This window comes from Helianthus annuus, chromosome 5 (assembly GCF_002127325.2).
Source record: "Helianthus annuus cultivar XRQ/B chromosome 5, HanXRQr2.0-SUNRISE, whole genome shotgun sequence".
Lineage (NCBI taxonomy): Eukaryota > Viridiplantae > Streptophyta > Magnoliopsida > Asterales > Asteraceae > Helianthus > Helianthus annuus.
In genome coordinates this window covers 27,686,411-27,758,499 of record NC_035437.2, presented here as the reverse complement: position 1 = coordinate 27,758,499, position 72,089 = coordinate 27,686,411, and the positions used below count along the sequence as shown (strand labels likewise).

General features: G+C 38.1%; 3 protein-coding genes and 1 long non-coding RNA gene across 6 annotated transcripts; 1 reads left to right on the top strand and 3 right to left on the bottom strand.

Moving 5' to 3' along the window:
* Nucleotides 1-20,978: 20,978 nt before the first annotated feature.
* Nucleotides 20,979-24,207, bottom strand: LOC110940621. 2 transcript variants are annotated; one of them, XR_004893202.1, is made up of 5 exons: nt 23,621-24,207; nt 23,135-23,259; nt 22,867-23,033; nt 22,157-22,299; nt 20,979-21,143 (listed from the first exon to the last, which is right to left on the bottom strand). It is a non-coding gene; the product is annotated as an uncharacterized LOC110940621 (long non-coding RNA). The 2 variants fall into 2 exon arrangements; XR_002593356.2 differs by having other exon boundaries at nt 23,127-23,259; nt 23,621-24,206.
* A 4,591-nt stretch (nt 24,208-28,798) lies between these two features.
* LOC110938852 (replication protein A 32 kDa subunit B) lies at nt 28,799-31,240 on the bottom strand. 2 transcript variants are annotated; one of them, XM_022180884.2, is made up of 10 exons: nt 31,128-31,240; nt 30,985-31,053; nt 30,805-30,905; nt 30,681-30,722; nt 30,510-30,587; nt 30,184-30,268; nt 29,974-30,060; nt 29,622-29,704; nt 29,070-29,132; nt 28,799-28,986 (listed from the first exon to the last, which is right to left on the bottom strand). In XM_022180884.2, exons 1-10 carry the CDS (start codon nt 31,230-31,232, stop codon nt 28,902-28,904), a joined length of 798 nt encoding a protein of 265 aa, XP_022036576.1. In that variant the 5' UTR covers nt 31,233-31,240; the 3' UTR covers nt 28,799-28,901. The 2 variants fall into 2 exon arrangements, with proteins under 2 accessions (XP_022036576.1, XP_022036577.1); XM_022180885.2 differs by having other exon boundaries at nt 29,070-29,129.
* A 2,855-nt stretch (nt 31,241-34,095) lies between these two features.
* LOC110943172 lies at nt 34,096-34,868 on the top strand. Its single transcript, XM_022184927.1, has 2 exons — nt 34,096-34,264; nt 34,390-34,868. The coding sequence occupies exons 1-2, from the start codon at nt 34,096-34,098 to the stop codon at nt 34,866-34,868; spliced, it is 648 nt and encodes a 215-aa protein (XP_022040619.1).
* A 21,656-nt stretch (nt 34,869-56,524) lies between these two features.
* Nucleotides 56,525-60,506, bottom strand: LOC118492323. Its single transcript, XM_035990249.1, has 5 exons — nt 60,439-60,506; nt 60,195-60,329; nt 59,946-60,061; nt 58,205-58,319; nt 56,525-57,904 (listed from the first exon to the last, which is right to left on the bottom strand). Exons 2-5 carry the CDS (start codon nt 60,268-60,270, stop codon nt 57,882-57,884), a joined length of 330 nt encoding a protein of 109 aa, XP_035846142.1. The 5' UTR covers nt 60,271-60,329; nt 60,439-60,506; the 3' UTR covers nt 56,525-57,881.
* Nucleotides 60,507-72,089: the final 11,583 nt, after the last annotated feature.

The window sequence follows — 72,089 nt, the reverse complement described above, 5'->3', positions numbered from 1 at the left end:
ACTTATATCCTATGTTTAAGGATAACAATGTTTTCATTTTTTTTATTTTCAAGTTAAATGTTCGTTTGCGTTCATTTTTATTTGCTTGCTTTCATTTGTGTTCGAGACCAGTGTTCGCGAACTGTTCGTAAACAATTAAATTTTCTTAACAAACGAACACGAACATAAACTTATGTTTGGTATGCGTTCGTGAACAGTTCGCGAACATGTTAGTTTCCTTAGCAAACGAACACGAACATGGCCTTGTTCGTGTTCGTTCGGTTCATTTACTGCTCCACACCTAGGTGTCCATTTCAAGTGAATGGACATACATACAAACGTGGATACTATTTAACATACAGGATCAACCCGAATGAAAAGAAGTTCAAGAAATTGCAAGAATAGGCAAGAAAAGATGTAGAGCGTGATTTTGGAGTGCTAAAATGAAAATGGGACATACTTAAGAGACCCATGTGTGTTATGACTATGGACACGATTATTAGCAAGAGGTATACGTGCACCATACTCCACAATATGATCTTAAAGGACGACGGACATGCCTTCCACCGGTCCACATCCGGGATCCAGTCATCGAACCTATCTTTGATAATACTGTTCCTGGGGAGTTAATGGATCGAGATACGCATTTTCGACTTAGAAATGATCTTGTGATCCATCTTGCAGCTCAAGATCTATTGTACCTCGAGTAGGAAGGCGCGGAGTAGTTTTTTTTATTGTTTTTCTAATTTTTTAAATTTTATTAGTTTATTTTGAATCATGTATTTTTTTATTTAAATGAAGTTTAAATTTTACTTAACGTTTGACTTTATGAAAATAAAAAAATATATATAGTTTACGACAAAGGTAAGGCGTCGATGGCTAATGGGTACTTTATAAGAAATTTGATATGGCGGGATTTGGTTGGTTGGGGCAAGGGTACTACCCTTGGGTGCCCGTGCCCCCCTTAGACCCGGTTAAACTAATTCTGACTTTGGAAACCTCGATTCAAGAGTTGATATAAGGTCATGTGTAGTGGGTTAGCGTTTCACTATATATCACCATGACACCTCATCATTAAAGGTGTTAACCCATTACACTTCATTAATGAGGGGCGCGAATGAGGGGCTTCGCCAACTCAATAATGAGCGCTAAGCACTTGAGAGATGGGGTCCATCCTGTTTGACCAATCATGTCTATTTTATTTGTTTTATTCTTTGTCGTTTTCTTTTGTAGTTAATTAAACCACTATACATAGTTATTGTGTATTTACTATTTACTTATAACTCAAATGCCTGTTTGACTAATCATGTCTATTTTATTTGTTTTATTCTTTTTCGTTTTCTTTTGTAGTTAGTTAAACCACTATAAAAATGTTGTTTCTAACTATTATGAGAATAAATTATATTAACGGTCTATGTAATCTATTGAAATTTTTATTGGAAATTAAATCTTCGGTACCAATGATTTGATTTTTTTTTCTTTTGTAAAGATTTAGGTTATTCTTACTCACAACGTTCAAATGAGTGTTAAAATTAAGTAGAATTACATTTTAACCTTTTCTATAATAAACAAAAAAAATGTTTGTGACCTAAACTCTTACTCTTACCCAATGCATAAACCTTGTCGATACCATCACGCAAAAGTAGTTCTTAAGCAAATTGTAACAGTTTGCGGGGTATAGAACGGGCCTCCTTATGAACTTTTTTAGCGTTTTATGCATTAGCGACTAAATTTCGTCACGATAGGGTATGGCGATGACATTTAATCGCAATAGGGTCGTTCCTATTGCTCGGTCGTATTAGGCTGTTTTTTCGTCGCTATACACGGCGTCGCAATAGGTTGACCTATAGAGACAAAATTTCGTTGCTATAGGTTTTTAATATTTTTTTAGAACTTTCACATGTAGAGACTAAATTTCGTCACAATAGGCTTTAATGGTTTTTTTTTAGTATGTCACCTATAGCCACCAAATTTCGTCACTATAGGTGAAAAGAAAATTCATATTTTTTTTATTTTTTAAATATTTTCCAGGTTCCCAAATAAAAAAAACTGTAAAATCCAAAATAAACTAAAGATTATAAAGCAAACTATGTTCAATTCTAATATTAACTTGGATTTAAACCGCGGGCGCGCTTCGCGGCGTGTAGGCGGTCAAAATAATTACTGTGTTCAAAACTCAATAACATTTATGTTCCATTTGTGCAAAACATGAACTCTAAGCCTTAAACCATATAAGAGAGAGAGGGGGGGGGGAGGATGTACTCAAGCACACTGTAACACGACTTCTCTCTCTCTAATCGCCGTAGGCTCGACGGAGTGAAATTTCACCGGTTAGCGTGCAAGGTCGTCGTGTCTCCGGCTTGACCTTTCATTCTAAGTGGTGCTCTCTCATCTCCCATTCGCCTGTGGGATTAGTTTTTTCTTTGCGGGATTCCCTCGCTGACGGCTCGACGGAGTGAAGAAACGGGAAATAGTGGATGAGGGTGTCGGCTTTAGCTTTCTCTTGGCTGACCTTCTGTAACCTTGGTCCCTATCTTTCTTTTTTGTTTGCTCCCATTCGCTGTTGGGGTTGGGTTTCGTAGTTGGTGTTCAATGGAGGAGGAAGGCCCCTGGATGGACCCCCACCATCTCAATAAGAAGGATAAGCCTGGTAGCAAGGGGAAATCGAACAAGGAGTTTATCACTAAGTTCTTTGTCACGAATCTGCCGCAAGGTTGCACCCTGTGAGAAGTTTCGAAATTCGTTAAGGTTTTCGGGGAAGTTGCTGGGGTGTACATTGCTAAAAAGAAGGATAAAGTTGGTAACAGGTTTGGGTTTATCAGTTTCAAGAATATCTGGGATGCAAAGGAGCTAGAGAGAGCCCTGAATGGGACGAAGATGGCGGACTCGAAGTTAAGGGTGAACATTGCCAGATTTGCCTCGGAAAATGCTGGCCTTTTTTAGTTTTCGAACTCGGTGAAAGGTAATAGTTCGGAGGAGGTGAAGGGTGGAGCACAGGCTAAATTTCAGTTCAAGAACCAGGCGTTCGTCAAAGAAGGAGGAGGTAAATTGTTTAAAGACCTGTTCTCGAAGGAGAATGGCTCTAAGGGAGGTGGGACGTCTAATCAGCTTTAGTCTGGGATTAAGGTGGAAGCTCCAGAGAAGACAACAGCCTTTGAAGATCTCGTTGGTAAGGCGGCTGTGGGAAGATGCATTAATCTCTCGACTCTTAACAACCTAAACTCGATGCTTAGCAATGCTGGTATTAGTGACTTTAGTCTAAGTTATGTTGGGGGTTTGGTGATGCTTATCAAGTTCGCTGATGAAGAGAAGTGCAGCAGTTTTGTTTGTAATTTTGAACTTTAGCGGGAGTGGTTTTGCTCCTTGGATCCGTGGAGTGGTCAATTGTCACACCCCCAAAATCCACTCGCGGAGTATCACCGCTTGGAGGCGTGACATGACCAGGATCAAGCCACCAATCATATTGAACATGTAAGTAATAAGTAAAAGTAAATGTAATTCAACCAAACCAATTTGAATGGTGTTCAAAACACAAGTGCAATGTCAATGTTTAGCGGAAGCATAAAAATAAACCCAACATAAGTATGAATATGTAATGTCAAAATGTTAAATCAAAGCATTCACGATCCTTGTCCACAACGACCGCGCCTCCCAGTGCAAGCTCCATGTATACCTAACGACCTGCAAGGCATGTAACAGAGAGTCAACAACTAGTTGAGCGAGTTCACAATGGGTTGTATAGTAAAAGTGTTCCTTTCGTAAAACGTTTGTTTGTTTAGTAACCCATGTATCGTTTATAATTACATCGCAGCCCTCTAGGCATGTTTGCGAAGATTAGTGGGGGTTTCTGTCACGGCCCTCGGCCCTGGGTTGACCCGGTTCCAGAGCCGCAAGGCAGGAAACCTGCGGTATCTGTTTTAGGCGACAGCGGAAGTCTTTTTAATTCAGGATCTTTTCACCGAAAATGCTCGTCATTGGTCCACCATTCTTCCATTTGGCCTAATGGTCGTGTGTGGATTAGTGGGTCTGGAATCATTGGTGCTAGGTTTATGGGGATTTGAGCTGTAACAGGATAAGAGAAGAGATTATTGTTGACAGGCTCTATAACATCACAATTGGCCAGTAGACGATCTATTTCGTCTTGGAATGTGATTTCTCCCGGTTGTTTTGAGCTTTCTCCAATCTCTATTCCCTTTTGTTTTAGATCTATCCCTATTTCCGTTTCTGCTTGTTTAGAACTTTCTCCGGGTTCTATTTCCTTTCCCTTGTTCATACTCACAGGATTTTCTACTTTAGGAAGTCTCCTAGTGGCTGGCTTCCTACGACGTACTTTTCTCCATCCTACGTATCTTCTCTTCTTTTTAGGTTTGGCTTTTTCCAGCGGTGGAGCTTGGAATTCCACGGGTTCTTCTATGTCAGCAATGTAACCAGTAAAGTCGTGAGAGACTTCGATAGGCACTGGATATAAGTTGAGATTCTGAAATGCTTCCGATATGTCATTCATGCTGCATAGCATATATGCAAAATACAGGATGGTAATGTTAAAACTTTGGAACAAAGTTTAACAAACAAATACTGAAGTTTTATTGCATACCAATTTGTACAGAGGATAACAGAAATAAACACACTAGGATTTTATTTATTTACTGGATAGTGATTTCTTTTACTAGACCCAACTTATCGGATATTTAGAGGTTTGCATTTTCTGCTACAGTAGCTAGCATATAAAGATTTGCCCATTTCTCGTCTAGTTTATCTTCCCAAGGTGAACTATTACCTAATTCCTGAATTTCTGGGTTAAACCTAACATTCTTGGTTCGGGGTTTCTTTTTCTCCTGACTCTTTTTAAGTATCGAATTTCTTTTCTCTGGAGTAAGAGGATTTTCATAATTTGCCTTTCGGACAAAGATTCCTTCTTCTAGGTTTACTGGGTTTTTGGAGGAAGAGGTTTCTTTTTCCTGGGATGCAATATCTAATTTGTGGTAGATAGCAGAAAGCTTTTGTTTACCCATACTGTAACTAACAAATAATCAGTTAATAAAACATATAATCACAGAATAGCAATTTGCAGAATTTAAGTATTTCCTCAAATACTTAATTTATAGGCTTAAATCAGTGGCTCGATCAGTGGCTCAAAAGTTAGCTCTGATACCACCTTTTACCTGTCACGGCCCTCGGCCCCGGGTTGACCCGGTTCCAGAGCCGCGAGGCAGGAAACCTGCGGTATCTATTTTAGGCGACAGCGGAAGTCTTTTTAATTCAGGATCTTTTCACCGAAAATGCTCGTTTAATATATTACACAAAGGTTTAGGACTAAAATCCTATAATTTACAATAAGTTGATTTCACAAAGAAATCTTTATTTTCCAAATCATGTTTATTTTATTTATTCACAATGAGCCACTTCTCTGAGCTTGTAGTGCTTTACTGCACATTTCCTGGATCACACAGATCACCTGAAACATGTTTGAAAAAGGTTTTGTCAGCGGGGAAATACTGAGTAAATCATTCGGTTTTCTAAAACGACCCGTTAGTTACAAATTACAGTATTAAGAGCGATTACAATGTTTCTGATATCAATCCAACTACCCACAGTATTTGTCACTCGACCATCCATTGGCTAGCCCATTTGTCCAATGGTGTCTGTGACTGTGGTCAGATCACCCCTTGGCCACCCGTTTGTCCAAGTGTGACGGGAAACAAGTAATGTATACAAAACCCCACATACCGGCTGTAATATGGTGATTACAAAGACTTAATCCCTGTAATTATAACTTTGAAAATAACTTGGAGTTTTGTAAAACAATTGATAAAAAGAGAATGACTCACAAACTGTGAGAAAAGAGTTTATAAAAGAGGAATGACTCACTTTGCAGATTTAACGAGCGAGATATAAGCCTACTGATTAGCCTCGATTAAACCTAATTTAACACAATGCACACACAAACGGGTTAGTAACTAATACCGCAGTTACGTCAATTCACGAGATTAAACCCTCACAAAGATTATCAAGTGCAATACTTAATAATTCAATCGGATTCACAACGAATAACAGAGCATAGTCCGGATTCGAACAGCACTCTAATATTCAAGTTGAAATCACGACGAATAATCAAAGTACAAGCTCAATTTGAGCAGCACTCGGACAATCGTTGGATAGTTATAATCGATCGGACGTTGAATCGTAATAGCGACCGAGTTATTACCCTGATTGCAGCAGCACTTTGAGTTTAGTGTGTGGTTGTGTAGTATTCAGACGATATCTCCGTGTATAAACGGAATTTGGACGTTGAATTATCACAGAATTTCAAGTGCCAACATCCCCTATTTATATCTGAAAAATGCACTCCCTCGTGCCACGCGAAGGATTTCCTTGCGCGTGTCGCGTGGCGCGAGAGACCCTAGTCTAGCATAGGGTGTGTTCGTGTACAAGTAGCTTGGGTGAGTTGGTTTCGACTGAAAACTTATCTCCCACGTAAAACTGTTAAGATATTACCAACTAGGGTTTACCCCCCCCCCCCCCCCCCGAGTTTTAGGGGCCCTGATCCTGATTCCGATTGTTATGAAAATTTTAGGGTTTATGCGGAATCACTTGGGTGTTTCAATTAGGGTTTTCTTATTGCCAAATTATCATCCTAATTATTGATTTTCGTGACAGTTGTTACATCCTCCCCACCTTAAGAAAAATCTCGTCCTCGAGATTTATTGGAATAAATGAGGATATTTGCGCTTCATTTCTGATTCCAGCTCCCAAGTGTATTCTGGTCCTCTCCTTGAATTCCATTTGACTTTGACCAACACCAGTCGTTTGTGTTTGAGAAACTTGACTTTTCTATCTTCGATCTGTAGTGGTTTCTCTATAAACTTCAACTTTTCGTTCACCTCTACATCTTGAAGAGGTACTACCAGGGACTCATCTGATAGACATTTCTTGAGATTGGATACATGAAATACATCATGTACTCCAGCTAATTCTTCTGGTAGTTGTAAACGATAAGCAACTGGTCCTATTCGTTGACTTATTGGAAATGGTCCTACGTATCTGGGACTCAGCTTTCCTTTCTTACCGAATCGTACTACTCCTTTCCAAGGAGAAACTTTTAAAAGTACTTTATCTCCGACTTGAAATTCTAAAGGCTTGCGACGATTGTCTGCATAGCTTTTCTGACGATCTCGAGCTGTTTTCAGTCTTTCCTTGATCTGAGTTATCTTGTCAGTAGTTTCTTGTACAATCTCAGGACCTGATAATTGACTTTCTCCTATTTCTGCCCAACATACTAGGGTTCTGCACTTGCGTCCATACAGTGCTTCGAATGGAGCAGCTTCGATGCTCGAATGATAACTATTATTATAGGAGAATTCAATTAAAGGTAGGTGGCTATCCCAGTTTCCACCAAAATCTATTACACATGCTCGGAGTATGTCTTCCAGAGTTTGTATCGTTCTTTCACTCTGTCCGTCTGTTTGTGGATGATATGCTGTACTTAGATTTAGTCGAGTTCCCATTGCTTTCTGAAAACTTGTCCAGAAATGAGAAGTAAAACGACTATCTCTGTCCGATACAATGGAGAGCGGAACTCAATGTAGGGATACCACTTCGTCTACGTACAGCTGTGCTAACCTTTCCATGTTAAAGGTTTCTTTCATTGGTAGGAAATGAGCTGATTTGGTTAATCGGTCCACAATCACCCAAATCGCATCATTACCCTTTCTGGTTTTGGGTAACTTAGTAACAAAGTCCATTGTTATGAGTTCCCATTTCCATACTGGCATTTCTAACTGTTGTAGTAGACCTGAAGGTTTCTGATGTTCGGCCTTAACTTGTGAACAGGTTAGACACTTAGATACGTATTCGGCTATATCCTTTTTCATTCCTATCCACCAGAAATTGTTTCTTAAATCTTGGTACATCTTATTATTTCCTAGGTGCATGGTATACCTAGATTTATGGGCTTCTTCTAGAATCTTATTTCTTAATTCTCCCTGCTTAGGTATCCAAACTCGTTTCTTATGGAATCTCCTGATTCCATCATTTCCTTGTTCTAGTTCTTTCATATAACCTTTCATTCCTTCAGCATCATTCTTGATCGCTGTTTCCTGAACTTCCTTGATTTGTTCCATTAGATCTACTTGTAGATTTAATCTAAGAGCACCGGACTCGTTTCTGCTTCTCATGGAACTTACGACTTAAGGCATCAGCGACTACATTCGCCTTTCCTTCGTGATATTGGATATCACAGTCGTAATCGCTCAGGATTTCCATCCATCTTCTTTGCCTCATATTTAATTCTTTTTGCCCAAATATGTATCTTAAACTTTTATGATCTGTATAAATAGTAAACTTACTTCCATACAGATAATGTCTCCAGATCTTAAGGGCAAAGATTATGGCTCCTAATTCCAAATCATGAGTCGTATAATTCTCTTCGTGCTTTTTCAATTGTCTAGAAGCATACGCAATTACCTTCTTGCGTTGCAACAAGACACATCCGTATCCTAATTTTGAAGCATCACAATATACTTCAAAATCTTCTGTTCCCTCGGGTAAGGCTAAAATTGGTGCATTTGTCAATCGGTGCTTTAAAATTTTAAAAGCTTCTTCTTGTCTATGTCCCCATTCAAACTTGGTGGCTTTACAGGTTAACTTAGTTAAGGGTACGGCTATCTTAGAGAAGTCTTGGATAAATCGTCTATAGTATCCAGCTAGGCCTAGGAAACTTCTTATTTCCATTGCTGTCTGTGGGACTTTCCATTTCGTGATTGCTTCTATTTTGGCAGGATCTACATGGATACCTTTGTGATTTACCACATGACCTAAGAATTGTACTTCTTGCAGCCAAAATTCACACTTCGAGAATTTGGCATAGAGCCTTTCTTTCCTTAACAAAGCTAAGAGTACATGCAAGTGCTCACAATGCTCTTTTTGACTTTTGGAGTAAATAAGTATACCGTCAATGAAAACGATCACAAATTTATCCAAGTATGGTTTACAGATTCGATTCATCATGTCCATAAATGCTGCTGGGGCATTTGTTAATCCAAAGGGCATGACTGTAAACTCATAATGACCATACCTAGTTCTGAAAGCAGTTTTAGGTATGTCTTCTTCTTGTACTTTCAACTGGTGATATCCGGATCTTAAATCTATCTTTGAGAAATACCTAGCTCCTTGAAGTTGATCAAAAAGATCATCAATCCTAGGTAATGGGTATCGATTCTTAATGGTAACCTTATTCAATTCTCTATAATCGATACACATTCTCATCGATCCATCCTTCTTTTTCACAAACAATACTGGTGCTCCCCAAGGGGATGAACTAGGTTGTATGAATCCTTTGCTTAGTAATTCATCTAACTGCTTTTTCAATTCTAGCATTTCGGTAGATGCTAATCTATAAGGTGCTTTAGCTATTGGTGCAGTACCTGGAATTAAATGAATTCTAAACTCTACTTCTCTATCAGGTGGTAATCCAGGTAATTCTTCCGGAAAAACATCTGGGTATTCTGAGACTACGGGGATGTCCTGAAATTCCTTATCTTTAGTGTTAATGATTACGGAAATCATATACACCATTTCCTGTTTTCTCGAATAACTAGCCAATTTCATTACTGATATGAATTTCAATGGCTTTCGAGGTTTATCTCCAGTAATCAAAATTACTTCTCCTGTGGGGGTTTGAATTTCTACGGCATTCTTATCACATAGGATTCGAGCATGGTTGGCTACTAACCAATCCATTCCTAGTACCACATCGAATCCAGCTAAATTCATTGGTAACAGATTTGCAGAAAACTTATGGCCTAATAGTTCTATTTTTCCTTCTTGCAAAATTTTATCTATGTTCACAGAATTTCCTTCTGTCGTTTCGACCGTAAAAATCTGCCTAAAAGTGGCTAAGGGTAGCTTAAGATCTTGGCAAAATGAAGTATTAATAAAACTTTGGTTTGCACCAGAGTCAAATAATACTTTTGCAAACACGTCATGAACTAGGAACGTACCAGCTATCACGTCTGGAATAAGTTCGGCTTCTTGAGTGGTTAGCTGGAATGCTCGTACATTCTTCTTGGTTGCTCCTTCAGCCGTTTTAGCTTTATTGTCTGCTGGTTTAGCTAACTTAGGACATTCAGATTGGAAATGTCCCCTTTCTCTGCAGTTATAGCAAATTCTTGTTTTCCTCCTACAGTCTTCTTCACGGTGTCCTCTTGTCTTGCAAAAATTGCAAATTATATTGCATTGTCCATAATGTTTCTTTTTGCAATTTCTGCAGAAAGGAGGTGATGAGGATTGCCCTGTTCCTCTTTTCTTGGTATTACCCGCACGAAATCCCTGGGTAATCTTTTGAGCTAATTCCTTCCTGCGATCTCCTTCTCTTGTGCGCACCAGTTCATCTGTTGGGGTATTAGCTAATTCCACAGCATCGTCAATAGTACGAGGTCTCGCAGCCTTAACGATGTTACGGATCTCACTAATTAAACCCCAAATGTAACGGGAAATGAGTACCGGTTCTAGCGAAGCCAGTGTTGGCACTACTCTCGCGTATTCAAAGAATGTCGAAGTATAACCCCGACCATCTACACCTGTCATGCGGTGACTTAGGAATTTGTTTGCCATTTGGTCTTTCTCATATTCGGGACAAAATTTTCTTTCTACAAGACTCTTAAATTTTTCCCAACCCATGGCATAGGCTATCCTTCTTCCTTTTGCCTGTAGGACTGTGTTCCACCATTCTAGCGCCCCTTCTTTGAACAAATTTGATGCATACATCACTTGATCCTCTTCGGCACATTTGCTTATTGCAATTACTGCTTCGGTTTTCTCTAACCAACGCAGTGTTGCAGTTGCCCCTTCGTTACCTGCATTCAGTGGGTTTGCAAGCAAGAAACTCTTTGTAAGTGCAACCAGGCGTTGCAACTTTCATTCTTTTTGGGAGTGGGGCCTGATGCGGATCATGATTGCCGCCTCCATTTATGCTGTTACTGCCGTTATCTTCCAGAGTACGTTTACTAGAAATTAATTGTTGAGGTTCGGCAGGTTTTTGAACAGCATCTACAATTTCTGGAATAGCATTGGCTATCCCTTGAGCGATAAAGTGCTCAATATCTTGTCTAGTTATATATTGATCTTCCTGATTTTGCTCAGACTGATTTACTTCATTAATTGGTTCACTATTAGCGTTTTCTATCTGCTAATTAGTAGGAATTATTAGTGTCTAATTTATTGGCAACAAAATCAGCACAGGTGAACACATAAATTATCACAACATACAAGTATAACCAAAATTGTCGATTTCTCGACTTTCATTTTGTTTTTGTATATTGTATATGCATCCATACACACCGTTTCTTACAAAGTTTTATTGCCCATTTTACAGAGTTTTATTTTTTTTATTTTTTTTTTACTATTTACACTATCATACAATATACTTTCCTGACTTCACTATTTCGTTGGTTGACTGACAGTTCTAATAACGATACTCCCTCTCATCGTACTTCCAAGATAGTTGTTCCCCCATTTCCCTGATCCTATTACCTGTACCTATCAGTTCTTCACCGAACTGACGGAGTTCGGCTAGGTTTTCATTACTCATGGGAGGATTGGGGATTGGTTCTGGATCGAATTGAGGAAGGAAACTATAAGGACTATTGACTATATTTTGGAATTGCCAGTCATTGGTCCACCATTCTTCCATTTGGCCTAATGGTCGTGTGTGGATTAGTGGGTCTGGAATCATTGGTGCTAGGTTTATGGGGATTTGAGCTGTAACAGGATAAGAGAAGAGATTATTGTTGACAGGCTCTATAACATCACAATTGGCCAGTAGACGATCTATTTCGTCTTGGAATGTGATTTCTCCCGGTTGTTTTGAGCTTTCTCCAATCTCTATTCCCTTTTGTTTTAGATCTATCCCTATTTCCGTTTCTGCTTGTTTAGAACTTTCTCCGGGTTCTATTTCCTTTCCCTTGTTCATACTCACAGGATTTTCTATTTTAGGAAGTCTCCTAGTGGCTGGCTTCCTACGGCGTACTTTTCTCCATCCTACGTATCTTCTCTTCTTTTTAGGTTTGGCTTTTTCCAGCGGTGGAGCTTGGAATTCCACTGGTTCTTCTATGTCAGCAATGTAACCAGTAAAGTCGTGAGAGACTTCGATAGGCACTGGATATAAGTTGAGATTCTGAAATGCTTCCGATATGTCATTCATGCTGCATAGCATATATGCAAAATACAGGATGGTAATGTTAAAACTTTGGAACAAAGTTTAACAAACAAATACTGAAGTTTTATTGCATACCAATTTGTACAGAGGATAACAGAAATAAACACACTAGGATTTTATTTATTTACTGGATAGTGATTTCTTTTACTAGACACAACTTATCGGATATTTAGAGGTTTGCATTTTCAGCTACAGTAGCTAGCATATAAAGATTTGCCCATTTCTCGTCTAGTTTATCTTCCCAAGGTGAACTATTACCTAATTCCTGAATTTCTGGGTTAAACCTAACTTTCTTGGTTCGGGGTTTCTTTTTCTCCTGACTCTTTTTAAGTATCGAATTTCTTTTCTCTGGAGTAAGAGGATTTTCATAATTTGCCTTTCGGACAAAGATTCCTTCTTCTAGGTTTACTGGGTTTTTGGAGGAAGAGGTTTCTTTTTCCTGGGATGCAATATCTAATTTGTGGTAGATAGCAGAAAGCTTTTGTTTACCCATACTGTAACTAACAAATAATCAGTTAATAAAACATATAATCACAGAATAGCAATTTGCAGAATTTAAGTATTTCCTCAAATACTTAATTTATAGGCTTAAATCAGTGGCTCGATCAGTGGCTCAAAAGTTAGCTCTGATACCACCTTTTCCCTGTCACGGCCCTCAGCCCCGGGTTGACCCGGTTCCAGAGCCGCGAGGCAGGAAACCTGCGGTATCTGTTTTAGGCGACAGCGGAAGTCTTTTTAATTCAGGATCTTTTCACCGAAAATGCTCGTTTAATATATTACACAAAGGTTTAGGACTAAAATCCTATAATTTACAATAAGTTGATTTCACAAAGAAATCTTTATTTTCCAAATCATGTTTATTTTATTTATTCACAATGAGCCACTTCTCTGAGCTTGTAGTGCTTTACTGCACATTTCCTGGATCACACAGATCACCTGAAACATGTTTGAAAAAGGTTTTGTCAGCGGGGAAATACTGAGTGAATCATTCAGTTTTCTAAAACGACCCGTTAGTTACAAATTACAGTATTAAGAGCGATTACAATGTTTCTGATATCAATCCAACTACCCATAGTATTTGTCACTCGACCATCCATTGGCTAGCCCATTTGTCCAATGGTGTCTGTGATTGTGGTCAGATCACCCCTTGGCCACCCGTTTGTCCAAGTGTGACGGGAAACAAGTAATGTATATAAAACCCCACATACCGGCTGTAATATGGTGATTACAAAGACTTAATCCCTGTAATTATAACTTTGAAAATAACTTGGAGTTTTGTAAAACAATTGATAAAAAGAGAATGACTCACAAACTGTGAGAAAAGAGTTTATAAAAGAGGAATGACTCACTTTGCAGATTTAACGAGCGAGATATAAGCCTACTGATTAGCCTCGATTAAACCTAATTTAACACAATGCACACACAAACGGGTTAGTAACTAATACCGCAGTTACGTCAATTCACGAGATTAAACCCTCACAAAGATTATCAAGTGCAATACTTAATAATTCAATCGGATTCACAACGAATAACAGAGCATAGTCCGGATTCGAACAGCACTCTAATATTCAAGTTGAAATCACGACGAATAATCAAAGTACAAGCTCAATTTGAGCAGCACTCGGACAATCGTTGGATAGTTATAATCGATCGGACGTTGAATCGTAATAGCGACCGAGTTATTACCCTGATTGCAGCAGCACTTTGAGTTTAGTGTGTGGTTGTGTAGTATTCAGACGATATCTCCGTGTATAAACGGAATTTGGATGTTGAATTATCACAGAATTTCAAGTGCCAACATCCCCTATTTATATCTGAAAAATGCACTCCCTCGCGCCAGGCGAAGGATTTCCTTGCGCGTGTCGCGTGGCGCGAGAGACCCTAGTCTAGCATAGGGTGTGTTCGTGTACAGGTAGCTTGGGTGAGTTGGTTTCGACTGAAAACTTAGCTCCCACGTAAAACTGTTAAGATATTACCAACTAGGGTTTACCCCCCCCCCTGAGTTTTAGGGGCCCTGATACTGATTCCGATTGTTATGAAAATTTTAGGGTTTATGCGGAATCACTTGGGTGTTTCAATTAGGGTTTTCTTATTGCCTAATTATCATCCTAATTATTGATTTTTGTGACAGTTGTTACAGTTTCCCATGTATTGTAGACTAGTTTTATTTGTATCGCGGCCCTCCAGGCATGTGTGCGAAGTTTAGTATCAGTATCGCGGCCATTCCCGGCATGTGTGCGAAGATCAGTATCAGTATCGCGGCCATTACAAGCATGTGTGCAAAGAGTAGTGGGGGCTTCCCCATGTATCACTAGTCTAGCAGTATCTATAAGTGACCTTTCCCAACCGAGGTCAGTATTTCATAGTTCCCAACAACAACGTAAATACAGATAATCATCCAATCCCATTCCCTACCCCGGGAATCCCATGCCTTGGTAAGAGTGTGAACTCACCTTGGTTTGCTTGGTATGCTAAGTTAAGTGCTCACAAATAATCAATCAAGTCCTATAGTATGCACGTATACTAAATCAGTTCAAGTTTATAAAGTTCCACATGAAACCGAAATCTCTAAGTGTACGGGATAGCTAACATCAAGTAACACGTAAACAGATAGTCACCTTCATATCATTCATGCTTCACATAATTGTCTTTCACAGTTTGTGCTAATGTGGTTATTAAATAACACAATTGTGAGTTATCAGTCATAACGAAGTTAATAACTCAACGGGGTTTATAAACATACCGGAATGATAAACTAACAGTGTAGTTAACTAACAGAGTTAACCAACAAATAAAGTTAACCACTTAACAACTTAACAGGAGTGTACATGCTTAGCAAAGTTTGTATATTTAACAGAGTTGACACTAAATGAACCAACAACAAACTCGGACTATACACCAACCAAAAACTCGGACCATATAGCACATAAAAACTCGGACCATACATTCCCTTGTAAAACTCGGACCAAACACCCCTTATGAAACTCGGACCAACACCCCTTATAAAAGTCGGACCAAACACCCCTTATAAAAGTTCGGACCACCCATACTTAACAAAATTCGGACCTTACAAGCTTACAAAATTCGGACCATTACAATCTAACAAAATTCGGACCATGTATCAATCAAAAGTCGGACTATACAATCATCAAAAGGTCGGACCATACATTACATCTCAAAAGTCGGACCATGTTTTCCCTTCACAAAATTCGGACTTGTGACTTCACAAAGCCCTGACACAAATCTCCGGACTAACAATCATGCGTAATTTTCAAAAACAAATCACAGTTTTCAATGGAACAGTTACGCTGCAGGTTACGATCAAAAACCCTAATTTTCATACATTGGCAATGTTGTAATCTAATCAACAATCAAACACCTCTAACATAACAGGCATCTTAATGTCAGGCAAGTGATTACACAACTATTCACAAACCATTTCACAATAATCAGGATAATCAATAAACACAGAACCATTGCTTGGAGAACTAGGGTTTGCAAGAATCAAATAACCAATGATTAACAACAAATAATCATTAAATGTTTACCTTAGATTGATTCTAGATGAAGAGAGAGATCAAAAGTGATGATTGAGAGCTTGTGCCACCAAGAATGATGAAAAAGATGATTGCAGGAGATGATTGTAGAGGAAGATTGAAAATACGTACAATGATTTGTGAGAGAGATTAGGGTTAGGGGTTATTAAGGTTTCACTAACTCCTCTACTCGCCCCTAAGTATCATCTTTTACATAAAACACACACACCACATATAATTTTACAGTTTCATCATCAAGTTCATGTATTTGTCAAATCATTCGTAAAATAACACATAACCATGCAACAATCACAATACACTTTATCATATCACAACGTATACAGTTACAAAGCAAACAATTTGTGTAAGTAAACAACTAAACAAACAGTTAACGTGCAATAAATGCGAAAGTGGAATCTCGGAAACTCGAGTTGTCACATCAATCATTACCGTTTGAGAGGATAGCTTGGCTAAGGGTATTGGGGGTGCCCATTCATCTGGCGGTTGATGAGGTTTTTGACTCAATTGCTCGTCACTTTGGCAAAATCATCCATGGTTCTCAAAGATCTTCGGAGGATGTAGATGTCTCGGTAAACTGCATCGGCGTTTTGAGAGGAGACGGGGTTAGGATTGCTGAGGTGGCGACTCTTATTTGGAAAGACAAAACGTTTATGGTTTGGGTAGAAGAAGAATTGTCTAAATGGATCCCAGAATGCCTAGTTGAGACCGGTGCGGCATTGTCGGAAAATTCGTTACCGGAGGATGACATGTCGTCTCAATTCCAGGGTGACAGCCTGGAAGATGAACAGTTCGTGGATAGTGAGGAGGCAGTTATTGAAGGCAACCAAGAGGTTTTGAAGAAGGTGCATGAAAATTCCAATGTGCATGGGGAGGGTGCTTACCACCTCGTGAATGAGGAGGAGGTAAATGACAGTTTGCATGCGGACGGTGATCCCGAGGTCAATTATGTAAATCAAAAGCAAGGTATATTTATTAATGACCCTCTGGTCCCACAAGTTCAGGCTACTTCATGAATATCAAAGGTCAAAAAAAAAACCGTTCAACATTTTATCAGATAAGCACCCAAGGAGGCCCAATGTTAAAAGCCTAAGCAGTGACCATAGACCCAAGAAGAGGCCAAGGAGTGACATGGAGGAGCCCAAGGTTTTTTCATGGCCTATTGGGCTGGATTATAAGGTTAACCAAACGGTTGGTTCGGAACCCCATATGAGGACTGAATCTGGGATCTTAGATACTAGTGAAGGAACTGAGGATATCAACGGTATTTGTCGGCAGAGGGTGTTGGATATCGGCCAAATGGGGAGTTTTTCATTGCCATTGGAGGCACGCAAGAGGTGGCCCCGGTAGGTATTAGTGACAAAGATAGTTGTTAGCAGGAGTTGGATGCCACAGTCAAGGTAGGGAAGTTACTGGGAGTCCAACTTGAAGAACATGCCAGCAAGATCAAGGAGGCTCTGGTAAATGAAGGTAATAATGTGGTGTATAAATGAATTTTATGATTCTTAATGTGAGAGGTATTGGGGGTGCCAAAAATTGGGGTGGATCAAGGGTTTAAAGTTCAAAAATAAGGTCGATTTCTTGATTCTTCAAGAAACTAAACAAGAGGATTTGAGCAGTTTTAGGTGTGAAAGTTTCTGGGGAAATAACAATTTTGGTATGGAGTTTGTGGGGTCAGTTGGAAATTCTGGGGGTCTCCTTAGCATATGGAATTTGGGGATTTTCGATTTAGAAAGCTCCATCAAACGTAGGAATCTGCTGGTTACTAGGGGTAAGCTTAAAGGCAGTGGGGAGGTGATTAACATCATCAACGTTTATGCCCCACAAAGCATGAGGGCAAAACATGATCTATGGAATGAAATCTTGGAGATAATGGGAGGTCTGGACGGTAAATGGGTGGTGGCGGGGGATTTCAACATTGTGCGGTGTGTGTCGCAGAGAAGGAATTCAGGTTTCAAAGTGGCTTGTGCTAACAATTTTAATGAGTTCATTTCACATGGTAACCTTCTCGAATATGACATGAAGGGTTTCAATTTCACTTGTGTGAGAGACAACGGGAAGAAGTGGAGCAAGCTTGATAGATTTTTGGTATGTCCGGAGTTTTTTAGTAAATGGCCGAGTGCGAATCTCAGGGCGTTACCTTTCCTTTACTCGGATCAATGTCCGATCTTGCTTGAGGTGGGGGATAAGAATTTTGGTCCGAAATCGTTTAGGGTTTTTGATGTTTGGTTGGGTAAAGAGGGATTCAGCGAGATGGTGGAAAATGTTGCTAAGACGGGTGAGTTTTTTGGTCCACCTGACAGCCGGTTATCGGCTAAATTCGCCAGAATTAGGAAGGCTATAAAAGGTTGGCGAGATAACTACCTTAAAAAGAGGGGGAGGAGTATGTTGGGGCGTTGTCGGAGCTGGAAATTTCTGGAGAAAAGTTTGGAAGAAAGGGAGTTGAACGAAGAGGAAGAATGGGCTTTGGTCGAAAACAAAAAAGTGACTATGGATATGGATTTGAAAAAGTGCTTGGAGGCGAAGCAAAGAGCTAGGGTCAACTGGGCAGTGGATGGTGACGCTAATACAAAATATTTCCATTCCCTGGTTAATCTTAGGAAGGCCGCGAACCTGATCCCAGGGCTGGATATTAATGGTAATTGGGTGTCGAAACCCTCAAAGGTTAAGAAAGAGGTTATGGCATTTTTTCGCAATCGTTTCAAGGAAGAATGGCCTGTGCGGCCTCAAATATCGTGTACCGACTCGAAGGTGCTGGAGGAATCGGATAGTATGTTTTTGGTTCAGCAATTCTCGGTTGAGGAAATCAAAGCTGCGGTGGCAGACTGTGGTAGTGAGAGGGCGCCCGGTCCGGATGGTCTAAATATGAAGTTTATAAAAAAACTTTTGGTACTTATTCGATAAAGATTTTAAAGACGTGTTGGACTCTTTTTTCCACAGCGGCAAGTTTAGCGTGGGTAGCGGCTCTTCCTTTATCACATTGGTCCCCAAAGTTAAAGACCCTGTGGAGCTTAAAAACTATAGGCCAATAAATCTTATCGGTATCATTAGCAAGGTAGTTTCTAAGGTCCTTGCGAACCGTTTAAAGAAGGTCATTGGGTCGGTTGTGTCTGATACCCAATCTGCGTTTTTGGAAGGAAACTTCATATTAGACGGGCCCCTGGTGGTTAACGAAATTTATAAGTAGGGAAATCATTTTAAAAGGAAAGGCTTTTTCTTCAAAATTGATTTTGAACGAGCCTATGATAACGTAAATTGTAACTTTCTCCTTGATACTATGAGCAAAAAGGTTTTCCCTGATCGTTGGTGCTTGTGGATTAAAGGTCTTCTTGAATCTGCTCGGTCTTCGGTCCTTGTCAACGGATCGCCCACGTTCGAATTTCAATGTTGCAAGGGTCTAAGGCAAGGAGATCCTATCTCCCCATTTCTGTTTATCATGGTGATGGACGTTCTCTCGAGCTTGTTGGATAAGGCTAAATCGGATGGTCTTATCAAAGGTTTGAATCTGCCTAATAATGGTCCTAATATTTCGCACCTATTTTATGCGGATGACGCTATCATCCTTGGCGAGTGGTCGGAAGAGAGTATCCTCAATGTGGTGCGCGTTTTGAGAATTTTTCATTTGTGCTCGGGTTTAAAGATTAACCTTGACAAATCAAGTATTTTTGGTATGGGTTTGGATATTGACGTTTTGAATTCAATGGCTTCGCGTATAGGCTGTAAAGTTGGTGCCTTTCCTTTTATCTATCTTGGGATTAAAGTTGGTGCCAACATGAACCGGGTAGCTAACTGGAGTCAGGTGTATGAGATATTCGATGCGCGGTTATCTAGTTGGAAAGCTTCATTACTTTCGATCGGGGGTAGAGTGGTGCTTATTAAATCCGTGCTCGAGAGTCTTCCTATTTACTATTTCTCTCTATTCAAGGCTCCGAGTAAAGTTATCGCTGATTTGGAAGCTAAAATCAGAAAGTTCCTATGGGGTGGTCTCGAGGACAACAGAAAACTCCATTGGGTAGCATGGAATACGGTTATTCTCCCAAAAAATATAGAGGGTCTCGGCTTGAGCAAGCTTAAAAATATTAATGTTTCGCTTCTAGCCAAGTGGGGGTGGAGAATGAAGACAGAAAGGAACAAGTTGTGGGTCAGAGTTGTGGAAGCTATTCACAGTACTAGGCTCAATTGGGATTTCCTGCCTTGTAGGAGAACGATGGGTGGAGTTTGGTGCAACATAGCTAAGGTGCTGTCGAAAACAACGGTAGATGGTCGTCAACTTAGACATTTTTTTAGAACTAAAGTTGGAAATGGGGCTGAAACTTCATTCTGGTTAGATCCTTGGTTGTGTAACGAGCCCTTAAAAGAGGTGTATCCTGAATTATTTAAGATTGAGAAGGAAAAAAGGTGCAAAGTGTTGGATCGGTTTTGTGATCGGGTGACCGAAGGCGGCCTGCCTTCCAGGTTTGTTTGGGCCTGGGCCAGACCATTATCGGCTGGGGTTGAAGTCATGGAGTTGGCGGATCTATGCGGTAGATTGAACCAAGTCTGTTTAGGTGATAATCCGGATGTTTGGGAATGGATTGGTGCTAATGACAAAGAATTCAGTGTTAAAGCGGTTAAGAATCTTCTAAACAAAGCTGGGCAGCAGGACAGTAATCATCTTGAACCGATTGAAGAGTGTAAATGGATTCCTGTAAAGTGCAATATTTTCATGTGGAGGGCTGCCATGAACAAGGTCGCGACAGTGGAAGCTCTGAAAAGAAGGAATATCCAGGTGGAGGAAGAGTCGTGTGTCTTTTGCAGGGATGGGGTCGATTCGGTCCCGCATATCTTCTCATCTTGCATCATTGCTTCGGTAGTGTGGAACCATATAAGTAGGTGGTGTAATATTCAAAACCTATTTTTCTTCGGTTTCAAAGATATTGTGAAGATTCACGAGTATGTGGGAATTACCGAAACCAAAAAGGAAGCTCTCAAAGGTATCGTTAGGATTGCGGTTTGGTGTAGATGGAAAGCTAGAAACAAGGCAAGGTTCGAGAATAAAGAGATTAGAGCAGAAGATATTATCAGTGAGGTGAAAGCTTCGAGTTTTTTATGGTTCAAAAATAGGACTAGCTTTAAAAATTTGTCTTCGTTTAATTAGTGTAAATTTGTAATTATGTAAGTTGGTTTTTTTGTCGCCTCGATTTGAGGTGGGCCGGTAGGTGGAATGAAGTTTACCTTTCCAAAAAAAAGCCTTAAACCATACATAAAAGTATAAAACAATACAAAAGCAAAATCTACAGTTCTACACTACACAAAAACAGATCTACTGTCTTCAAAAATCCAGCTTCATCTAGCTTCCAAGTAGTATCAGGCTATCAGCAACATCCATCTTCACATTCCTTTGCCAAGCAACTCTTCTATCATGCAAACATAAACACAAGACCAGAAGACAACCAACAACTATTAATCTAAGTAATCAGAAATGTGACCAGATAGATCTAACATTGGATAGTAAACCAGCAGGTAATGAAAGCGCATCTCAAAAACCAAGTTCAAAAGGCTGGTCCTTGTTCAACAATGATGTTCTTCTACCCTTGTAATAATTTCAATATATTACTTGGGTACGTGTTTGATATTTAGACTTATAGACTTGATGGCGAAAACATTTAAAGGTGGTGTTACTTTCCCTGTTTAAGTCATGGACGTTATATAAGTTGCTAATTGTGTATAAGAATTAATTTTAAAAGGGTAAATTTAGTTTAGATTTCAAAATTTATCAGTAGAGTATTAGATCTCAAGTTTTGTAACGTGCATCGAGTTTTTGTGATTTTGATTTATATTATCTACGGTTTTGCATTTACTAGTCATATGTTGGACGTTTGAACAACTTGTACATGTATTGAACTTAAAAATCTTACATGATCAGTGTGTAATTTATAATAGAGTTTGAGATAAGAAAGTTGTAAATTCATAAATAAAAAAAAATATATATATATCAAATATTTATATATTCCTTTTCAGTAGCAAAGGGCTAAAATGGTCATTTGCTTTAGCAATTGGCCCTGATAAATGAACTATTGTTATCTGCCATTTTGTGTTCAGATATAATTTAAATGATTTTTTAATTAATTATGCTGAAATTTAATAGCTTTTTTTGTAAAAAGTTTCAACGATTTTGTATTGGTTTTTCGAATTCTTATGTTAGATAAAAGCAACTCCAAATGTGCAATATTTTTACATAAAGGTGAAAATTTCAACTCAGGTACTTACGAAACTTGAGAATCAAATAGCTACAAGAACAAGACAGATGGGTCAAACAATTCAACAACATCTAGGGTCTGTTGGTCAAACTCGACCCGCCCATTGCAACACATCCATAAAATGACTATTACCCAACCCGCCCATTGAGTAGGCATCCAATAATACTTACAGAAGTTGATGTTTTGAGCAGCTCCCTGATTGCCATAGTTGCATAGCAAGATGCTGCAAGTGTGAAGCTCAATTTGAGGGCTAACTGCTCCCCTTGCAATACTGCTTCTTCATTTTGTGTTTTGTTCGCTTTTGTAACGATGTCTAAATCCGTCCGTGAAGTAAAGATTTGTAGCCGTTCCAAAACAAAGACAATCATTAAAATTTTGTAATCGTAAAAGTATATGGCATACATATCATACATGGTTGTTTAGACAACCGCAAATCATTAAAGAACAAAGGGAACCACTCTACCCTCTCCTTATTTGAGTTCACTAAATAACCTCCCTCTATCTATACATGACTTACAGGATCAACTGCTTCTATATCTCCGGTCAAGGATGATCCGTAGACCTCACAAACGGGTCGGGCCGGTCATGGGTCAAAACGGGTTCGGGTCAATTATAAAAGGGTTGTTTTGGTTCGGGTCGGAACGAGTCTGGGTCAGAACGGGTTCGGGTCAATTATAAAAGGGTTGTTTTGGTTCGGGTCGGAACGGGTCTGGGTCAGAACGGGTCTGGGTCAGAACGGGTCTGGGTTGGGTCAGAACGGGTTTCGGGTCGGGTTAGTTTTTTTTTGGTGGGAGTTATCAACATTGGCATATAAGGTATAACCATATTCAACTGTTAAAGCATTAAAAAAATCGCTAAACTCAGAAGCTCAAAATGTTACCTCTAAGCATTCAACTGTATATATTCAGCTGTTTGGCAAGATCAATAGAGATCAATCCAGCACTGCAACCCATCCCATCAAACAAATTCGCATCACCGTCCACTTGATCATCATCATCATCTGACATTGTCGCACACTCGCATCCGTTCCTTCTCCAGGTGACACCCCTGTTTCAACAACCAAACTTCAACCATCATCATCATCAAACAACAACATGAACAAATATCAAACCGAAATCCAAACCAACAAAGCCACAAAACCTGTCAACCTCTGTAAACGGGCCTAATATTGACCTCATCCGAGCAATCAATTTTGAGTCGTCTTCATTTTTTAGTCAACATCTTCTGTTTCAAATAAGTCGGGCATGATAAACTTTTACAATGACCAAAGCTCCTGCAATCAAACAATAAATCAACAAACCAAGAAACAAAACTTTATTATTATATTAAGAAAAAACTCTAAAAATGAAGCATACATGTAGATCATTCTGCAAAAAAAGTCCCAGTAAGCATTAAACGCTGGTTAGCATTTCTTATTGGCCTGAAAAACCCTACCCGGTGTAACCGATTCCGGGTAGGGTTCGGGTACAGGTACCTTATACTTCAATACCTTTTTCAAATTTCTAATTATTCGACGAAACAACTAAGGTCTCATAGATGAGTACAAAGGTGAAATTATTTCATTAATAGCCGATAGAAAATGAACACATGTACAAGTAAATGGAAAAAAATGCATTAAATGAGGAATTACTAACCTGTGTTGTTCAAAATGTAACATACGAGAACGACAATGAATGGGGGCGGCATTCTACTAACCTTTATTGGAAAGATATCGTTCCGAACATACTTAGACTTCTATTAGATGCTGCATCTGTCATTAACCGATAAGATACTAGTCATTCAACTCGAAGATTGCATAACCAACAAAAAACGTATGGCTGAAAATCATTTTTAGAGCCTACAGTAGACAAATGAAATGGATGCCATCTTATATGACTCTCATGCAGTAAAGGTGTAAGTATCTTAAATAAAAGCAAGAGAATATGTGACATATAATAAAGCTATAAACTTCTTCACTCGTTATATGCCAACATAAAAAAAGACTTGAGGCCTAGAACAACTATTGGTCGATCAAATCGGCTGTAATGTCAATGATAACTCACTAAGTGTAGCCTCATTGCACGACACCTAACCAAACAAATAGAAATTTCACAAACTAGCATACCCCATTCTTAGATGTATGGGATCTTCATAATTATATACTTAAAGCATGTTTCATGCTTCTCGTTGTACTCAACTAACATGAAGGCTCTCATACAAATGTCCTTGGTTTAAAAAAGCGTGACGCGCTCCGAAGCGTTTTGGTTCCAAAAGCTTTAAGCGAAGCTTCAAGCGCAAAGCGAGAGCTTCACGTATAGGAAGCGCTCAAAATAAAAAAAAATTAAAAAAAAATTTTACACATCAATATGACATATTCTACTTGTTAATCAATAATAAACACAAAAACATGATTAAGAAACACACTAAACACATAAAAAAACATAGTTAAAACATAAACCAAAGTCGATTATTGGAGAAAGTATGAAGAATCGATGGAGAAGAGGGAGGGAGGGGCTGAAGATGTTAACTAACGTTCTTTTTTTAGGGTAAAGAAGTAGCGGGCCTCAATTAAACCCTATTAGAGACTATTGGACCTAAATAAAAAACCCAAATCTGACCTGATTGGGCTGAAGCGTCGCTTCGGGCTTAAAGCGCGCTTCAAAACGCTTCACATGATTTGTCGCCTCAGAGCAAAAAGAGCGACATCCCTAGCGCTTCATTGCCTCACGCTTTAAGCTCGCTTTTTTAAACCAAGCAAATGTCAAATGTTGGGATTCATCGTCACCCGGTTAAAGTTTATGAACAATAAACTTGTAACTCTCCAAACCAAAATCTTAGCATACGAGGTTAATAAACAGCTTACAGTTACAAGGGAAATACAAAAAAAAGTGTGCGGGGTAGTTCCAGAGTTCCGGTGGGTTGGTTTCGTGGTTCCACGGTTCCTAAAAAATTAAATACAAATTCCTAAAAACATATCTACATACTAAACTCACTGAAAATACCTAAAAATAAAACAATTTTGGGAAACACAATTTCCAAATCAAAACAATTCATTCGTATCTAGAATCGTATAGCAAGCTCATCTGTGTGATAAATCAACAGTATGCAAATTTATAAGGCGTTTCATTCGTTTATATTTGTAAAACCATGCACTATTTAAGCCAATTAAACTGCTACGACTGATACATAATACATATAAACAACGAATAACTGATGCAGATTAGCTCATACAAAATGAAATTGACGCCTAAAGAGAGAGATGTGTTACATGTCAAAATAAGTAGATGGAACCAAATGTAATTGTTGTATATAGTGTGTGCGTTGTAACAGACTTAACCATCGAATGAATTGAGTTTTCCTCTTCTCTTATATTCTTCTTCTCTATCTTTTGATCATCTACTGTTATTACAAAACTGTTCGTAACAATGGTATCAGAGCTCCCTTTCCTTTTGACTGTGGGTTACTGTTAGGGCAACATCGAATTTCTACAACAACAATCACAATTAGGGCAAGAAAGGGGGAATTGTTACAACAATCAAAATTAGGGCAACAAACGGGTTCAACCATCAGTAGTTCTGGTGATTCACAACAATATTCAACAATCAAGAAATCATTGGTACAACATGGAATTGGCTCTGGAAAGTATTATGTCAATATCGCAAGAGGGTACTGTTAAAGATTACTGCGATTAGTTTTAAATCTTGTTCGATCAAGTTAGAAATCTTGAAGAAATTTCTGAAATCTATGCTATATACCTATTCATATGTGGTTTAGAACCGAAAATTAGGAAAATCTTTGCTAGATGGCATCAATATAGCTGCACTACAGTGAAAGATGTGATTTCATTGGCTTTAAAAATTGATTCTAATGGCTTGCAAGATTCTTTTTCTCCATTTAATCCTAATTCGTCTTTTTATAACAAAGATTTAGAGTTTGACATTAACATCACTCTTGAGGAATTGATGAAAGATAATGAGTTGTTTCGGAATGGAAAGATTCAAGAAACTATTGATGGCTCTAATTAAATGAATGGGTTAGGGAGTATTTTTGTGGATGAAAGCTTAGAAAATGAAAAGGATGAGGAAGTTACAGATTCTGAAAATGAAATTGAAATAGATGATGCTTGTAACAAAGAATTGGTGGTATGGTTTGAACTTGAGGGAGAAGAAACTTCAAAGGATATTAGGTTTGTGATTAGGTCATCCAGTATCCGGTTAGACAGCCAGGTTAGATTGGACAAGCATGTGGGATTCTTGGGTTTAATGAAAGAATCATGTTTTTGGAAGATGAAGAAACGATTAAATAGATACGGGTTGGGTTTTTAACATAGAATGTAAAAGTGGAGAGATTGCTAAGTTGAAATTTTTTGTAGAACTGGTAGACAAAAACAGGGTCTGGGACGTTGGATTACAGTTGGGTTCAGTCCTACAGTTGGGTTCAGTCCTGAAAGTATCACACCTGGATTGGGTGAAACATACTAAGGCTTACAAAATTATTCCAAGTATTAAGCCTAAACTAATGAATGTCATTTTAAGTCTATTAAAGATGTTATTTGGCATTGAAATTGTCTGCTTAAGCAATCAAATGGTGATGCAAAGGTGTTATGTCATAAATTGCATTAGAAGTGGTGAGGTTGATCTATTAATTGTTGTGAAGGCTTGTGCAAAAGGCAATATGCGTGGTGTATGTTTTGGTCTTAGAACCAAATTGGTCAGGTTGTTTGGGCTTAGATACTCGATCACCCAAACTCCCAAATTATCTAGAATAAAAATGCACAAAGTTAAAAATCAAGATAATGTTGATTTTCAGCTTGTTAAGGATGATACATTTTTACACAAAATCAAAGTGAGGAAGAAGGTGCATTCGGGTGATGGTGAAGAGTATGCTAGTGTTCAAGGGTGTTATGGGTTGGCAGCAGCTGATACGAAACAGAGAAACATTGATGTAATGAAAATGATAGTTACAATTGAAGATGATTATGGGAACTACTGGCTAGGTATCGGCTATGGTTTAATCTACTGTGGCAATTCTAGCACTATCAACCAGTGGCCTAAATTGTTGAAGGGCGGTTGTCAATGGTCTCATGATCAAATACGGGTTCCGATGTTAAGAGTAATGAAGCATAAAAATGATAACGATGAGTGGGCAACTCGATATCATGTTGAGGGAAGTAGACAAGCTGAGTTGGTTGTGATATTGTTGTTGTATTTTAACAAAAAGCAACAACTGGTTTTTAAACGGTTAAAGAAATGTATTATGGGTACAATTAGACAATGTAGAATCGTTATGATGTTGCTGTAGCTTGAAGTCCAAGAGGTTACTCTATGGGTATGGGATCCTGGTCCTACAATAATTAACAGTAGTAAAAGTAGTAAGATCGGTAGTGGGTGGAACACCATGATCAAGGGAAGGTGCTGAAATACAAAAAAAAAAAAAAAAAAAAAAAAAAAAAAGATTACAAAGGAACTGAAGACTGGACTGTGTCACTTTAGCAACTGAAACAAGTTGTTATTGGGTCATATGTTGCTACCGATGTATAAAGAAACAATTTTCATGGTTCTATTATGTGGTTGACCATTGCAATTGCTTGCTCAACAGGCTTACCACACAAGTAAAGATATTTTACAAAGCCCAGGCATTTCTGCACCATCTCGTTTACATTGCTTTCTTTTTCAGTTTGTTTGGTCTTTGGAAGTTGACTTTTGAGGTCAAAAGTCTTATATAGGAGGGAAGTATTGTTACATGTCAAAATAAGTAGATGGAACCAAATGTAATTGTTGTATAGTGTAGGGGGTTATTGGTAGTTAGTGGCTATATAGTGTGTGCGTTGTAACAGACTTAACCATCGAATGAATTGAGTTTTCCTCTTCTCTTATGTTCTTCTTCTCTATCTTTCGATCATCTACTGTTATTACAAAACTGTTCGTAACAAGATGTGCCTAATACGAAGAGACTGGAGGCCAAAGGAACCGTGGCCGCCACCGTTGTCGCCGTCTTACAATTGAACTCACTGGACTTGCTCGACGAACCCTAATAGCCCCAAAACGAACAACAAATCATGGTTGCGTTCTGTTTCTTGTCGGAAATCTGTAAATAGAGAGAACAATTACACCCTAAACGAACGTAAATGACGAAAAAGAGGGATGGGGCTTACAAGCGACGAGTGAAGGCTGTGGCCTCTTGCCGTAAATCGCCATATGAGAGGAAGGGAATTACGAGTGGGTTTAGGGCTGAAGTTGCAAATCAGATATGGACCAGTACTTTTTGGTGTATTATTATTTAATAAATTAAAAATTAATGTCCGAACCTATAGGAACTGTATTTATTCGCAATAGGTTAGCAAAAATAGTTTTTCTTTTCTTTTTTCTCACTTTTCTCCCCCGTTTAGGTTAATAAAAATGAAAAAGAAAAAAATTTTCTTAATCAAAACTAAATTAGTCGCTACACGTATTTCCCCAAAGCGGGATATTTTCCCTCCATCCTGCCAAACCTATAGCGACGAAATTTAGTTGCTATAGGGTTCAGAAAATTAAAATTTGTGAAAAACTTGTTGCCACCAATTTTCGTTGCTACATGTTGTCTATCGCGACGACATAATTTCGTCGCTAAAGGGTTTGTCGCTAAAAGCCAGATTTCTTGTAGAGTAGCCCGTAAACTATGTTAAGACTTGCCAAATAGAGCTTAACAACGTTACTACTCTATTTCCCCATGTGGTTTCATATATATTTCGAAACAATTTAGTTTTCCATGTTGGTCATAAACATCCTCAAGTAGAAAATACTTTGCATAATCACACATTTTGTAAAAGTTATAAAAAGTACTAACTACCACCAATAAACAGATTTAGGTTGTGTTGCATCTCAAATGGGTCAAATAAAAAAATTCTAGCTTATAAAGGAAATGTTCAGAGGCAATGCTAAAGTGACGAAACAGATATCAAACATTGAAAGTTGACTTGAAGTGATACTCATCGACCGAATTGTAAATCAGCCCCTCATCTACCAGAGTGTTAAGTGCAGCCCTGTTAAAAACAAAACAAACATTAGTATGTCATTCCATGTGTGTCAGTGTGTAAATGCACAAAGATAAGAGCAAGAGAGTTACAGTATCTTGTCCAAAGGGATGTCCAGTTGGTTAACAAGTTCTTCTTGGTGTACCCCATCACTACTAGAAAAATGTCAATTTGTTACGAAAATTTCCAATGCAAAAAAATGCTTTACAAATTCGGACATAATTGCAACGCATTTTTGACAAAAAAAAAAATGCGTCACAAGTGCGTTGCAAAACTTTAAAGCTCTAAACTGAAATTGCGTTGAAAATTCGTCACAAATTTCCGACACCATATTTTTGTTGTAAATGCGTTGAAGATTGTGTAGTAAATGCGTAGCAAATAGTTTTCAACGGGGCTTTTTCCAACATCAAGGTTTTGTTGCAAATGCGTAGCAAACCTGAATTTGCTACGCAATTGTAACGGAAAAGCTTGTTAGAGAATGCCAAATTTCTAGTAGTGCATGTTCCGTTGCTCTAATATAAAAAAAACATTCTCTCTATGTTAACTTATAAGATTTCATATACATGGACATTTGAACGTTATATTCGTTTATATTTGAGTATAAAACAAAAATCAAACTGATAAAATGTACTTGTAAAACTTACACACTAGACGACTGCATCAAATAATCTAACACCATTTTATCGATTCCACTGAGCCCATCCGAAGCACCATAAGGACCAGTGAACTTACAATTAATAAACAAATAGTATGCAGTTAGTAACATTCAATCAGTAATGGGTTAACAGGCCGGGTTGGGACAATTTTTATAATTCTAAACGGTATAAATGTACTAGATATGATTATAAAAATTAATCAACCTTTTTAGTAGTAAGTTTTATGCATTCAGATACACTTTAAACATGTTCAACCCATTTAACAAGTTTCTTTTCTAGTTAAATCGCTTAAGCTTAATCCGAAGAGATAACTGAAAAGAGAGGCTTTATATTGACTCACTTGATTTGATGTTGCGGTTTGATAGGCGTGTGTGTTAACAGCAGAGCCTGGCATATGAGTTTGATTACTAGTACCAGCTTGTTGTTTCTAACACAGACAAAACATCATCTTTGTTATAAACAAGAACAGTTTAAAGGTTTCAAAAACTCATCTTTGATGAATATCATACGTAAAATACGAAGAAATCAGAGTAAAGTTGTGAAACCTTACCATTAACCTTGTGTTATAAGAATGGACATCTATACATTCCACAAAGTGATGTGTGACTGTGATTTCATCAAAATCAGTCACAGGCCTGCAAGTTGAAGCAGTGTAAGCGTGATTGAGTAACACGGGATAGCTCAGGTTTTTTAAAGAAGCTCCACAATCCAAATATGATACGCGTTTCAGGTTAACGAAAACAACCTAATTTACTATCATACAACTCCATGACTTTAAGTTTTCAATTACCTTTATAACTATTTTAGCTAAAACACAATTTAAAGTAACGCTCAACGAAGAAAGGTAATCTAGAGCTAAAGAAGTAAAGATCATACTTGATACCAAAGACCATCAAATGCTTTTTCCCTTGTAATTCTTTAACTTGGCCGTGAACTCGAACATACACTCCTTCCCTAAATGCAATCAACCTTAAGATTCTAACCAAACAACATCGATCCAACTTAAATATCGATTCATAAATCAACAAAAAAAAAACTGTAACATACATTATCGGTTCCATCTCCTTTATGTCAACGGGCTCATTAACCCTAAAACATCAAACCAAAACAAAATCACGCCGTAAAACCACATAACAAAAACAAAAATATAACCATAACAAAACTTGTATACCATTTGAGGCAGTCAATACGGCCTGTACCATCATCGAGTACAAACCGAATCTCATTAACTGATCCCTCAGCCTTATTCAATACCATTCCCACCAACTTAACCTTCATTCAACAAACCAACACTTTTATAAAGTTCAAAACCAAACAAAAAACAAAAATCAAAACAAAAACAAAACCCTACATTGTTTACATCAACACCATCATTGATTTGGTTGACGGTCAATGGTAGCAGCCTCTTTGCATCACGTTTCTGCATGTAACAAAATCACATGATGACAAAACATAACTACCTTAATTTTGTGAAAAAACAAAAGCAATGGGTACCTCAGTAAACACAGAGGGTGAAGGATCTGCAGTCTGGGCAGCCGGAGGAGGCATAAAGCCGCCGCCGGAGAAGGCGGCAGTTCCGTCAAACTCGTTGTCGTACATAATTTTTGGATTAGAAAATGTAATCCCGCCAATATATATAATAGGCCGTGGGGAAGAAACTTCTGAAATAAGGATGGGTTTATATTAAGAAATAATCAATTGTTTTAGTAAAGATATAAATCATTTTTATAACCACAAGTCACGAATAAGTGATATATATATATATATATATATATATATATATATATATACCCCCCAAAAAAAAAACCTAACCCCCCCTCCCCCCAAGCTAAATGCTAAAAACTAAAACCCTCAAAAAACCTAAAAAAAACCTAACCCCCCCCCCCCACCCTCCCCCCCCCCAAAAAAAACCTAAACCCCCCTCCCCCCAAGCTAAAATGCTAAAAACTAAACCCCCAAAAAACCTAAAAAATCAAAAAAAAATCTAAAAATTTTTTTTTATTTTTTTACTATTTTTTATGTTCAAATCGCTACTTTTAGTAGCCAAAAAAAATTTTTTTTTTTTTAAATTTAAAAAAAAAAAAATTTTGGATACTAAAAGTAGCGATTTTTAAATAAAAAATAGTAAAAAAATAAAAAAAAAATTTAGGTGTTTTTTAGATTTTTTTAGGTATTACTGTTTGTGTTCACACTGGTTCTCGCGGTTCTCGCAATAAAGGGTGGTTCCTAACGGATCTTTGTCCTATATATATATATATATATATATATATATATATATATATATATGGTGGAGTTATTGTAAAAAAGACCAAAAGTGTGAGAAAGAGAAGAAAAGAATCTCAACCATTAGATCTAAATTAATTGAAAAGGGTAAGATTGTAAATGCATTAACAAATTCAAATATGGTAATCCTTGATTTAAGGATTTGGAGAGAGAAAATCCTTGATTTAAGGAATATAACCGTCCATAACATCATTCATTTTAATTTTTTTTGCATCATTTACAGAATCAGAGCCATGTTCATGACATGGTGTTTTAAAAAAATTCATAGTTCAATTCATGGTGTTTTTACGAAAATAATATAACACCATTCAGTAAACAAAAATATAACACCATTCAGTACACAAAATAACACTATTCAGTACAAGATATAACACCATTCAGTAAACAAAAAATAACACCATTCAGAAACAAAATAACACCATTCAGAAACAAAATAACACCATTTAGAAACAAAATAACACCATTCAGAAACAAAAAAAAAAAAACCATCCAGCAAACAAAAAATAACATCATTCAGTAAACAAAATAACACCATTCAGTAAATAATATAACACCATTCAGTACAAGAATATAACACCATTTAGTAAATAAATATAACACCATTTAGAAAAAGAAAATAACATCATTCAGAAACAAAATAACACCATTCAGAAACAAAATAACATTATTCAGAAAAGAGAAAAAAAAACACCATTCATTCATATACCTTCTGATTCAAAATGTGATTTCATTTATGTTCGTCTCCACACAATTCAAAACCACCATGGATGCTTCTGCTTCAGCTTCCACAAGATTCAAAAACAATCTTACCTTCTCCTCCACTTTGCTCGACGATATTTACCGCTCAATCGACGAACAATCCACAGTTTGCACCCAAACTTCACGAAAAAAACACAACAAATCCGTCGGAAACCGTTGTTTTCAACACGATGATGACGATCATGAACACCGAGCCACCACCACTGCCACTCGCACCAGCACCACCGCCGCTGTCGCTCGCACCACCACCACCGCCGCTGCCGCTCGCACCACCACCACCACCACCGCCGCCGCTGCCGCTGTCGTGTTTGATCTTCCAATTGGCCACTGTCGTGTTTCTTCTTCAGATTGATTACGAGAGAGATCAAAATCGTAGATGGAGATCATCTGGAGAGAGAGAGATATTGTAGGGATTTTGATTTACAGTTTCCATTTTTTGAATGGATATAAAGACTTTATTACCCCTAAAATTTTCAATTCAGTCTAAAAAATAAATCAAATTTTACAATTTGGTCCCTATTAATCTCAACCATTAGATCAAAGATCTAATGGTGTAGATTCTTTCTTATCTTTCTCACACTTTAGGCCTTTTTTACAGGATCTTCTACCTATATATATATATATATATATATATATATATATATATAGGGGAGGGTTATCTTGAGAACACTAAATATTGCGAGAACCGTGAGAACGAATGAAAAAACCAATCAAAACCAATTTTTTTTTGTACAAACCTCATTGTAATTAAGATACAACATCAAAACAAGAATTTATAACATCAAATAATTCATTTCTCATTTCAAAATCATTCTTTTTAGATTTTTAACACATGTGTAAATATAGCAGATTTACACATGTGTAAATGGCAAACTTACACATGTGTAAATTTTCTTTATTTATGAATTCACGTAAATTTAAACGTGTAAATTGAATTTCTAACATTGTATTCGAATAATAATGATAAGTGTAGAAAAAAATTTTGAATTTGAATTGTTTTTGACCAAGTTCTCATGGTTTTTTCATTTGTTCTCACGGTTCTCACAAATATTTAGCGTTCTCATTTAAACCCTCCCCTATATATATATTTCAGTTAGACCGAAGGGTATGGGCTCCGTCCCCGGTCCGTCGCCGCCGTCCCGAATCGTCCCACACCGCCCCCTCCCGCCCCGTCGCGTCGGTGGCGTCCTCTCCCGGACGCTGGAGACGAGCCAAAATGTGGTGGGGCCCTTCAATTGTGCCGTTGATATAACGGCTACTTTAAAAAAAATCATTTAATTTAAAACCTATATAAATACCCACACATTTAACCATTTTTAAACAAAAATTCACCCACTTTCTCCAAACAACTCCCTTTACACACCATTTTTATACAAAAATTCACCCACATTCTCACATAATCTTCTATAAAAAATACACAATGTCATCTTCCTCTTCATCGGGTTTGACGGACACCATGGAAGCCGTAAAATATTTTATAAACAAGGTGGTAGAGTCGACACAACTAATTCTGGAAGAAGAAGAAGAGGAGGAGGAGGTTTCGTCACAACCACGAAACAGAAACCCACACATCGAGCGAGACCGAGAAAGTTAGTTATATTTTTATTCTTATATTTTTATTCTTATGTTTTTAGTCTTATATTTTTATTCCTATTTTTATAGCGTTGCATTATATTTTTATTTATAAGTTGTATATATTTTTTTTATCTTGTAGATGCTCACCAAAGATTAGTCGACGATTACTTGGCCGACGCGTTGTTGTACTCGGAAGCTATTTTTAGACGCCGATTCAGAATGAGTCGTCGACTTTTCTTACGTATAGCCGACGATTTAGCCGCTTATGACCCGTTTTTTACCTTGCGACCCGATGCTAGAGGCAAAATGGGCTTCACCACCTTACAGAAATGCACTGCGGCGATTCGTCAACTAGCTTATGGGATGGCAGCCGATGCTTGGGACGAATACTTAAAGATGTCCGAAAGAAGTGCTAGAGAATGTTTATACAAGTTTTGCAAATTTGTGGTGAGGCTCTACAGCCAAAAATATTTGCAAAAACCGAATTACAATGACGTCCAAAATTTGTATCAACACCACCAAGCAAGGCGCGGTTTTCCAGGCATTCTCGGGAGCATTGATTGCATGCATTGGCCATGGCGGAATTGTCCTACCGCTTGGCGAGGAATGTATACGTGAGGCGATCAGAGACATCCAACAATAATTCTAGAAGCGGTTGCGTCTCAAGACCTATGGATTTGGCATGCTTTCTTTGGGATTCCTGGTTCGAATAACGATATCAATGATCTACAAAATTCCGAGGTTTTTTACGAGGTTATATATAACAACCCTCCTAAATTTTTTGACACCCTAAAAATAATTAGAATATCCTTATATGTCCTAAAATACACTTATATATATATATATACATGTTTGAAGATAACTAAACATAGGTAGGCATATAGATATGACAACAAATCTAACATAAAATTTAAAGTCATGTACTTCTTTACCTCCACAGATGTAGCAGCTCTCCCGGAACCTTTAACGTGACCCTAGACGCTCCTAAACACACCCCGAATACGAAAACGGGCCCCGAATACCTTTATTTTTATTAAAAATAATTAAAAACAATTTTTAATAGTCTGTCGCGGGCCGCGTAAGACCCCTCCTTGGTCTACGCGGGGCGCGAGCGAAGGGACATGAGGCGCAGCCCGGTGCTGCAACGTGTCATGCGATGTGTCGAAGCTAGGACCTGAGTCGGATCAGCTAGGGCCTACCCTAGCCACCCTCACGGGCCGCGTAGCCCTTGGCTACCACCTACGCGGGGAACGACAAAACCAGAATCAAGCCCTATAAATAGAGGCCAACGACCGTTCAGTCGAAATCGCTCACACACTTTTCTCTCGAATTTTCTTATAGTATAAGCTATTCTTGACAGTACCATGGGTGGTAATTAAAGTAGATGGAAACAAATGTAATTGCGCGACCGCCCTCAATACTATACAATGGTTTTACTTAACTTGATTAAACTGAGATTCACTCACCAGTATTTCCCACTAGCAAAATGTTTTTAAACGCGTTTCAGGTAACAAAATGTGAAAGCCAAATAGAAGCCAGCTAGACAGCACTGAAGGCTTGAAAAACTGGCTATAAAGTTACCTAAAATAAAGAGATGTTTTTATTAAATAAAATAGGGTTTATCCTTATGAAAATGTGTATACCTAAAACTTTGGATTTTCCTACGTGTTTAATATTATGAAAGTGTGGTATTTTACTTTGATAAAATATTTCCTAACTACGATCCTGATGTAAATTCCGCTGCCAAAATGATAAACATGGATACCACCGAAACTGGCCGCAGCCGCCCGTTCCCGGGTAGTTAGGGGACGGGGGTTGCGACAGAAGGTGGTATCAGAGCTAAGCCACTGATTCAGCCAAAGAAGTGTTCTGCTGACACCAAAATTTATTTAAAGTGTTAGGAAATTAATTACAGAAATACGTGCATAATTGTATTTTACTGTTGTGTGTTATTTGACTATTTGTTAGTTTACATTATGAGCGACCAAGGACCTTCCGACGCCTACCGTCAGTTATCCAGCTCACCTAGGAGCTAAGGCACCTCTTTACAGCCTGCCCTCTTAGGGTATTCAGCTGACAATGAAGATGGGATATTCGTGTTTAAGGCTCAGTCTGAAGAGTCATTCCCTCCTAAAAAAAGAGGATGGTTCAGTAGGGGAGCACATGAACATAGGAAGAGAATGAAAAAGTTACAACAACAGCGTGCTGTAGCAGCCACTAAGAGAGAAACAGATGCTCACACCCAGGATATGCTCAATAGAAGTTTAGCAAAGTTCCATATCCTAGCAACCACAGCTGCCGACCCTTACCTGGAGCAACTCATAGCACCCCAACCATTACCACTGTTTCCCACCCAGCCAATGGAAATTGAAAACAATCCAGAAAATCAAATCCCAATGCCTGATTTCAACCCAGATGAAATACCTAGAATACCAGCACCCAATCCCTTAGACCCAAACTACGACCCGTGGTTTGACGACCATAGGGATTACCAGCAACGCTACCCAATACCAGAAGACGAACCCATGCCAAACCTAGCAGCCTACCCAGATTTGGACCCTCTAGATCCCTACTATGATAACGATGAATACATCAGGGAAGTTGAATTCAGGATTCATCTGCTACCAGGGACAGCACCAATTGCCAAAGCACCTTACCGTTTGGCACCCGCAGAAATGCAGGAACTGAAGAAACAGTTAGACAAATTGTTGGAGAAAGGATTCATACAACCAAGTTCATCACCATGGGGAGCACCGATCTTATTCGTTAAGAAGAAAGACGGATCAATGCGTATGTGCATTAATTACCATGAATTGAACAAAGTCACGATTAAGAATCGGTATCCATTACCAAGGATTGATAATTTGTTCGATCAATTGCAAGGAGATCGATTTTTCTCTAAAATCGATCTACGCTCAGGATATCATCAATTAAAGGTACAGGAATAGGACATTCCTAAGACTGCATTTAGAACAAGGTATGGCCATTATGAATTTACTGTCATGCCATTTGGTTTAACCAATGCCCCAGCTGCATTTATGGACATGATGAACCGAATATGTAAGCCATATTTGGATAAATTCATAATTGTCTTTATAGACGATATTCTTATTTACTCTAAGAGTAAAGAGGAACATGCAAAGCATTTACACGCACTTCTAAGTTTATTGAGAAAAGAAAAGCTTTATGCAAAATTTTCAAAGTGCGAATTTTGGTTAGAACAGGTACAGTTTCTTGGACACTTAGTTAATCATGAAGGAATTCATGTGGTTCCCACCAAGATCGAGGCGATTACTAAATGGAAAACCCCTGAGTCACCAACCGAGGTTAGAAGTTTCTTAGGATTGGCCGGTTATTATAGAAGATTTATTCGAGATTTTTCTAGGATAGGCATTCCCTTAACTAAGCTAACCTGTAAATCTGTTAAGTTTGAATGGGGATCAAAACAAGACGAAGCCTTTAGAATTCTTAAGCTAAGACTAACCAATGCACCGATATTAGCGTTACCAGAAGGAACTGAAGACTTTGTAGTCTATTGTGACGCTTCCAAGTTAGGTTATGGATGTGTATTGATGCAACGTCAAAAAGTTATAGCCTATGCATCTAGACAACTTAAGAATCATGAAGAGAATTATTCAACCCATGATTTAGAATTAGGAGCAATTATTTTTGCCCTTAAAATTTGGAGACATTACCTTTATGGTAGTAAGTTTACCATTTTCACCGACCATAAGAGTTTAATGTATGTTTTTTGGGCAAAAGGAATTGAATATGAGACAAAGACGCTGGATAGAGATACTTACTGATTATGATTGTAATATCCAGCATCATGCAGGAAAGGCCAATGTAGTGGCTGATGCTTTAAGTCAAAAGTATCATGAAAAGCCAAAAAGAGTGTGTTCTCTTAAATTAAATCTACAGGTAGATTTAAATGAACAGATTAGAAAAGCACAAGAATCAGTAATCAAGGATGATACTGAAAAGTTAAAAGGAATGATTAAGGAATTAGAACAAGGAACAGATGGAATTTGGAGATTCCATAAGAAAAGAATGTGGATACCCAAATTAGGAAACCTACGCCACCGTATATTAGAAGAAGCTCATAAGTCTAAGTATACGATGCATCCTGGAAGTGATAAGATGTATCAGGATTTAAGAAAGAATTTTTGGTGGATAGGAATGAAAAAGGATATAGCAGCCTATGTATCGAAATGTTTAACCTGTTCCCAACTCAAAGCCGAACATCAGAAACCCTCAGGTTTATTGCAACAGTTAGAAATGCCAATGTGGAAGTGGGAATTGATAACAATGGATTTTGTTACCAAATTACCCAAGACAAGGAAAGGTAATGATACAATCTGGGTGATTGTAGACAGGCTAACTAAGTCAGCTCATTTTCTACCAATGAAGAAAACTTTTAGTATGGAACAATTGGCTAAGATGTATGTAAATGAAATAGTTTCAATACATGGAATTCCTTTATCAATTGTTTCTGATAGAGATAGCCGTTTTACCTCTCATTTTTGGAAAAGTTTCCAAAAAGCAATGGGAACCAAGTTGAATCTAAGCACAGCTTATCATCCTCAAACGGACGGGTAAAGTGAAAGGACAATTCAGACAATGGAGGACATGCTTAGAGCTTGTGTAATTGATTTCGGAGGTAATTGGGATGATCATCTGCCACTGATAGAATTTTCTTACAATAACAGTTATCACACAAGTATCAATGCTGCACCATTTGAAGCACTTTATGGACGAAAGTGCCGAACCCCGGTCTGTTGGGCAGAAATTGGAGAAAAGCAACTATCCGGACCCGAGATAGTACAAGAAACAACTGACAAAATCATTCAAGTCAAGGAACGACTGAAAGCAGCACGTGACCGACAAAAGAGTTATGCTGATAACAGACGAAAGCCATTGGAATTTCAGGTAGGAGACAAAGTGTTATTGAAAGTCTCTCCTTGGAAAGGAGTGGTAAGATTCATCAAAAAGAGGAAAGCTAAGCCCCAGGTATGTTGGACCTTTTGAGATTATTAAAAGAATAGGACCTGTAGCCTATTAGCTACAACTGCCAGAGGAAATGGCAGGAATACATGATGTATTTCATGTATCTAATCTCAAGAAATGCTTAGCTGATGAATCACTGGTAGTACCTCTTAAGGATATAGAGGTAAATGAACAGCTTAAATTTGTAGAGAGGCCTCTACAGATCGAAGAGAGGAAAGTCAAGAATCTCAAACACAAGAGATTAGTTTTGGTTAAAGTGAAATGGGATTCCAAAAGAGGACCAGAATACACTTGGGAGCTTGAATCAGAAATGCAAAGGAAATACCCACACCTATCCCAGTAGACCTCGAGGACGAGTTCTAAAACAAGGTGGGGAGGATATAACAACCCTCCTAAATTTTTTGACACCCTAAAAATAATTAGAATATCCCTATATGTCCTAAAATATATTATATATATATACATGTTTGAAGATAACTAAACATAGGTAGGCATATAGATATGACAACAAATCTAACATAAAATTTAAAGTCATGTACTTCTTTACCTCCACAGATGTAGCAGCTCTCCTGGAACCTTTAACGTGACTCTAGACGCTCCTAAATACACCCCGAATACGAAAACGGCTCCCGAATACCTTTATTTTTATTAAAATTAATTAAAAAACAAATTTATTAGTCTGTCGCGGGCCGCGTAAGACCCCTCCTTGGTCTACGCGGGGCGCGAGCGAAGGGACATGAGGCACAACCGGTGCTGCCACGTGTCATGTGATGTGTCGAAGCTAGGACCTGAGTCGGATAAGCTAGGGCCTACCCTAGCCACCCTCGCGGGCCGCGTAGCCCTTGGCTACCACCTACGCGGGGCGTGACAAAACCTGAATCAAGCCCTATAAATAGAGGCCATCGGCTGTTCAGTCGAAATCGCTCACACACTTTTCTCTCTTGAATTTTCTTATAGTATAAGCTATTCTCAGGCATAGTACCCCCCCCCTAAATAACGAAGTTCTGCCTCGTTGTAAGTATCATAACCCCAGTTACGTATTAGATACGTTGCCCGATTGATCCAGGGTTCCGTAACGGTTGTCGTGGCTCTGCCCGACGTAGTCGTTGGAATGCCGTCTCGGGGAGGGTATTACTAATGTAAATATTGGGTTATTATACTAACGCGTGTGCATTTGTGTTAATTATAGATAATCACCAGGGAAACCTTAAAGAAAACCCTAAGACAGCAATGTGAGTAATCTCCTTTTTGCAAACTGTTTTTACAAAACCTCATATGATTAATATTATATTAAACAGTGATTGAGTATTTGTATTCTACAATTATCGTCGGTATGTTGAGGTTCTGTATACAAAACTTGTTACTACATTGTGAGTAGAAGCGTGACCACAAGTCGGGTTGACAGTACCGTGGGTGGTAATTAAAGTAGATGGAAACAAATGTAATTGTGCGACCGCCCTCAATAGTGTACAGTGGTTTTACTTAACTTGATTAAACTGAGATTCACTCACCAGTATTTCCCACTGACAAAATATTTTTAAACGCGTTTCAGGTAACAAAATGTGAAAGCCAAATAGAAGCCAGCTGGACAGCACTGAAGGCTTGGAAAAGTGGCTATAAAGTTACCTAAAATAAAGAGATGTTTTTATTAAATAAAATAGGGTTTATCCCTATGAAAATGTGTGTACCTAAAACTTGGGATTTTCCCACGTGTTTAATATTATGAAAGTGTGGTATTTTACTCTGATAAAATATTTCCTAACTACGATCCTGATGTAAATTCCGCTGCCAAAATGATAAACTTGATTACCACTGAAACTGGCCGCGGTCGCCCGTTCCCGGGTAGTTAGGGGACGGGGGTTGCGATATTATAAAAGGGATCGGTCCTGATACGAGGTTTACGGTTTCGGGAGTGGAGTACAGACGCGGGTATTATCTTACCAATGGAATATACCCACAGTACTCGACAATTGTTAAAACGGTTAGGCATCCTCCAGATGAAAAAAGAAAGAAATTTGCCAAGTTTCAAGAAGCGGGTAGAAAAGATATTGAACGGTGTTTTAGGGTTCTCCAACAAAAAAGGCATATTATTGAAAACCCAGCACGCGCTTTTACACCCAAAAAGTTGCGATACTGTATGTATGCTTGTATTCTGCTGCATAACATGATCCTCGAAGACGAAGGACATGCAATTTGTGAGTATGACGAGAATGCGGTGGAGCAGAAAAATGTTCTAGTTAGCGGAGAACAACAAGATTTAAACAGGTTCTCGTTACATAACGATTTCAGACATGCCAATCTTCAATCGGACTTGATCGATCACATTTGGAATCTCGGAGAAAACAACGAGTAGTTTTTTTATTTATTTGTAACTTTAGGTTTTTTTAATGTAACTCTAGGTTTTTTTTAATGTAACTTTTGGTTTTTTTTATGTAGCTTTAGGATTTTTTAATGTAACTTTAGGTTTTTATTTAAATATACGTTTTTTTATTTTTATTTACTTTGTTTTAATTAAATCAAAAAAATAATAAAAAAAAACGGGGGAGGACCATCCACCACACCCTTGGGTAGTCCCCAAGGGGATGGTCCTCCACCTTTGCTTAGTTGGCGCCTACATGGCGGATGGTCCCTTTGGGGACTGTCCTCACCATACCTCATGGTCTTAGCGTTCGGTTATACCTTATCACATCCCACGTAACTACACATGCGTTTTTATACGAACATTTGTGTATGTTGCAGTTAACCGATAATAAATATTATATGTGAGTATTGTCATGTGTTTCTTTCTGGTCGTGTATCGTCACGTTCTGTTCGTGTATGATACTGGCAATAACTAATAACACAAGGGTTCATTTTACTATAAAATTTAGGTTTATAAGAAAATGTGTAGTAATTCATTCTCGAATTGTTTTATGGAAGTTAATAAATAAACAAACATGATGAAGTGGGTACTCGAAAATCCCATTTAGAAAAACAAAGACTAATAGTAATCGCAAATAACTAACAAAGAATAATAAACAAAAACCGGAAATAAGAAGCTCGAGGCTCCCGACAGGAAGCTGATATGCCAATAGCTGGTGACAGGGAGCTAAAGTTACTGTACAACATTGGAACTTGAACTCAGCAAGTCAAAGTGATTAGATTTCTCCATAAAACACATAAAGGTGACGTCGAAACACACAAACCTGAATTTTACCCAAAGAGGTAAGGCTAACTCTGCAAGCAACGTCAAGGGAGGATAAGTTTACCAAGACAAGAAGGTATGAGCTGGCACAAGGCTCCCTTGGGCAGAGCAATCTGTCTATAAAAGGGGAAACTTGTTCAACCTGAAGTAAGTTCACTTTTCTCATTCTCACTCTAAACTCTTATCCTACCATTTCGCTAAGACTCTTAAGAATCACCAACTGATTCTCACACCAGAGTCCAAACGTGGGAGGCCATCTCTCGCGTTAAGGCTAACGGTGTTCTTTGATTGTACATTCCGACCAATGAGCTATCTTTGGGAGTTGATCTTGGACCTTCCTCCTGCCATACTCTTGTTCCTTTAACAAGTGGCGCCCACCGTGGGGTTGCTCTACTTAGAACAGTATTTCCGGTAGTCCAGCCCTGTTCCTAAGTTATCACCTCTTTTATGGCCGGAAAGGATCATCATCCGAAGGAAGTTTCGAGCAGTTCCCTGCCTCCGTCTAGCCCTCCGGCTACTCCCAGAGTAGGCAGCTGCTCCACCAACACGGATGGACTTCAAGTCGCACCAGCAACACAAGATGCACAACAGTTTCAAACACTATAAGTCCCGATAAGGATCTTTCAATGATATCAACCACAAATCTTGTATTTGTGCGGAAACCAAACACAAGAGGATTCAAGAATAACAAAAACATAAACGAATATAAATCAGAAAGCTTCTCTTGCATACACCAAAGTGATGTTGGATACAAGAGTGTTTATGGTTTCGGCTGGCTCTTAGACTTCACAATTGCCGATTAACCCTAAACAAAACAAAGGGTTTTACATATATACTACCAAACTTGGGCCTAAAGCCCCTAACATGGTCTAGCCGAAACCTCCCAAGACCCACACAGTATCGATCCAACTACAAGTTAATTGATTACATCACAAGCCCAAACAAGTTAACTAACTAACCCATTATGCATAAACCTTCATGTTCCAACAATCTCCCCTTAGGTTTATAGCATAAGGGCACTTCGATCTTCAACCGCTTCCGCTGCCGCCAGTAGTATCTCTCAAGCCAGAAAATCCTTGTTTCTTGATGTGTAACGCACCAGCAACAACTCCAGTCCACTCTTTAGCAATCATTTCATACTTCTCAATAGATCGAATCTGATGTTGTGCTAGCACTTCAAGATCTTGCAAACTTACTGTCAACAAATCAACTTGATCTACCATTCTATATTGCAGGTCACCATCACACACCATCAAAGCTTGCCCCACAGACTCATCATATACCCAGAACTTCAGCTTCTTGAGACCACCTTCAGGGATTTTCTTCACTAACGGAATTGATTTCTCTTTGTTTGTAGGAAGCTAGATCACGGTCTTCATTCGCCTATTAGTTCTCGGATCACGAACCCCAAGAGTAGGTTTAAGATAGGATTCTGCAGTCTTCATGGAAGGAGCATTCACAAGCATGGATAAATCCACCTTGGTTAGAGACTGAAATTGACCTGGTTGAGAGTAATATTCTTCCGGACCAATCTTCCGTTTAATCCACAACATCTTTCTATCATGATCGTATCCCCAACTCACTATACCAGAATTATTTCCAACCTTGTCATACAAACTCGAACCAACATCCAGCAGATGATGAGTAGCTTCAACAGTAGGGTCTGCAGGGTTCAAATTTCTATTCTTAAGCACAACCAGATCCCTTTTCTTTTTAAGTCTCGCTGCTTTCTCTTTCGCTTTCTTTTTATCAGCAGGAGTGTTGAAGTACAAATTCATAGCAGCTTCACGTTCAGCATCATCTTTGGCAAACGCTCTAGCTCTATCTTCAGCGGCCTTTTCATATTTCTCCAAATCAGTTGGATCAGCAAATTCCTACCCAAACTTCTTTTCCAACTTGCCACGAATATCATAAACAATGGAGAATAACAAACCCACATCTCCTTACAATTGATCAATTTGCTGATTCTTTTGAACGATAGTGTCTTCCAGTTGAACAATCTTCGCAATAGACTAAAAACACTTCAAAAATGTGTTTTTCTAAAACGCAATGGCCAGAAAACACATAAAATTGTCTTATTTCTAAAACGCAATGGCCTAAAAACAGAAAAGAAAGTGTTCTCTATAAAACGCAATGGCCAGAAAACACTTAAAAATGTGTTTTACCTAAAACGCAATGACTAAAAACACTTCAAAAATTTTCTGAACCAGGAAGTAGGAGATCAAACACTGTCTACGAAAATGAGGCAATTTCCAGAAAATTAAATTTTCTGATGCAGTTTCATTAAAGCAATTTAATCAAAGCTCAACCCCAGCCAGGGGCTCTGCCCCTTGGACCCCGCCAGGGGCTGCCGCCCCTTGGACCCTGCTCCTAGGGGCGCTGCCCCCGGACCCCCGCCAAGATCGTAAAACGCAATGACTCAATTCAAAAACCCAGATCGTAAAAATGCAATTAAAGAATTTCTTACATGGATCGAAGCCGATTTCTTCAACGATTGACGAAATTTGAATGATAGAAACACTTATCAGCGATCGAATCGAAATGATTGAGTGATTCACTTCAAAATCACGGCAAAAAATGAGATATTCTATGAAGTTAAACTGGGTTTCTTCAAAAAAGTTGAAGAACACGTTGATTGGGTGTTTGAATCAATGATTGGTGACGAAAATCGCATTATATTGAAGTGATTATTGAGATAGAAAGTGAAGAAAAGGTTGAAGATGGTGGGTTTTGAAGTTACTGGGGAGAAGAAGGAAGAAGATTGGATACGATTGACTAACATACCCTTCCTCTTTATTTTAAATTTTGCCACATGTCATAATCCTATTGCTTCCTATCCTTCCTAGCCAAAATAAACTTCCTATTTGATCGTCACCCATTGGGGTTAATCTACTTTTTATTTTTTTGATTTAATTGGAAATTTTGTGTGTCAAATTTTAGGCGGTGCCATTTGCCTTTAAAATTGATGAGTTTTGTACTTAATGTTTCAAAATCGTACAGACTTTATCCTTTAGTCCTAACCCAGTTAATTTTAACTATTAAGTGAAGGGTAAATTGGTCTTTTACCCATTTATGCTATAAAACCATTTTCATGATTAAAACAAAATATATCTCATTAAATACCCACTGTTTGTATCTATTATCTCCCTCTATAGGGCAAACCCTACCCTCACTACCACATACCGCCACTAGCACCACCACCACAACAATCGGTCAACACTTCACACCCTAAACCCGACACATCTACTACCACCCATTAGAGTGTCGTCCTTCACCACCGTCACACCCATCACAACCTCTCTATCACCATCGTTAGACCACCGCAAACCAACCCCAGCATTGTCACACCCGTCACAACCTCACCATCACCATTGTTACTGGCCTTCGTGATTTGAATCAGAGATCTATGAAGATTTGGGCATCTGGGGTAAATTAGGGTTATGGATTGAAGAAGTAGAGATTTGAAGGGATGCGGAGGTAGTGACTGCTTCTCAAAACCATGGCTTTACCTCATGCTGATGAACTAGACTTGCTATTGGTAGAGGTGATGAATTTTACTCACCAGTCAATGTCTCTCGCTTTGCTTCTGATGGTTAAAATTTTGTTGAATTGGATGCCGCTCTCATAAAAAAATGATGACGAATATGAGTCACTACTAAAATCTCTTGATCTTCAAGAGATGCTTCTGTTGTTTTTAAGTTTAATGATCTGCATCTTGCTAAGATCAATGATTCTACAAGTGTTTTCTGGTTCTACAGCAAATGTAAAGAATGATGCTGTAGAGAATGACAGGTGGAGCTCCAAAATCTCCCACTCAACTGCTATCATCAAACAAGACACAATTAACTGAAGATTTTGAAACAATAAGTACAAAACTCGTAGTTTTAAAGGCAAAGGACACCACCAAGATAAAAGACAAAACTTGTAATTTACTCTTATTTTTTTATTGATCTTGTTGTTAGGGGGACGGGGCACGTACGGCTAAGCCCCTCCCGGGTTCAAATCAGAGCCGGAACATCGTTGTCACCCATGCAAGTTAGGCGGACGGGTTCGGCTTGCCTAAGGGTGAACATAAATAGATCTGGACCGAAAATAACTGAGGACCAACATGAAAAGATACCCAAATCAGACCGAATTGAATCTGGTGGGTATGAAATTCGGTTTCTGTATTCATACTATAATTGGGTTCGGGTCGGTTCGGGTCGGTTCGGTCCAAAAACAGGGTAATAACCGAAATCAAGTTGTTGGACCGAATTATGAAAGATAACAGATAGGCTTTCTAGTTTTGGACTTTTGAGTTTTGACCCTAGGTTATGGGCTGGTATAAGCGACCCATTTGAGTTATAATTTCTTTATAACCTACTTGATAAAATTTACGACAGAAACAAACCAACTTTCATCATTCGTTTTTTTTATCATTAAGTTACTGTGCTTAATTCTTTGATACTAATACTGTGCTGAATTCATCAATTGAAGCCTACGTTAGGTACATCACATGCTCTAAGTTTAATTTAACAGGCAACAAAAATTGATGCAAATAGTTCGCAAAGAAAACAAATCGATCGTATCACATAGTTCGCAATTTCTCATGAACTTATAATGATTTCAACAAATTTAATTGGGTGTCGTTTTGTTGTTTTTGTTTATACTTAATGGTTCGAAACATAATTAATGCAAATACTAATGTTTGGGACGATTTTGAGAAGTTTTCTAATGAGGACAGGAATGCTAAGGCAAGATGCAAGCACAGCTGACTGCACGATGGTTATCAATGCAGACAAGGTTAAAAACGGAAAAGTGACATTGATAAGACATCTTAAAAGACGTGGGAAACGCCCTGTACATGATCAAACCAATCCACGTTATGTTATTCGTTAATGGTATAATAATTATAATCGCTGATATAACTTTATGCGGATAATAATGATAACTAGCGAGCGTTTGTGGATATATATGGAAAAGAATCTACAAACGAAGGCTTTATGCTTTGTTCGATTATGGATTTTTGTTTTCTTGACTTCTTGTATTGAATTCACATGATTGATTTGGTTTGAACTTGGTGTTGAATTCTACAATCAAACGGGTCAACAAGTTGGCGAGTTGTAATAACCACCCCATACTTCGTTTCACTCAAATCTTATACCATTCTCCCTCAAATCCTATAACAGTTTCACTCTAATCAATATCATTTCTCAATAGCTAAATTCTCCTACGATGACTTGGGACCACCTTCTGGGATTTTCTTCACTAACGGAATTGATTTCTCTTTGTTTGTAGGAGGCCAGATCACGTGTTGGTGCACTTCATCTGTTGATTTCGTCTTGGATCAAGTCTTAGTATTAGAATGTTAATTTAGGGCTTATTGTACGAGAAAATAGGAAATTGTATAGGTGTTTTTTTCAGGTTCGCTTATAGGGACTTGGGAGATCCACTTTTATGTCAAAAGTGTGGTCCGCTTTTATGTCACAATGGAGGTCCGCTTTTAGGGACACGTCCATTGGAGCGGACCTACAACACTATAAATAGTCATATGAGCGAATCTGTAAAGAAACAGGTGTTGGTCTTGTTTGGTTAGGCGAAGCCCTGCCAATTTGTCTCCAGAGCTTGTAAACAGTTGATTAATCAATAAATGAGACATTAAATAGTGAAATCAAGCTGAACGGAGACCGAATCAATGAATTCCGCCTCTGATTCTGTCTAAGCGCTCTTCTGATCGACTCGTCAGGTCATCAAACATTCCCTACAAGTGGTATCAGAGCTCAGGAGGAAGAGTTCTTACCGTTTAGCTCGATTTTTGCTTAAAATTCTGATTTCTACCTCTTCTTTCATCAGTTCAGGGAATTTTATCGGATAAAATTGGACCAAAATCTCACAGATTGTGTATTATTGAACAAAGACAAACCCTTGAAAGTTTTGGACTGAAATACGGACTAAAAATGGGTCAAAACTGCTTCGAACTTAGGTCCGCTTATGCGGACAGTGGATAGGTCCGCTTATGCGGATCCGCTTTTAGATACGTTTTGAGGATAGGTCCGCTCCAAAATTGCACCTAGGTTCGCTCGAAGGTACAATCATCTGGTTCGCTTTTAGGGTATTGTCAGGTTCGCTCTTGGTTATTAATCTGGTCCGCTCATAGATCAACACATTAGGTCCGCTCCAAATTCGGTCGGTCCGCTCATTTGTCATTGGTCCGCTCCAAGGTCATTGGTCCGCTCCAAAGACCGTTCCGCTCCAAAGACAGATCCGCTCGAACAACAGTGATTCGGTCCGCTCCTATTGTTTCTGGTTCGCTCATAAGTTGCTGATCAGGTCCGCTCATTGGACTGATTGTGGTTCGCTTATTTGTCAGTACAAGAGTTACGCTTTTGTGTTCAACAAAGATCTGTCGGAATTATCTGTAAAATGACAATGATGGCTTTTGATGAACAAGAAAACAATAAGCTTGAAGATTTTAATAATTGGTATATGAGAAATATGGATACCGATTATAGAAATGTGAGTTCGGACATTTGGGTTAAAAGTTTTGAGCACTTCATATGTCAAAAAGATGAAACGTTGGATAAGATGGAAACACGATTTAAAATTTTAACGGACAATTTGTGGAGAAAGGGTATTAGAATGTCAAATGATGAACAAATATCGAAATTGACAACTGCATTACCTGCTAAATGGGATGAATTCATGGTTGAGCTAAAAAAGAAAGATTTCTTTCAAGAGCTTTATCCACATCAGTTCTTTAATGAGGTTAAAGCAGAGGTTCGTAAGGAAGATAAGAAAAGGAGAGACTTTGTGAACGAAATGGAAAAGAATTTAAATAAATTGGAGTTGGATGTACTTACTGAAATTGATGAAAGAGTTCGTGGGTTTCTTGCAACAAAGAGTATTCTGAAATATGATATCAAAAGGAAATGTTATATTGATGATAGTATGAATCCTTTTGATTTTGTTAAACTCTTTCATGCAGGAACATACAAGATGGAAACAAAGGATACTCCAAAGGATGAAGAATCTGTGGAGAATGAATCTTCATGTTCTGAATCAGTGTGCCTCAAATGTGTCAACTTTAAGACTGACAATGACAAACTTGTCAAAGATGCGGAAAGATTGGCATTAGAGGTCAAGAAGTTGAAAGATGAGAAGCAGACTGATGACAAGCAGATTCTTATTCTGAAAGACAATTGTGAGAAACTGAAAGCTGAAAATGACAAACTGTTAAGTAATTTGAACAGTTTGACATTTGAAAAATCAAGAAGTGAAAAAGAATTTCAAAATCAAATGAAAATTCTTGAAGATGGGAGAAATGTTTTTAGTACAAACAACATTGAAAAGCAAAAATTGATTAATTCCCATCTTCATAAAATTATTAAACTTGAAAAAGCATGTGAATGTGCTAGAAAGAAAATTGAAGAGTTGGAAAAAGAGCTTGAAAGCAAAAAAGAAATCTTCAGAAGATGAGGATTTCTGGATTAAGCTAGAAAACAAGAATTTGAAAGCAAATGAATCAAAATTCCAAGAACAGATAAAAATTTTGGAAAATGAAAAGTTTGTTCTTGAAAATTTGAAGAATGAGAATGAAGAAACAATCAAGACTCATTTTGGGAGAATATCTCGGCTTGAAAGTGAAGCTGAGAATTCGAGGAACAAAATTGAGGAACTTGAAAAGAAATTGAAAGGTTTTGTGACTTCATCTGAGTTTTTGAATATCCCCTGTCCAAAACCGATCAATTCAGTTCCAATAAGTGACAATGTCACAAACTTTGACTATGTCAAAGTTGAAGATTGTGATGAAAAATCTGATGATGAAAATGTTAAAATTGAAAAACAAAAATTGTTTTTAAATTTAAAAGAAAAATTTCAGAAAACTGTTCTACAATCGACTGAAAAAGGTGAATGTTCTAAACAGAAACCTTTGAAGAAGAAAGTAGAACAGAAACAAAAAGATAATAAAAGTTCATCAGATCGATCATCCAATCAAAATGAAAAATTACAAAAAGTAAAAAATGAAAATTCAAAAATTGTTGGTAATAAGTGGTGCAGGTCAGACCACAGTGCTCAAAAGTCAAATCCAGCAAACTTGAAGAAAGCGTATCATCAAGCCAAACAATGCTATGATCTGAGCATTTGGTGTGAAGGTGGTACATGGTACGATAACAGAATGTGTTACCGATGCGGTTATCAAGGACACATTGCTGTTAACTGCCAGAGAAGGAATTTTGAGATGAGGAGATGCTTTAATTGCAACATCAAAGGTCACATTGCCAGAGATTGCCCAAGGAGATCGAATGAAAGATTGAGGGTTAATTCTCATAAATCGGCAAAGATTCCAGTTAAAGTCAAGCCCCAGGAACAGAAGGTTCTGAAACCTAAAGTTCAAGAACAGTCAATTCAGGAAAAGAAAGTTAAACTTTCACAGGGGCAGAAAGACAGACTGAGGAAAAAGAGGAAGAAGGCAAGAGAGTATCTCGAGAAGATTTTGTCCTCAGGTTCACCGGACAGAAAGAATAAAAGTTCTGATGAATCAACTCCCTCAATTGCAAAGTCAAGCAAGACGGATTCATCAGATACAAATCTGAGGACGAAAGAAAAAAAGAAGAAGAAAAAGGTCGGCGATGAATCTGACAGGTCAAAGTCAGACAAGCCACCTACAGGCAATGATTCTGGTTCGTCAAAGCCAGAGGAGCCATTGGTTAAGGTAAAAAAGAAGAATTCTGGTTTAACTATGGATGAGAAAATTTTTCCACCATTGTTGAATAAGAATTCGAAATCACCCAAGGACCGTCAGGCTTGGGTGAATCTGTTTAAGTAAAAAAAACCTGACTTGCCGGAGTTCCCAGGTTGGTAAGCGTGGAACATGAATCGGCATCTTTCTTGAGAAATTTCACTTTGGTGATTTTTCGCCTTACATGTGGTAAATCAAGGACATTAAGTTGTACTTGATTTTCTACAAATGTTATTTGGGTTACTGGAAATGATAAATCTTTAAAAAAATGTTTGAAGAAAATAAGATGATGATATAACCCCAAACCTACAAATGGTTGATAAACAAACTAATTTTTCCGGAAAAACCATTTTGATTGAAACAAACTTAAGTGTTTTGAAATCATAATGGGACAATAGTTTGTTGTGAGGGGGAGTTCTGATTGTTTTTTGCATGAGAATGGTGAATTGAGGTAATTCACATAATGTTGTCAAATTTTCTTGTATAGTTTGTTTTCAATTTTTCCTCAGAAAATCAAAATTTGAAACATATTTTGATTTTAGGGGGAGTAATAAAATTTTGAAAAATTTAAAAAATTGAAAAATACAAAATGACACTTGTTGCTATAAGAGGAAATGATAGTAAATCGGTAGACTATCACAACACGCTAAAGATTTGTAAAGTCAAAATGTGATAAATAATCTTACTGTGGATGTGTCAGTAGGTTTTCACACATTTAGTAAATTGAAACGAGATATAAACCTAAATTCGAACTTGCTTAATTCGTGGGTAACTATTCTTGAAAGGTCTCGTATTCTGAGATACTAGGTCTTTATACTCAGTGATATCTGGGGTATTATTCCGGGACTTCATAGTATGGAAATACTGACCTAGTCCCCGAATAATACTTTCTGCATAAAGCTTTGAAATACAAGCTCGCCCTCAGCAATCTGATTAAACAATAAAATTGATAATCTTTGCTGTTGTAATAAAAGATCCTCTAAAGGGGACCCACCTAAAGTCGAACCCGTCATCTCTCTGCGTATACGGAAGTATCGACCTGAGCTCTCACGGCCCTCGCACATTACCCCTTTACAGATATCATCTGTGGTATACTCACCTGTAAGATTGAATATTTGGGATCTGGATACAGGAGTATATTCAAGTGGAGTGATACACAGTTAAGTTTAGTTTCTAAAACATTAATATCGTATCTCGAATCAATTGAAGTCTGTGTGAAAATTTAAGTGGACAAACATACTGACAATCTAGGTAAATTGTTTAGAACTTAAAATGTTTAAAGCTTAACGGTGTTAGTGATATGTTTCATAACTGATATGATCCTCTTGCACAAACTCACAAAAATATTGTTTGTAAATATTTGTTTTCTGCATTTACTTCTAAAAATTCAAAAAGATTTTTGGTGTGTTTTAGCATAAATTTAAAAAAAAAAACTCCAAAAAGATTTTCGACAACTGACTGTGAAAAGCTGATTTTCAACATTTCAAGTGTTAAACATGTTGAACTTGTGGTGTGGAAGAGAATGTGTGAAAATGTGAAGATTGAAACAGTTAAATGGTTCATTAAACTTGAAGTTTAAGTTGAATGTTAACCTACTTTTAGATCTTCATAGTTTTTGTTTAATGTTAAATCTGAAAGTGTTCTTATCAGTGTTTGAAGTTTTGTGTAGATATTTGAACTGATCAGAGAAAAGCCAGGAGTTGATTTCAATGGTGGTAACAAATCCCAGACGGCGATCCCAGCATGATGATAGGGGGAGTCTGATGAAAGTTATAGCCAGAGAAAGATCCAGGCACATGATTCCAGATAGAAGTTTCTAAAGATGAAATGATTCCAGGAGAATTTCCTGAAGAAGACCAAAGTTGAAAAGCCTAGAGATTGATCAAAGACTAAAGAATTACAGATAGGAAGCAGCCAAAGACTTGATGAACGACTCCATCAACATCTGAGGGGGAGTCTGTTGGTGCACTTCATCTGTTGATTTCGTCTTGGATTAAGTCTTAGTATTAGAATGTTAATTTAGGGCTTATTGTACGAGAAAATAGGAAATTGTATAGGTGTTTTATTTCAGGTTCGCTTATAGGGACTTGGGAGGTCCGCTTTTATGTCAAAAGTGTGGTCCGCTTTTATGTCACAATGGAGGTCCGCTTTTACGGACACGTCCATTGGAGCGGACCTACAACACTATAAATAGTCATATGAGCGAATCTGTAAAGAAACAGGTGTTGGTCTTGTTTGGTTAGGCGAAGCCCTGCCAATTTGTCTCCAGAGCTTGTAAACAGTTGATTAATCAATAAATGAGACATTAAATAGTGAAATCAAGCTGAACGAAGACCGAATCAATGAATTCCGCCTCTGATTCTGTCTAAGCGCTCTTCTGATCGACTCGTCAGGTCGTCAAACGTTCCTACATCACGGTCTTCATTCGCCTATTAGTTCTCGAATCACGAACTCCAAGAGTAGGTTTAAGATAGGATTATGCAGTCTTCATGGAAGGAAACCCTTTTTCAACGGCCTCTCTCTTAAGTATTTCAAGGAACATATATCCTTTTCCATTTGGCTTATCGTTTGTGCAAGGAGCATTCACAAGCATGGATAAATCCACCTTTGTTAGAGACTGAAATTGACCTGGTTGAGAGTAATATTCTTCCGGACCAATCTTCCGTTTAATCCACAACATCTTTCTATCATGATCGTATCCCCAACTCACAATACCAGACTTATTTCCAACCTTGTCATACAAACTCGAACCAACATCCAGCAGATGATAAGTAGCTTCAATAGTAGGATCTGCAGGGTTCAAATTTCTATTCTTAAGCACAACCAGTTCCCTTTTCTTTTTAAGTCTCGCTGCTTTCTCTTTCGCTTTCTCTTTATCAGCAGGAGTGTTGAAGTACAAATTCATAGCAGCTTCATGTTCAGCATCATCTTTGGCAAACGCTCTAGCTCTATCTTACTAACCAGGTTGAAAATAAACCTTAACAAGAGCCACTTATTTGGGGTTGGGGTTGATGACAAGGAGGTGAACCGGGTAGCAAAGCCCCTAAATTGTGAAGTTGGGAAGTTCCTGTTTACATACCTTCGGCTACCAATCGGTGCAAATTTAAAACGCGCGAAATTTTGGGAACCGGTTGTTGCCAAATTCCAAAAGAAGCTTTCGGCTTGGAAGGCGAATACCCTTTCCTTTGCCGGAAGGGTTACGTGAGCAAAAGCGGTCTTGGGGAGTCTTCCGTCTTACTACCTCAGGGTGTTTAAAACTCCTAAATTAGTTTTAAACACTCTCGAGGGTCTTAGGAAGTCGTTCATTTGGGGCAAAACAGGTTTGCGAAGCAAAATAAAATGGGTGAGGTGGGAAAAAAATACCAAACCAAAAAGCTTGGGCGGTCTCGGGGTGGGAGGGTTGGGAGAGTTTAATGTTTTCATGGTTGCGAAGTGGTGGTGGAGGTTTAAAGATAACCCGGACCAGTTTTGGACTAAGGTTATCTCCGCTATTCACGGGCCGCATCGGGGGGATGGGTTGATACCACTTAATAAGTCCATTCTAGGTTAGTGGAAGGACATCGGGTCGATGGATAGTGAACTCGCAAAGGTGGGTATTTGCATTAATGAAAATCTGAAAGTGGATGTGGGTAATGGCACAACGATTCGGTTTTGGAAAGATGTGTGGGTGGGGTCCGATGCACTATGTAAGCAGTTCCCCTTGGTCTTCCGGTTAGCTTCCGATAAGGGTATTTTGGTATCTAAGTGCGTGGAAGAGATGGGCAACTCTAATCTGTGGAAGTGGGATTGGACGAGAGACCTGGAAACATCGGGGGAATGGGCTCAGCTGAGGCTTTTGATGACTTCATTGCAGAATATAAAAATCCAGCAGAGGAAGGATGTTTGGAGCTAGGAAAATGGAGTCGGGCTGAATTTTTCAACAAAGTCTCTCATGTTCAAGTTAAGCACGAGGGAGTCAGTCGTTAGTGATTGTGCTCCGTTTAAGTGAAATGCGTGGGCTTCATTATAGGCGAACTATTTATTATGGAAAGATGAAATGGGCAGAGTTGCACCCAAGTCAGCCTTGCAAAAAAGAGGGGTTCATGTGACAAACATTTTTTGTTGCAGGTGTGGAATTAAGGAAGAGACCTGCGATCATATTTTTGCTTCATGCCTCTTCTCGCGAGCGGTTTGGTGGCATGTGCTAATGTGGGTAAAGGTGCCTATTTTGGTTGAATGTGACTCGGTTGCGAAGATTATTGACCACCTTTCGGCTCAAGTCGGTGCGGAGAAATGGAGGAAAGTGGTGCGGTTTATGGCTCTAGCAACCTTTTGGAGACTATGGATAGCTCGAAATGATAAAGAATTCAATGGCAACGCAATCACGGTTACGAGAGTGGTGGATCTTATCAAGGAGGACGCCTTTATCTGGCTTTCGAATAGAGGAGGGATTAGATCCGTTAACTGGATTGATTGGCTAGATATTAACATTCTGTTTATGCTGTAACCATTTTGTATGTTTCACCAACCTCTTGGGCCTTATTGTTTAATAAAGTTGTTGCATTTAAAAAATATATATATATATTTCAAAATATTTTTAAGAGCTATCTATTAGAAGCATATGTATGTTAATTAAGTGACTCAAATAAACTTTATATATAGTTTTGTTGAATCGAGAAAAGAAGCATTATTCATTTTTAGATCAGAATCTTGAATGATTTTTTTTTAAAATAAAATACAAATAAAAAGGGAGAGGTCAACATGAAAAACATGGGAGAGTTCTAAGAAACTATCAATTGATAATGAAATACATGTATTAGAAAATGTCATCAAAAGGCAAATCCCAACAAAGCATCTTATTTATTAAATACAAAGCTCGATTTCCACGAACCATAAAAGTAGATTATTTTACAAAAAGACATAACTGAACCATTGATGTTTGAGTGGTTTGGTTACTTTAACTAGCCTAAGATTCCGGGAGTTTCGCGGGTGGCTTAATACAAACATATAATATCTACTGACATTGAAGCCCATGTAAATAATTTTTTTTGTTCTAGGCCATTCCAAAGTTAGGCTTCACGTCTAAGGGTCGCCAGATGGATACCTTCTGGACCAAATATTAAAGCACCAAACAAAACTTTAGAATGAAAAGGTAACATAAACCATTGATGAAGCATGTCGGAACTAAATCACAACATACCACTATATTTTGCGCTTGAATATATGAAAACTCATGGTGTATCAACTTAAAATTAGATTTATATACGCTAAAATATACATATAAGTTGCCTAATATGCAATAAGTAATTACACAAATCAATCCCAAAGAAACTTGGTAATCGTTTTGTAAATCATCTTGGATAAGGACTTATTATCCCTTGCCAGTATATTTTAATGTTGTAGCCTTTAACCCTCGATTAACTCAGATGCATAGTGCTCGATGTTCTGTCCTGCAACCAAAATCATTATCACAGTATTTAAAACATTTTTATAACTGAAAGCAAAGTGTAGATATTACTGAGTCGGCCTAAAAGAATATACATTTGTTTTTAAAAGTTCATTATTGAATAAGAAGGAAAACCAAACACATACTACAAATGTTATTCTTCCTGGTAGATGGCTTAGTGATACCCACCTAAAACATACATGGGTTGAAGAACTCAAGGGTTAATCAACAATTATATTAATTAATATATATAGGGTAGCATACCTTTGTGCCAAGTTTCAAGTGCACCACTTACCACGTTATTTGCGTGCATCTTTCAGTTACTTCTGGTTTCTTTTCATCAACAAACACGACCCCGTGTGTTAGTCAGGTGGCCTAAAAAAATATTTACCGGTGTTGACATAAAACTTTTAATGAAAAATTTGTTTCAGTATTAGTACTACATAAATATAAAAATACACTTAATTAAAATAAATGAATACGAAATGTGACTTGGACATAATAGAACTGGCTTGATTTTTGGTCCATTAATGCACTTTGGTCGTTTTTTTCACGTGATACTCAATGTGACTTGGACGTTATGGCTTCAGCTCACCGGGTTTGTTTCTTTTTTTACCAATTACAGGACCAAGTCCGTTTGCAAACCACATGAATCCATCCACAGCCTAATAACAACAATAAGAACATCCGAACTCAAGAATATATAAACATAAAACACAATTAGTGCTCCTGGCTATCCCCACTTTCTATTCAAAGTTGCAGTAGTTTTCCGATTGATTAGGACCCGTGTTTTTCATCTTTAAATGATACGTTGGCATTTGAGAAAACTAGAGCAGAAAGTTTGAAGCAAAGATTTCTCATCTTAATTTTGATTTTAATTATTTGTCATCCAAAAGGCCAACAATCTAGAATTTGGCTTTATTATATTATCTATGAGCTGTAGAAAAAAAAGAAGAAGAAAAGTCAGCAGTAGTTTAGATTACCTTCAACGTGTGTATTCTTTGCAGGGTCTGCTCAAGCTTTTTAGAGGCCTAAAGCGACTAATAAATTCTGGGCCTTTTTCCAAGATTATTTTTTTTATTTGCTTTTGATCTAATTTGTAAATAAATTATGAAACCAAAAAACAATACTTAATACATAGACTACATCAAACACTTAAGCTTAAAACAATATGAATATGAAAATACATGTAAATAATGATAAAAAAAATAGGTAGAACCATTCTCACCTCAGCTAGTCTAGTATAGTTGATTTGTAGTCTTTGAAATAAAGATTATTGACCACTAATAATATCATCTAGTTGAAGATAGATGCATTACCTGCAAACAAAATAACTATTTTAATATGATCACGGAGGAGTGTAAAGTTTATTCATTCTAGCTGATAGCTTAGGCAATAGTTCAATACCCCTTAAAACACAATGACCAATATCCACTATGAGATTCAATGAATAAAGATTTCATGAACTTAGGAGTAAAATAGCAAAACGGCCCATTGGAAGTGCACTTATTTGATTAAGGGTATAATGGATTAGATGGATCAGAAAAACTGGTCAAAGGCCAGTCAAAGCAGTTCTGAGAGCCATTAGTGTGCTTTCTTTTATTATGTTCAATGTCTACCTCGGCATTTGAAGCGTCGATTGCAGTTTTTTACTATGAAGATGATTAAATCCCGTTGAAGCAAGTTGAGAAACATATTCATTAGGGAAAAGCTTTGTTGGCTCTTCCTTACTTCCTGCCACAACAAAATCATGAGATGAACGCTATTATTCAGTTAAACTATATATAATTATAGTATATAGTAGCATAAGCATTCATATCCACTAAAATAGACCAATACATGAATTAATAATAGACCAACTTCCAAATTAAGCAAGCACAATCAGGTAAGCTCAGTTTTGGACAATCAACAAAGAAGTCATCACTAAAATCCCCTCGAAGCAACAGATCATATTCATAACGTTTCTCATAAATAACCCTAACCCTAACTCACCTAACACACATTAACCATAAATTCTAGCATCCATGACCATTTGTAATAGTGTCATCAACTTCTACACCAAAAGAAGTCATAGAGAACATGCAATGACAGGCACACACATTCTATAAGAACTGGACATTTGTAATCAGATCCTTTATAGCCGCAGGCCAATGACCGAAATAACCGGTTAATTTACGTTACCCGTTATTAACCGAAACCGGTTAGTAACCGATTTAGGAATAACCGATTAGGGTTATTTTTAGCCGTAGGTTAGTAACGGGTTATAAGTATTTAGTATAGGAACCAGCATGTTAACCGGTTTTCTTAAACCGGTTTTTTAACCAATAGACCGGTTAACCGAAAAATTCAAAAAAAGGCAAAATAACCGGTTAATAACCGAAAATAACCGGTTAATTACTTATGTAAATTTTAAATACTATGAACCGAAAAAAAATAATACGAAAAAATCACAAGTCGTTAAAAGTTTCTTTATACACCACAAGAGTGTAAATATACAGCCACAAATTGTCCTAACCTTTTGAAGTTGCTTGTAAAATCACCAAAAAAAGCTTTAAACTTGAACACCTTAATCATTTTATCCTAACTTCCAAAAAATACAATGGGTTTTTGGATGTTAAAGTTAAGTACAATGGTTTTCTTGAAAGTTTAAGTCAAATAAAATGCTTACAAATGTTATAACTTCCCTGATAAGTGTTTTCCTCTCCTCTCCTCTAGTTCCCTAAAACTATAATAGTTTGTTTTAGAAGCTAAAGACAAATACTACTACTTTAGTCAAGAATATTTAACAACAGACACAAACACATAATAAAAATAACTAAAAATGCAAAGTTGGCCTAAAGACCTCTAGTTTATCAATGTCCTAAGTCGTGAAGCTACAAAAACCCAAACAGCATGCTTCTCTCTAAACAATGGGTTTGTTTTATAAGCTTGCTCAACTAACATAATGCTTCGAGCTTATTTGGTATCCCCATACTTGAAAGCTACACAGGGAGAATAATAAGGTCACCTAGTAACAAATGGTCATAAAAAAATACCTAAAATTGTCAAGTGTTAGTAGTTGGGTGATTTTGTTAAAAAGCTCTTTAGTAAAAGGGTTCTTAATGCTTTCAGGATCAAATGTCCATACTTTTACACCTCTGGTCCAGTCCAAATAATTTGTACACATAACCTGGTTATAACAACTTAATGGCATATTGTGTTTTAAAAAGTAGGTAAAAGATGGTTGTTTTTATTGTGGGGATCCTAGAGGTAATACTCTTAAGGCGTTTGACAGGCTTTAACTTAGGGCCTAGCTTTATTAAGTGCAAAGCAGTTCTGAGAGCCATTAGTGTCCTATCTTTTATTATGTTCTATGTCTACCTCGGCATTTGAAGCGTTGATTGCAGTTTTTTTACTATGAAGATGATTAAATCCCGTTGAAGCAAGTTGAGAAACATCTTCATTAGGCAAAAGCTTTGTTGGCTCTTCCTCACCTCCTGTCACAACAAAATCATGAGATGAGCGCTATTATTCAGTTAAACTATATATAATTATATGATATAGTAGCATAAGCATTCATATCCAAATGCCACCGATTTCATCTTCTTCATGATATCTTTAACTGGCTACCTGATTTTCGACTATATCGAACTTGCTTTGTACAGGTTTTCCTGCAGCATGACTCTTGTAAACTTGTTTTGTACATTCTATTCCTCCTCTTCCAGCCACTTCACAAATGACTCTAGTGCCTTCACAAAGCTTTGCCTGAACAATTAATAAAACATAGATATGTATTCAGGATCTCTATATTCTTTTGTTTATTCTTCACTACGATATTTCTTACAATCGAGTTTAAACTATCAAGACCACATACCTTCCTATTGGGTTGGTTCCTTTAGTGCACCGATGAATTATAGTTTCTTCAGCAAGAACGTCCTGAAGCATAAAACCATGTCTCATTAACATGTTGCTTTCAAATAATAGATATATGAATATTTTAAGCACATTCTCTGTTTAATTATCCATTTAACCAATTTAATGCCAACAAAATATCCTGGAAATGGAAGTTGTGATTGTAAGCCCAAGATGGATAGGACCCACAAGATGGAAGAGACTTTCACTGATGCAAGATCAATGAGCAAATAGGAATAAATGGGATACCTTCTTGCAGCCAAATACAAGAAAGGGAACAAAAGTGGACTGCCCGACCCCTCGACAGCATCCTCCCAAGCAAAACAGAGAAGACTGAAGACTGAACACGCCCCGTGCTTACCGAGCACGGGGCCGTGCCTAAGAAGCAGCAGAAAAGACAAACCTGTAGAAGCTTCTATTGCTCACCACGGGGGCGTGCCCGAAGTACTGCAGGCGCATTAATTGTAATTGCGAATTACAATTAATGAGGAGAGATAGTGTCAGACGGGCACGGGGCCGTGCCCAGCGGACACGGGGCCGTGCCCAGGCTTCTGTTCAGCCTATAAATAGGAGTGCTTGGATCCATTGCAGCTCATCCCTTGGCACACTACCTCTCTCACACTTCATCCACCACCCACCACCACCATCATCCATTGTCCATCATAAAGTGTGTGAGTCGTCTCGGGATCCAAGATTGATCGTAAGAGTTCTTGACAATCAAGGCCATGTTTGCCTAAGTCTCTTACATCACTTGGTGAAGACAAGTGTTTAGTATAATACTTTTTATTTTTAATCTTTTGCACTTCTTAATTGGTTTTGTATTAATGACTTTAATAACTAGTTTCTTATGTTGAAGGTGATTCTTCCTTATCATTTGTCCGTGGTGTCTTGGCATTATTTTACTGTCTATATAAAATAAAAGACTTTCACCATTCATATCTCCACTGTCTATATGGAGGTATGTTGGCTACCTGGTCGGGGGTTAAGGGAACGGTTTGGTAAGGGTCTTGCCCTTGTTCAGCGTTTAGAGGTCCTGCAAGGGACCTGGGTCAAATTTAGTAGGACCTCCTTCAATACACAAAGGTATTGGATGGCGGGGGTCCAAACTCTTTGATCCCCTCATAAGTTAACTACTATTAATACTATAACCCGGCTATTTAGGACTGTATCCCTGCTGACTCAGACTACTTAGTCGAGGGTAACGTCACCTCCAAAAGAGGGGCCTACCATAATTTGCATTAATAACTTAATTAATTATCTTTCAATAATCCGACCCTTTAGGATTGTATCCTTGCTGACTCAAACTACTGGGTTGAGGGTAACGTCGCCTTCAAAAGAGGGGCCTACTACAATAACTAAGATAATCTCTTAAACAAGTGCAAAAGTGCGAAAATAATCAAAGGTTATACTAACACACGAGTCGGATCCAAGTGATTCATCTTATCTATCTGTTTTTATTTTTATTTTATTTTTCAGCATTTAGTTAGTTTTATTTTCTTAGTTTAAAAAAAAATCTTTTTCTAACATTTTGATTTGATTAGACGTTGAGGATAAACCGGTACTAAAAGCTCTTGTGTCCTTGGACGACCTCGGTATCTTACCAACACTATACTACGTCCACGATGGGTGCACTTGCCCATATGTGTGTTTAGTGTTAGTAAATATCGTGTTTTATAAATTTAAAACTTGGCTAAAAGTGTAAAAAGGGCTTAAAATATGTATCTAAAACATATACACACTTACACGCATCAAGTTTTTGCCGCCGTTGCCGGGGACACAAGGATTTTAAGAAAGTTAGGAATCAACGGCCTAATCTTTTTCATTTTCTTTTTATTTTTTTTAGGATTTTCTTAAATTTTCAGCTTCTGCAGAACTCAGCACGGGCCGTGCCTGCTGAACACGCCCTGTGCCCAATCATTGGAACTGGCAATCTTGTTTTAAGTCAGACAGTAAGCTGAACAGGGGCCGTGTTTGCTCAACACGCCCCCGTGCCCAAGATTCAGTTACCGAAAACAGAACCGTAAGATCCCGACGGTTGGTAATTTCTGACACAAAAATGAGTGATAATGATTTTTTTTACTTTCGGCACTCTTATGGTACGTGGTGTCAATTATGTGGAGGCAAACATAAAGAATTAGAATGTTATTTTCTAAATTATAAGCCCCACTATATCGACCCACCGTCTCCCTATAACCTTAAGAGGGGCGAAAGTAAAAATAATCACTATCTCTCCCTCGAATGCGCCTAACCAGATATTCTAGGAGAAATGCTCCTTGACGAGTTATTTCAACTAGAAAATCTAGTTCTAAATTGGTTAAGAGAGCTTAGGAAGGATTTCATTGATCCATCCCAAGACGATGACCAAGAAGAAATGTTGGGGTCGCATGAAAACAACCTCGTTGTTCCCAATCCTATCTTCGTACCTAGCAAAGACATGGACGATAGTCGTCCCTGTGCCGTGAAGGACTCTCCATCGACTTCGTTCGGTGCATACATAGACCTGAGCGATTCGGCATATACCTTCTTTAACAAGAGCCCGGGAAAGGGTTGGACTTGTCCACCTACACATAGCATAGGAATCACCCTCACCGACAACCTCTTGCGTTCTCGTCTTAGTCTAGGACAATTAAGGTATCTTAGGCACTTTGGGGTTGTTCCATCCAGTAAGGAACCGCCCGATCCGGATAGATTCCTTAGAAATAGACTAACTTCATAATCAGCCCCTCGACACGGGGCCGTGTCCAGCCAACACGCCCCGTGTCCACCAAAAGATTCCCTTCTGACTTTTACGTCAGAATACGGACAAACTGTGTCAGGATTCTATCTGCACACGGGGCCGTGTCCAGCCGACACGGGGCCGTGTCCAGCACGCTGTCGTTTTCTATAAATGAAGCCAAGAATTCTGCACATTTGGACCATCTAGGAACAGAGATTTGAAGGAATCTTCTCTCAACTATCCTAGGTATGTTCTAAAAGAAGTTTCCAACAACCCTCTTGTCCTTTCCTCTTTTATCCATTTCCTCTTCTTCATCTTTCTCCAAAAACCTCCATTAAAGTTTGATAATTCAAGCTTTATGGCAAGAAATATTGAGTTTTGTTCAAGGAATCTTGTTAAAAATAAGTTGTATAACATTGTTTTAAGTTACTATTGATCAAAAAGGCTTCACAAGTTAGAAAAATAACTTAAAGCTTCAAGATTCCTTGTTTCAAAATTCTGCAGAAAGGTGAACACGGGGCCGTGCTCACTAAGCACGGGGCCGTGTCCAAGATACTGTTTCATTAAAATAAGCTGTTTTCGGTTTATTTTCACAGAATGTCAAGTGAAAACAGTGAAAACAGTGAAATATCGTCAGTGCATTCAAGAAACAGTAGTAGTGGAAGAAGGCCTTCCATTGAAGCTACCCTTGTACACTACGTCATGGCGCCAAGGGAAGCGATCGATGAAATGACTTCGGTAGAGGAGGTCCTAATAGACCGTATAAATTATCTTACGGTGGGGCTGGAAAATAGTTTTCAAGAAATTAACCTCTTGCACCAGAGGTTAAATATTCTTGTAACACCTCCCATGGACCCCATCCTCCCTCAAGAGGATTGGAACCTAGCACTTGGAGTCAATAACCCTACCGGATGGGATGATATTCCAGCGGAGCCTCCTCTTGAAGATCTACAAGAAGTCCCGGTGGAAGTCGCACCTCCTCAAACCGATGCCAACGAGCCCTCCTTTCTCCTCCCAAGGGAGATAGAGGAATGGCTCGCCGACATATGAGGGGTCCATAACCGGAGAAAGGAGTTCTATGAAGCCACATTCAACCGAGACTACTATCTTCTCGGAAATTTTGCTAATTAGAATAAGTTGTAGGCTAGGGCTCCTTGGGTTAAAAAGCTTCTTGTGCTTACTTATCTAATTTACTAGTATTTTAGGACTATGTAATTCTCTCTATGAATTTAATGAAATGATGGTTTTAAGGTTTGGATGATGTTGAAATAAATAAAACACACTCATGGTGGTCAGGGATAACAAGGGAAACGAGAAACGTGGGCCCATGCACGAAAACAGGGCCATCCGACAACAATTTCTCCATTACCGTAAGTTCAGCACGGGCTGTGCCCGGCTAACACGGCCCTGTGCTGAGCATCCTGCAGACAAATGCCCAGTTCAGGTAACTGGACACGGGCCGTGTTCACCGAACACGCCCCCGTGTCCAGGCTTCTGTTTCTTTTCTTTAATTATTGTTACTGGCACCTGAACACGGGGCCGTGTCCAGACTGCCAGTAACATAAAGTTTTGCTTTTAACACCATTTTACACATTCAATCAACCTAAAAAATTATTTTTGGGACACATTGAGGACAATGTGTAATTTAAGTGTGGGGGGGAGGGATGCTAAAACCTTTAATGTTGCAAGTCTTAATAACAAGCCTTACACAAAACTCTATTGGAACCGCTAATCACCCCAATTTTTTTTTTTCAAAAATTTTCATATTTTTACTTGTCTAAGTTTAAGTGGGAATTCTAAGTCTAACAAGGTTATATTTTTATAAGTTTACAACCGATAGCGTCGTGATAAAAAGAACCAACATAAGAAAATTATGAAACGGCATGATAAGCTTAGTTAAAATTTGATTATATATACTTGATCACATAAAAAACCCATTCCCACAAAAGTGAGTTTTGAGCCTTTATTGAGCATACAAATATACATCTTTACGCTAAATGCTCATTTTTCGTCTCTTGTGTGAATAGCCGCCTGGTTCTTACGACTCTAGAACTTGCCACGACAATACATTCCCGGTCCTTACCAACTTAAACCCAAGTAAGTAAATGATGGAGGCATTAGGACTAACCCTTTTTCTTTCAACACCATTATTTTTATTTTTCTTTTCACCTACCCAAAAATTCCTCCTAGTTAACCCCTTTGAGCCTAAACCTTTTCATTTCTTAACCCAAAACCCTTTTTACCCACCAAAAACCCTTTTTATTTTTACCTTTTATTTTAGTAACAAGCTCGGTTTTCGTGTGACTATCGAAAAAAATGATATTTTACAATGAAGTTGGAAATAAATAAACAAAGCTCCTCAAACAAAAGCTTGTTTGAATAAATACTTCATTAAAAAAAATAAAAAAATAAAAAAAATAAAAAGTCACAAAAACAAAATGTTTTACAAAAACCGACGCTTCTTACGCCTTTCGCCCTTTTCCACTAACCACTAACCCAACTACCCACCTTTAGCCCAAGCCTAACCCTTCACCCAAAAAGTCCTCTTGATATTTACAAAGGTATAAAGTTAAAAAGGAGGAGGATTGATTGCTTGGCAAGCTTATGGTAGAAATAAGTTCCATGCCGCTCTCGAGTGATTCACTAAAAATACACCTTCGGCCGAGTGTGAGTGATTTCCCCCGTGAGGTATGTGAACCTGTATATAAATGAAATTTTAAAAAGGAATGTTATGCCTTAATAAATAATTTACCTGATGAAAAGTTTTTAATAAATCATGACGAATAGAATTGTAAATAAGTAAAAATAAAACCTAAACAATCTTGGAAATTCCCGATACTCTACGACAAGCCCAAAACCTTCTCTTCTACCCATTCCATTTGGGAGTGTAAGCCACATATTAAAGAGTTTTGCTTCAGGACAAGCAAAAATTCAAGTGTGGGGATATTTGATGTGTGTAAAATGCAACATATAAATTACATCAAATAAGGCATAAAACTAACCCTTTTTAAGTGCTAATGTTGGAAAAAGTGTATTTTTGTCTTCCTTTTGTATTTTCAGGATTAAATGAGCTCAAATTAACAAAAGAAGCAAAAAGACAGCTAAATCTAACATAAATACAAGAAAGGGAACAAAAGTGGACTGTCCGACCCCTCGACAGCATGCTCCCAAGCAAAACAGAGAAGACAGAAGACTGAACACGCCCTGTGCTCAGCGAGCACGGGGCCGTGCCTAAGAAGCAGCAGTAAAGACAAACCTGTAGACCCAGTGAACACGGGGGCGTGCCCAAAGTACTGCAGGCGCATTAATTGTAATTGCGAATTACAATTAATGAGGAGAGATAGTGTCAGACGGGCACGGGGCCGTGCCCAGCGGACACGGGGCCGTGCCCAGGCTTCTGTTCAGCCTATAAATAGGAGTTCTTGGATCCATTACAACTCATCCCTTGGCACACCACCTCTCTCACACTTCATCCACCACCCACCACCATCACAACACCATCATCCACCACCATCATCCATTGTCCATCATAGAGTGTGTGAGTTGTCTCGGGATCCAAGATTGATCGTAAGAGTTCTTGACAATCAAGGCCATGTTTGCCTAAGTCTCTTACATCACTTGGTGAAGACAAGTGTTTAGTATAATACTTTTTATTTTTAATCTTTTGCACTTCTTAATTGGTTTTGTATTAATGACTTTAATAACTAGTTTCTTATGTTGAAGGTGATTCTTCCTTATCATTTGTCCGTGGTGTCTTGGCATTATTTTACTGTCTATATAAAATTAAATACTTTCACCATTCATATCTCCACGGTCTATATGGAGGTATGTTGGCTACCTGGTCGGGGGTTAAGGGAACGGTTTGGTAAGGGTCTTGCCCTTGTTCAGCGTTTAGAGGTCCTGCAAGGGACCTGGGTCAAATTTAGTAGGACCTCCTTCAATACACAAAGGTATTGGATGGCGGGGGTCCAAACTCTTTGATCCCCTCATAAGTTAACTACTATTAATACTATAACCCGGCTATTTAGGACTGTATCCCTGCTGACTCAGACTACTTAGTCGAGGGTAACGTCACCTCCAAAAGAGGGGCCTACCATAATTTGCATTAATAACTTAATTAATTATCTTTCAATAATCCGACCCTTTAGGATTGTATCCTTGCTGACTCAAACTACTGGGTTGAGGGTAACGTCGCCTTCAAAAGAGGGGCCTACTACAATAACTAAGATAATCTCTTAAACAAGTGCAAAAGTGCGAAAATAATCAAAGGTTATACTAACACACGAGTCGGATCCAAGTGATTCATCTTGTCTATCTGTTTTTATTTTTATTTTATTTTTCAGCATTTAGTTAGTTTTATTTTCTTAGTTTAAAAAAAATCTTTTTCTAACATTTTGATTTGATTAGACGTTGAGGATAAACCGGTACCAAAAGCTCTTGTGTCCTTGGACGACCTCGGTATCTTACCAACACTATACTACGTCCATGATGGGTGCACTTGTCCATATGTGTGTTTAGTGTTAGTAAATATCGTGTTTTATAAATTTAAAACTTGGTTAAAAGTGTAAAAAGGGCTTAAAATATATATCTATAACATATACACACTTACACGCATCAGTTATAGTACCAATGATATTGTTGTTGTAATACATCAAGGGCTACCTCACACTTTCGCCATAATTCACACAGATACAAAAGTTAATAATACCATCCAAAAAGAAAAAAAATAGAACATGAATAAACTTGGCACATTCTTTTTTCTATTTTTCTTTTTAAGAAAAAGATGAAGACATAGTTCTTGCATAACTGGCTAATTGACAACGAAAGCAAATACATTAACAGTAAGGAAATAATTTAAATTTTCACCTATGAGAATGTTATTTGGGTCTACACCCTAATTATCATGAACTCGAGCTGCTACACTTTCACCCAATTAGACATCAAATGCTTTAAAGTTTGTAGTTCGTTATGATTTACACCTACAAACCCCTCATATTTGGAATTGGTTTTTAGATCTAGGGGTTGGTTTCTAAAGATTTTAGTAGGATTATGGGAAACAATATTTGTAGAGAAACAAACACAGAGAGAAATGTAGAACGAAAAAAGAGCACGGGATCTTACTATAGTTGTCACACCCCCAAAATCCACACGCGGAGTACCACCGCTTGGAGGCGTGACATGACCAGGATCAAGCCACCAATCATATTGAACATATATGTAAATAGTAAATTTCATTCTTCAATACGAAAGGTGTTCCAAAAACCAAACATAAGTAAGTGTATAGCGGAAGCATTAATGTGAAAACCCAACATAAATATTAAGTTGATATGTCATAAAAGTGTTTATCATAATATCCACAATCCGTGCCCACAACGACTGCGCCTCCCGTGCAAGCTCCATGAGTACCTAATGTCCTGCAAGGCATGAAACAGAGAGTCAACAACTAGTTGAGCGAGTTCACAGTTGGTTATTCAGTGTTCGTGATAGAATAGTAAAGCGTATGTTCGTTTAGTAAACCATGTATTGTATGCATTTGTATCGCAGCCCTCTAGGCATGTGTGCGAAGATTAGTGGGAGTTTCCCAAGGTATTCTAGACTAGGTATATTTGTATCGCAGCCCACCCGGCATGTGTGCGAAGTTTAGTGTATGGTTCGTACCCATTCTAGGCATGTGTGCGAAGATTAGTTCTATTATCGCAGCCATTCCCGGCGTGTGTGCGAAGAGAAGTGTTTGTATCACTAGTCTAGCAGTATCTATTAATCCTTCCTCTCCCGAGGCCCAAGTACGTAATCCCAGTAATAACTTAAGTACAAGAAATCTTCCAAACCCATTCCCGACCCTGGGAACCCATGCCTTGGTAAGGGTGTGAACTCACCTTGGTTTGCTCGGCAGATACACAGGAAAAGTAAATCAAGCTATTTGGTGGTCAACCACGTCCTACCATGGTTACCATACAAATTAGGTTCGTATTCAAGTAGTGCACGTATATTCTACACGTATTGTACACAAGTAACGATCATAGCATATACGTATAACCATGGCAGTTCAACAATTCATACATTATATGTTCAACAGTAAGAAATCATGTAACAAACAAAAGCCCAAACATACAGCCCAACTACTTAAGCCCGTAACAGTGTGTAAGTCCAAATCAGTGTGCATATGTTCGTGGTCTCGAGTCGAGACTAGAGATCTCGAGTCGAGACAGTGCGGTCTCGAGTTGTGCTGGCCTCAAGGTCTCGAGTCGCAACCAAAGAGGTCTCGAGTCATGCATGTACTAGTCGAGACTAGGCGGTCTCGAGTCGCAACAGGACCCGTATCCATGGTCTCGAGTTGTGCTGGTTGTGTCGGTGTTGTGGTCTCGAGTCGAGACAGTGAGTTCTCTACTCGCAATTTGTGTCGAGACTAGGTGATGTAACAGACTTCCTGATTTGCAGCTCATGATTTCCGTAACAATTGCTAACAGTTTTGGCAGTTTCACAATTCAGATCAAATCACAATTATTCAGCAATCATGCACATTCATATTACCATTATCATCATCAATTCAAGAACAACAATTCAATATCCTATGGAACATACAATCGGATCATGCAACGAATAATTGACAATGATTTTACTAATAGAACCCTAACCGGATTAGATCATCATATGACAATACACAGTCATTGATCAACAATCATGTACCACTTACAATTCATCACATGAGACATGTATAATCACATAACATAACATCAACTAATAACAAACACTAACCGGTTGAGAGTGTATCACGAGGATGATCCGAACACAAGGATCTTCGATGGAAAGGATGTGTTTGCCGTCAAGTTCTAGAGAGAAGGGAGAGAGCTCCTAGGGTTTGTGTGTGTAAAGTGTTTGCAAGTTATGAGAAACTAGTCCTCCTAAGGGTTCCTGTATGCGTGCAAGGAGTGAGTGGGCCGAACCCTTACTTGGGTTGCCCTCTTGGTCTCGAGTCGTATAGAGTGGGCCGAGAGAGAGATGTAACGAGAGATGAAGTATGCGGCCCTAAAGGCTTGCGTGACAAATATACATATCCACATACATTCACATAACATGTAGCATTTATTCGTTAATATCAACATATCAAATAATCGCATAGAGTTCATACACGTCACAGTAAACACAAATATAGGTTCTGAAATACGAGTTGTCACAATAGTCGTCGGCCGCCACTGAAACCCTAGATAGCCACCAGAGCAAAGATCTAAACCTATATTTACTGTAGTCGTCTTCGTCTTCATTTAGAATTCAACAGCTAGCTATTGTGAAGTCCTCAGACATCCAGGGTTCTACTGGAACAGAGACTTGATTGAAGAGCAGAGGTTTTCAATTTGAAATTGGTGATTCAGACAAATTGTTTCCTCGTACCATTCCAATTTTGAATTTGAACCCTCGTTTCCATTTAGTTTTATTTTCAATTTTGGTGGAGAAAAGGAGAATACATGTCTTCTTCTTTGGTATAGAAACGATCAACAGTAGAGAAATTCAATCGGCTTAGATTCTTTTTGCCTCCCCATTAGGGTTTCGGTTAGGGAAAGATGAAACGTACCATGGAAGAAGATCGGAGAGAAGCTCAAGAGATGATTTTGAAACGGTTGGATATTAATTAGGTTTTAGAGAATACGGGAAAGAAGAGAAGGGTATGAGGAGAATGGTTTTGGCGGACAATTGAAAAAAAAGTGGTCTCAGCATATGTCACGTGGCATAAGTTATTTTGCTTTATTAGAAGTAGTAGATTTTTTCATCCTTTTTTTTCTTAGGATTTCGTTTAACTTGGCCCTTCTCACTATATCTTTATAGAACAATATTTATTTTATTTCATTTTTCTATTTTTTATTAATTATATGTTCTAATGACATATATAAAAACATGTATACATGTTTGAATAAGACACAAAAATATGGGTAAAAACACTAACTAAACCAAAAAAACTCGGAGAAGGCATGTAAAAAGGTTTAAAAAAACAAAAGAAACTTCAAGAAATAGATATTATTATCCAATTCAATAATAAAAATGGTCTTATGGTTATTCTTTTTAAGTAGAGGTATTTTGTCCATCAATCTCCAAGAATTCTGATATGGAGGAGAACGAATAAAAGAGATCGTCGTGAAAGAGAGAGGGAGTGATGACATTGTGTCATCTCAATTCTTCATGACAATGGGGAGAGAGAAAGCTAGGTTAGTGGGTGGGCGAGGAGAGGCAGTCAAGGCGCTCTGTGCGGCAATGGTTAGGCAATGTTGAGGTGGAAGTATGCGAGTGCAACACGTTGAAGATGGTTTTATGTATCACTAGGTTAATGCCCGCGTAATACGCAGGCTTCAACCAAAACCATATTAAAATCCATATATAACCTCATATTCTATAACACGTCTGTAAAGTTTATTAATACGTAGTCTTGTAATGTTGCATAAAAAATTCTGTTGATCAATATACACCGGTCAAGTAAAAAAGAAATTATCAAAATAAGAACCAAATGTTATAAAATGTGAATATATCGTATGGTTGAAAATAAAGAACATTATATAAAAAAGATAAAGTCATCTATTCATGTATAACAACTAATTATAGAAATTTTATCTTAAATATATTTTCAAATCATCTCGTAAAAGGGTCTAATCATTCATCACAAATTTGAATCATGTAATTTTAGAGAATCAATACACAAATCATATTAAGTAATAATTGTTATAGAAAGTGGTTAAGAGCATGAATATCATCCAAACACTTGCTAGTTGCTTGAACATCTTGACAATTTGAGATCATTCGGCTTCTTCTTTGTACCTAATATGAACAAAATAAATGTCACACGTAATGAATCTAGTCATATAAAAGAATTGAGTTTATAATTCTAAGAAATCTATGAAATGAAAGGTAAA

Bases quoted from the DNA above. Each gene is read 5' to 3' on its own strand.
- LOC110938852 (XM_022180884.2), bottom strand. From the start codon at position 31,232: ATGTACGACAACGAGTTTGACGGAACTGCCGCCTTCTCCGGCGGCGGC. The intron at 30,269-30,509 runs GTATGATCTTTA...TTCAACTTGCAG, and splicing joins TTGATGGTCTTTGGTATCAA to GCCTGTGACTGATTTTGATG. The intron at 30,061-30,183 runs GTAAGGTTTCAC...TGTCTGTGTTAG, and splicing joins CTTATAACACAAGGTTAATG to AAACAACAAGCTGGTACTAG.
- LOC110943172 (XM_022184927.1), top strand. From the start codon at position 34,096: ATGTCATCTTCCTCTTCATCGGGTTTGACGGACACCATGGAAGCCGTA. The intron at 34,265-34,389 runs GTTAGTTATATT...TTTATCTTGTAG, and splicing joins CATCGAGCGAGACCGAGAAA to ATGCTCACCAAAGATTAGTC.
- LOC118492323 (XM_035990249.1), bottom strand. From the start codon at position 60,270: ATGTACAAAACAAGTTTACAAGAGTCATGCTGCAGGAAAACCTGTACA. The intron at 60,062-60,194 runs GTAGCCAGTTAA...TTGTTGTGACAG, and splicing joins TCGATATAGTCGAAAATCAG to GAGGTGAGGAAGAGCCAACA. The intron at 57,905-58,204 runs GTAGACATTGAA...TTTTGTTTGCAG, and splicing joins TCGACGCTTCAAATGCCGAG to GTAATGCATCTATCTTCAAC.